Raw genomic sequence first — 70,970 nt, forward strand, 5'->3', positions numbered from 1 at the left:
TTCGAAGCAGCTCTATAACCAACATACAAACAATTAACCACAAATGCAAATATTATTATTACGCGCACGCAAGCATCATTTTAACTTAACTTCAGTTGACCGACTTAAAAATTTAGGGTGGTTTCTAGGAGTATTTCCAAACCTATTGTTATATTTTCTTATATAAAATCCTACCTCCGTTCAACAAATATAGTTTTTTACTCCGTCAATATCACTTAAGTGGTGTTTAAAAAAAATATTGTTTTAAAATAATTGACGTTATCGTTATTCTAGAAAAATTTAATATCATTTAAAATTGTGATCAATTACAAAATACAGTTTTTTTTACTCGTTGAATTAGTTTATATTTTTATGCAACCAAAATAATCTCTCCGTTCCACAAAGATAGACTTTTTAATATTTTTACACATATTAAGAAAACACATTAAACTACCATAATAAATGTATCGTTTTCTGTAATTTTCAATTTTCAATAACTTTTAACCAATATTAATTCAATAAAGTCAATTATTTTTTTTGAATTTTACAATTTTTTCATAGAAACACACAAAAAATACATATTTCTGAAACAAGATTTTTCTAAAAAAATCTATCATTAAGGAACAGAGGAAGTATAAAAGTATGTATTTTCTTATTCCATGTGCAAAACTCTTAAAAACCATTTATATTGAAACAAATGGAGTAATATTTTACATATATTAAAAACACATTAAATCACTGTAATAAATATATTATTTTCTGTAATTTTTAAATTTTAATAACTTTTAACCAATAATAATTCACTGAAATCAATTAATATTTTTGAAGTTTACAATTTTTCATAGAAAGTACAAAAATATACTTTTATAAAATATTTTTTCTTCTAAATCATATATCTCAATAAAACAGAGGGAATAACATTTAAAGAATAAAAATTAAAAAGTCTGCTTCATTCCACCTTTGCTTTTTCTTTAGAGTAGAACTTACTTTATTCTTCTATATTTAAGAAAATAACATCTTTATTTTATTATATATTTAGAGTAATGCTATTATACAAAACTATATTAAACTAAATTTCATCTCTGTTATAAAAATTTCAATTTTAGAGAAAATATTAAAATACATTGGAAATAAGCTAACAACTTATAAATATCTATACTAACAAAGTTAAATTCTCTTTTAATAATGCCACATCAGTCAGTATTAACAAAAAAAAAATGATAAATCATCACTACTTTAAAAAATTTATTAATTCTTTTATATTTCTAATCTTTTTTTTATTGGTGGTCCAGATATATTAATATAGCATCTAATAGTTCATTTGTATATTTATAATTAAATACTACATTTTCAACCTAGATTAATTATAGGTTCTAAAATCATAATTTTCTACATATATAGCTTTCTAATATTAATAAAATTTATAACACTAATATAATACTAAAAAGACACATTTTATTTTTTAAATAGAAAAATATACATCTTCATCGGACTTTTGCTAAAGTAACCTAAAATTTGAAGTCAAATACAAATCCAAGTTCCTTTTTGATCAACTATATTTTTCATTTTCTTCCAATATAATCCTTCATTTTTTAAAAAATATTTACAAAATACCATTGTCATTTTTTTTAATTTTGAAAATTACATAACAACCCTAAACACCCTAAATACTTCTACTTCTTTACAAATATGCAATTATCATCACTTGGTTTTCATCATTATTTAGATTTGTGTTGCAGAACAGATTTATTTTTATACATACGCTTAGACGACGTAAATTTACTATGTATTATGCCAGTAGACGCACATGTTACTTTTACAATTGTCCAGATTTTTAGTCAATGCACAATGCTCGAACGTAAAATCACATGTTTCATTGAATATAATCGGTCAAAATTTTAAAGCTTGTACATTGAAACGCGGAAAAATTGCGAAATATGATTCACAATTTGATTTCAAATGCAAAAGTAAACCCAAACTTAAATCAAATGCAAAACTAATCTAGAAGACTATTGAAATTACAACCAGCCTCTTGTGAACAAACAAAAAACCGAAGTTTTTTTACGTTTCTAACCCCCCGTAAGTCGTCTGTCCAGACGACTTTACAGTCGTCCAGACGAGTTACTGGAAAGTCGTCTGGACTAGTTCTACTTAGAAATAATTTAAAATTTTTGTAAAAAATATTTTGATAAGTGAAAAATTGAAATCATGTAATTAACATATATTTTAAGAGATATAAATTAAGATATAACAAAAGTTAATTGTTTTCAACATAGATGATTGAAAGTAGTGAGTCATGATATTCTTTGGTTTAGGTTTTGCCAACATATGTTGTAGTATTGTATGTGTTCTTAGGGTTAGATTTTGGAATGCATAAATGTTTTTTTGAAAACTTTAAAATTTACCTAAGTGTGTTTATTTCTGTGCATAGTAAACACTATTTAAGTATAACTACGGTTTTATAACGTGGTTAGTTAGTTAATTTAAGTCAATTTAGTTTAGGGGTTAAATTTAGGGTCTGGGACGACTACTACTAAGTCGTCTGATGTACAGTATTCAACAGGTCCAAACCGGACCGAACCTTTAATTTTTCAATGTACTTTTAAACCTAACCGGATTATTTACCGGACATATATAAGGTGTTTTTTTTATTCACTGTTTCGCGAAATTCAGAAAACCCTAACGCCGTTTCTCTCAAAGGCGATTTCGAAGGCGATTTTCGTCGATTCTCTCTAATCCATCGTTCTCACCGCCGGTTATCTCTCCGCCGTTATCATCGTCGTTCTCACCACCGTTTTCACAGCCGCTTCCTCTATATAAGATCTGAGAGGAAACCCTAGCGCGCATTCTCCCAGAGGCGTCTCGTTGAACTCCGCCGTCGGTAAGTTATTTCTCTTACTGTCGAGTGATTGATTGAGGAAAAGATGAACATAAAACGTTGTCTCTATCAATTTATACACTCGTTCTTTTTTTCACGTCTATTTTTGCAGATATATAAACGCTATGTCGAAGGCGACTATATCTTCTCCGAATTTTCAGGTCTGCTTTAAAATGTTCTACTGGAAGTCTTGGAAGACTTATAATTAAGTCGTCTGCAAAGTCTTCCAGCTGGAAGTCTTGGAAGACGACTTAATTATAAGTCTTTGATTGTTTTGAGATGGTTGTCTTTGATTGTTTTGCAGGAAAAAAAAATGGATATACCAGAACTCCCCCGTAGGATACATACATTAGGGGAAGAGCCTCCCCCCCCCCCCCCCGCGCGCGCAGTGCATAGCATTTCGTATCATACTTGTTGAACGTTGCATACTGCTTTAAAGAAAGCTCTTCATGATAACGAATATGAAGAGCTGAAGGAGTCGAAGTTGGGAGCTTTCATCAAGTTCCAAGAGCTGGGATTTGATTGGGCTTCAAGGCTGGTTCACTACATGCTCGGTTTCCAGCTGGACATAAAGAAGAAGTATGAGCTGTGGAGTCTCGTTGGTCTAGAACCTGTGAGGTTTTCACTGTTAGAGTTTGAAAACCTCACTGGTCTAAACTGCGAGTACATCGAGGACCTTGAGAGACCTCACTGTGTTATTACAAAGGAGTTGACTTCTTTCTGGGAGATGTTTGGAGTTCATGTCGAAGTTGGGCCATCTACTCAGGAGATAATAGCAGCATTTGAGAGATGCGAAGGGTGGTCTCGGGATGATCGCAAGCGGCTCGCATACCTTGCCATCTTCACTGGATACATTGAAGGGAGAAAATATTCAACCCCTACACGGGTTAGTCTGGCAAGTCTAGTGATGGAGCTAGAACGGTTTGAGAATTATCCATGGGGGAGAGTCGTGTTTAAGGTGCTGATGGACTCTGTGAAGGGCAGAGATATTTCGGGTTGTTACACTATTAATGGGTTTGCGCAAGCTCTCCAGGTCTGGGTGTACACAGCTCTGCCGGAATTGGGTGCTAATTATGGTAATCCTCTCCCAAACAATCCGTCTCCACCGATACTGGCTTACAAGGGTCGCAAAAGTCGCAGAAAACTTATAATTAAGTCGTCTGATAAGTCTTCCAACTGGACGACTTAGTAGAAGACTTATAATTAAGTCGTCTGGAAAGTCGTCCAGCTGGATGACTTAGTAGAAGACTTATAATTAAGTAGTCTGGGAAGACTATCTAGACTACTTAATTATAAGTTTTCTACTAAGTCTTCCAGCTGGAAGACTTTCTAGACGACTTAATTATAAGTCGTCTACTAAGTTGTCTAGCTGGAAGACTTTCCAGATGACTTAATTATAAGTCGTCTGCGAAGTCTTTTCTTTCCATCTTTCTTAATCCGTCAAATATCTAAGTTCATATCTTCTATTTACTGCAGACTAGGGTGATCAACTTTGTTCACAAGGACATTGGTGAAATGTTTCCAAAATGGAAGTTTGATGTTGAGGACACGCCCGCGGAGAACATAATTAAGCTCATGTTTGTAAAGAAACCGTGGAAGTGGACCATGGATTGCTGGGAAGTCACCGGTACTTGGGTCAATACAAAGCCGGCGGTTGTGAGTCCAGCAAAGAAAAAGGTAGTGAAGGAAGACAGTCCAAGACCTCGGAAGAAAGCTCGTAAAGAGGCTAGTGAAGAGGCAGCTGCAGTGGCTAGTGAAGAGACAGCTGCAGAGGCTAGTGAAAAGGTTCATACGACTGTTGGTGGGTTGACCAAAGAGGATATTAAAATCATGTTCAAGGACATAGTTGATGCCATGAGGGAAGGGTTTGGGACGTGCCTTAAGGAGATCAAGTATCTGTCGGAAAGGGTGGAAGCTATGGAGAAGCAGGTTGGTATCACCACAAGACGGAAAGGGACATCAGCTCAAAACACTACCCCTACACCTAAACCGACGCTCGAACCCGGGGTTAGTAACTAATCCTCTCCCAACAAGAGATTGACTAGACAAAGTCTTAAGAATAAGGACTGAAAAGTTGCATTTTCTTTGTTTCTTTTATGTCAGAACATGTGTGCTTTGTTTATAGTGTATGAAATGGATCTTTGGACAAAGTAATTGGTTATTATTGTTTGAAATGGATCTTTGGTTATTATTGTATAAACCCATCTTGTATATTGCAGAGTGAAAGTGTTAATGGGACGAACGGGGGAAGGAAGAGCTTGCCGGAGGATAAAGGTCCAGATGTGCCCGCATATGCTAGTTCGTCAAAAGATAAAGCTCCAGAACCGAGTCTTGTTCTATTGGACAAAAATCAATCCACTGTTTCGGATTTACAGAAGTAGGATGCTAGATATCTGGAAAAGAGGGATGCTGCTTTGGAACTTTGCCGAGCCAAGAGTGATCGTACAAGGAAACTTGCTGCCTCACAGCAATCTCCTTATACGGCAAACAGCACGGCCAAAATGATCATTCCAAACAAAAAAGCTTTATCCAGGCTATAATCCTTTTGCACCAATTGACAAGAAGAAGTTGAAGGAGCTCGCTGATTGGTTGAAAACTTGTTCGTAAGTGTTTGCTTTTCCCATAATAGCTTGCTTTAGTCTACAAAAACTGATTGCTTTTCAACATTTTGTGTTTGCAGTCATTATAGAACACCTCTCGATAAAAAACCACGGACAAGTAGAACTTGGTGGTATCAAATCCTCCGGACCTCCTTAGAGTTGCTTGAGGACTGTGTAAGTCTTCTGCTATGACTTAGATGACTTACTGATAAGTTTTCTTTGTAGACAACTTACCAATAAGTCGTTTGGTAAGTCATCTACGTAGAAGACTTACCAGACGACTTACTGGTAAGTCGTCTGATATCTTCTGACTTGTACCATATTTTATATGCAGCATATTGATGCTTGGATTAATGTGCAGAGGAGGAGGTACGACGCTAACCCACAACATTTCAGGAGCGAGAGAATGTGCTTCCTTGATCATCTCTTTGCTCAGCAATGGAGATTCAACTACAAGGATTTTAAGGACTCGGAGCCCGATCAGAACGGTTTAGGAAAAAAACTCCCTGGTGGGGAGTGGAATTATTATGCAGGCACTACACCATCATTTTGCCAATCGAACAAGGTTTGGGGGACGGATATTGATGATGTCTATGCGCCAGTGAACTACAACGATACTCATTGGATTGCTATGTGGATATCGATCCCTAAGAGGCACATAGTCGTCTGGGACAGCATTTGTTCCAGTATCTCCCCAGAAGACCTCGATGTGGTAATGGAGCATTTTCTCTACATGGTCCCTTATCTGCTTGTTGAGTGCGCTTCCTCAGACGAACAACGTGCCCAATACAGCCTAGAGCCATTCACATATGAGAGACTGACCAATATACCTCCGGTCCGAGCTGGTGATTGTGGCGTGTACACTCTAAAGTACATTGAATGTCATGCTCCTGGGATAAAGTTTAGTAAAAAAGATTTTTCTTAGGCCAACGGGAAGACTATGAGGGATAAGATAGCGGTGGATATATTTCAAGAGCTTCCTGACGCGCATGAGTTCGAAAAGAAGGACAATGATGCCAACCTGGGTGCGTATGAGGGGTGATAAATAGGCTTCGTTAGATTATTTTGTACGATAGATTGGGCTGATGTGTGTATTTGAACTTGATCCCTATTTTGTATTTGAACTTGATCTCTATTTTGTAACTATATTCTGCGCAAAAGACTTACAGTTAAGTCGTCTGGAAAGTCTTCTGAGCAGTGACCTTTTGTAACTATATTTCGGATAATATAAAAAGCAAGACCATCTCAAATTTTTTTGGTAGTGCAATTTGACAAAGAAGTTGACACAGATAAGTTCATAACACAAATTTTTAATACATAGACTAAACCCTGGACGACTAACTGGACGACCTTCTGGACGACTTAATTGAAGGTCTTCTGGAAGACTAAACACTGGACGACTAACTTGAAGGTCTTCTGGAAGAAAAAACCCTGGACGACTAACTGGACGACCTTTTGGACGACTTAATTGAAGGTCTTCTGGAAGACTAAACACTGGACGACTAACTTGAAGGTCTTCTGGAAGAGAAAACCCTGGACGACTAACTGGACGACCTTCTGGACGACTTAATTGAAGGTCTTCTGGAAGACTAAACACTGGACGACTAACTTGAAGGTCTTTTGGAAGAGAAATCCCTGGACGATTAACTGAACGACCTTCTGGACGACTTACTTGAAGATCGTCCACGTCATTTTACATTGTGGTTTCGTATGGCCAGTTTCCTTGCATTTTGAGCATCTATAAACCTTGTGTTGCTTCCGGAGTTTGCGTCCTCTCATCCTGGATATCTCCAACCAAGATTGCCATCTTGATTTCTTCTGTCTTCCCGGACCACGCTTTTCATCCGGAGGAAAGCATGTGCGTTCCTCAACTTGTTGTCCAACACAAGGATATATATTCTCTGAGTATCCTGCAAATAGAAAATCCTTTGAGTACACTGGACATACAAGTGTGGAGATATGCAAACCAGCAGATGTTCCAGCAGCTATAGCATGAGAGCAAAGTATTTTCTCCACTGCATAGACACCACAATCACACTTTCCATGTTCCAAATCAACCACACAGTCCATGTTCCAAGTCAACCGCACAGTCCATTTTGCCACCTTTCACAAAGAATCGCCATCCATCAATTGGTTGTACCGTCATCGTATCCGCTATCTCCGATCGAACAATAAGCAAGTATTCAACACCTCGACTATGTTGAGTTGGGAGACTCAAAGCATCTTCTCTCCTTTTCCAAAACCACTTTCCTAGCTTCTCCCTTATGAACTCCAATAGGAACTGAACCGGAAATCCTCTAGCTCGCTTCAGAGCGGAATAAATAGATTCAGCGATGTTTCTTGTCTTTATGTTGTACATGTCCCCCTGACAATAAACCCTTGACCATAGGCTGACGTCGGAATTCTCTAAATACGTTGCAAGGTCCGGGTTTGCACTCCGTATCTCAGCCATGTACCGGTCAAAATCTGAAACCGTATGAGCTTAAGCAGCACCTTTCACCAAGTACAAGAGATGTTTCCCTTTATACTTTTTGACAATGTTATCTTGAAGGTGATAATAACATATTCCTCGGGTTGCCCAAGGAAACACCTTATCACATGCACTTTTAATGGCCGCGTGCCGGTCGGAGACTATCACCAGAGGCTGCTCATCAGATACACAACTAGCCAATTTTGTGAAAAACCTTTCCCAAGAAGGTTCATCTTCAGCATCTACGATTCCAAAAGCCAATGGAAATATCTGAAAATTCCCATCTTGTGCGGCTGAAACTAACATAACACCTCCATACTTTCCACTTAGGTGAGTCCCATCCACCACAATGACCCTTCTCTGATACTTAAAACCTTTGATAGAAGCTCCAAAAGAGAGAAATAGATACTTAAATATATTGATAGAATCAAGTTCTATAGCCGTGATAGAATCGGGATTTGCTAAGGAGATTTGCTCGAGATATGATGGCAGACGCGAATACCCATCTTTTGCTGATCCTCTCACCAATGTTTGTGCATATAAAAGTGCTCTGTATGAAGTGGTGAAATCAAGCGTCATGCCAAACATGTTCTTCATTGCATCAGTGATATGATGCGGATTCAACCCATCAATGATTCCAACACAATCAATGAAAAGCCTACCAACATACTTCGAAGTACAGTGTCTCCGCTGAACGAGTCGGTCTCCCACTAAGAATGTATGTTTTTCCACATACTTTGTTACCCAAAACGTGTTTGTCCCATGTTTCACACTCGCTTTGACCTTCCATTGACAACCACTAACCGGACATGTTGTTACAAGGAGAGTTTTCGTTGACTTGTATATTCTGAAGGAGAACCTAAACCTCACTATTGTCAACCGCAGCTCTGAAAGCAGTGCATCCTTGCTAACAAAACTCTGGTTGACATAGATATTGTTACCATTCGATCTTCTTCCTTCAATCTTTCTGATATCTTCAAAACACATATCATCATCTTCCTCATCCTAGTCTTCAACTTTTCCATAAACACTGTAATCCTCACCATTCTCGTCCGCTTCAGCAACAATAGAGATACCAGCATCCTCCTCCCCATCGTCCTCCTCCCCATCATCCTCCTCCCCATTATCCTCCAAATCATCATCATCATCTTCAAAACATTCATCAGCTTCATCATCTTCTTCCCTGAACTTTGAAACCATTTCCACCTTGCTACGGCTTGATACACAAAACCGTACTCCATGCGTTTTGGTTATCTCGAGCAAGTTTTGAACTTGTCTATCACTTGTAACATGAATAGGAGGGGTGTCTGGAGCATGCATCATTTCTGCTGGGAATGAGTAGGTTATCTCCACAGATTTTGTGCTCATGTCCAGGTTATAATCTTCTTGATCCATTGCAAGAAGTTCATCATGTGTCAAACCTTCCTCCAAAAAAATGATTCTCGCTCCTTTGACATTATCACCCACAAAATCCCAACAGCAATCTTTCAACAACCATTCTCCATACACTGCATGTAACTAACACATTATCTACAAAAATTCAAAATAAAACACATTAGTAAACATAGAGAAAATGAAAGTTTACTAAACATTGACGCAGACGACATACCAGTAAGTCGTCTGGAAGACCTACCAGTAATTCGTCCAAACAGGTCATTTTTGCAATTGAATTTTAAATAGGACGACTAACAAGTAAGTCGTCCAGCTTTGTTTGTTAAAAAAAAAACCCTAGACGACTTACTGGTAAGTCGCCTAGGATAAACGGGTTAGTTTTGCATTTGACCGAATTGTGTCAAATATTTGACTTTTCCTGGACGACTTACTAGTAAGTCGTCTCCGGGAAAACAAAAATTTCAATATTTTATTAAAGCTAGACGACTTATTTGTAAGTCTTCTCAGGTTAGTTTGCAATTCGAAAAAAAAAGTTTGCAATTCGAAAAGAAACTTAAATATTTAACTTTACCCAGACGACTTAGTTGAAAGTCGTCCAGGTAGACGACGTACGAAAAAGTCGTCCGAGATAAGCAAGGTTTGACCAGAACCTAGGAAATAAATCTGGACGACTTTGCTTATCCTGGACGACTTTCAAGTAAGTCGTCTTACTTAACGACTTCTGCGTAAGTCGTCTGGGAAAAGTTAAATATTTAAGTTTTATTTTCCAATTGCAAAAGTAACTTGGGACGACTTACAGATAATAGGTCCAGCTTTAATAAAATATTGAATTTTTTTTTTCCCGGAGACGACTTACTGGTAAGTCGTCCAGGAAAAATCAATTATCTGACACAATTCGGTCAAATGCAAAATTAACACGTTTATCCTAGACGACTTATCAGTAAGTCGTCTAGGGTATTCTCTAGATTTTTTTTTTAACAAACAAAGATGACGACTTACAAGTAAGTCATCCGTTTGACCAGAAGACCAGTTCTGTTCGTGGAGAAGACTTACCCGTAAGTAGTCTGGCTGTAGAAGACTTACCCACGAACAGATCTGGAAAAAAATTCAATTTCATACCTTAAACTAGTGAGATGACTTCTTTAGCACACATAGTCTTCTCCAACCACTCAGAATCTCAAACGAAAGTAACCCCCAAGAATAGTATGCTTGAATGGTTCTATCAACCATAAATAAAATTTGAATCAAAGGCTTGAGTTTTTTGGATGAATATGGAGGCAAAGTGAAAGAGATGTTGTTTTTAGTTCATAACAAGTGAGAAAGAGAGAGTGTAAATCGATTTTAGGTGCATTAAGAGCTTCAATTTGGTTGTTCACGGTGGTTGGGGTATTGATGACAATGACAATCTTGTAATTACTTGAAGATGATGAGGGTGAGAGAGTAAAAATGTCATTTTCGGAGAAAAAAAATGTGATGGCATTTTCGTGAATTATATGAACTTGTGGGGTGAATAAGACAAAAAAAATCCAAAAAAAATATGAGTTAATTTTAAGTTTGACTTTGAGTTTTGAGTCAATCTTGCAAAATGCTAACATTTATATTCTTAGCTGCACACTGCAATAATCACACATCTACGTCAATATGTAATTATCACATTACATACAATGCTTTTTCAATTAAATACATAACATTTTCTATTACAATTTTTTCATTTTTTTCAAGTTTTCCATCTGAGAAATATCCTAGGACAGCACTAAAAAAGTTTTTGTCACAAATATAAATTCTAACGATCAAAATGACCAAAATATTTCATTAAAAAAATTAATATACATTTATACCCCTAGAGTTAACTAATTCAAATCTTAGGGTTTAGAGTTAATCGGTGGAGACTTGAGATTGAGGTTTAAAATTTTATAAAATAAAAAATAAATATTAAAAATTTGAAATAAAAATTTGAAAAATAGTTTCGAAAAGTATTTTCGAATTACAAAAAGAAAATTTGAAAAAAAATTAAAAAAAATAAAAAAAATTCGAATTTGAAAACATATAATCTAAAACTATAAGAAAAAAATTACTTTTTTTTATTTTTTATATATCTAGGGTATTAGAGTTCTTCTAGCTATTAAATGAAATATGTTGGTCATTTTCCTCCTTGTAATATATTTTTGTGACCAAAACTTGAAAATAGTCTATTTAGGAGAATTATCCTTTCCATTTTTCTTATACAATTTATTAATAAGATTTTATTTAACTTCTTTTCGATGGAATAGTTTTTGTAAACCATGATAAATTATATTATACTAATAAATTATTAAAGATTTATAAATTATATATGAACTTTATAAGATATTAATAGTTGTTATATACTTTTATATATGTATAATTCGTTATATAAAAAACATAAAATATTTATAGCCAATCTCTATTGTTCATTACTTCATATAATTATAAATAAAAATAAAATTTTATCAAAAATTATTTCTCTTTCTATAACTTTCTTAATTAGTTATCATAAATTATTAATTGTAATATTAATTAGATTATTTGGTAAATGGTATTAATTGGTTATAGACTTTTCTGTGGCCAAATTTTGGTTATAGATTTACGTTTAGTTTTAAAATCTAATTAAAATAAATAAAAGTTAAAAATCTTTGACCAATTAAGTTATAACAATTTTAAGACTTTACCAATGACCCGTAAACAAAATTCGCTTGCTAAAAAAATTCGTTTAAGTGACTTTTCTTTCAATATATCGAAGGACTTTAATAATAAAAGAGGTTATTTCGCATCATTTAAAAAATATATTTAAAATAGTGTACAAAATGTAATGAATTAGGAAAAAAAACAAGAAAATAATTCATATTTTTCATGTTAAATTTTTTCGTCCACAACTTTAAGAAATTTCAATTTACTTACTATTATATTCAAATAATAAAAATAAAACAAATCAAAAAAGTTTATTTTATAAAATTTGAATAGTAAAATAAATGATTTGTTAACAAATTAACCACATTTTACTATTATAAATAAATGAAAATTTTAAGTTCTGTAATTAAAAATATATCTTAATAAATAAATAAAATTATGTACCCACTATACAAAATTAACAATAATTTCAATACTAATATGAAAATAAAAAAGTATATTATTCAAAATTCGAACGAGAGATACAATATAAAACGACTCAACCCATAGTACTAGACATCGACTTCCCGAGCCATCGAAGTTCCTCTGCTTAGCTGATTAAGACAACAAAACAAGACAAACGCTCTTCTCTTCTCTCGACGGTTAGTAGGGTTGAATATTATATATAGGTATAGATAGAGGTGATATAGCAATAATATGTATGACAGTACTTTTTGATTTAATTGTGATGGTTATTTGGTTAATTATAATTTTGTTTGGTTATATGATCAAATGTCCCCATAAAAAACTAATCGCTTAAAATTGAAAATCAGAAAAAAATTCTTTGAAATTGTTTTCCCAACATCCTCGAAGTCTCCTTCAGCTCACATCATTGGATCAATCAATCAATTGAAATACGTGTTTATTCGTAGCTAAACATATTATAAAAAACAAAAATTAAATAAATAATTGAACTTGGAAAATTATCAGAACGGTCCTACAAAATTGTCGGCTACTTTCATCCATGCACTCAGGACAAACTGGTCCCGCATAACACATAATCGCCACTGCATATCACGTGGCAGATTGACAGACCCCAAAAGTTTGTTAACGAATCAAACCTCTTCACGTGTCGGAGATATGTAGAAAGTTGAAAAATGAAAGCCCACACGAATTGTATATATTCTCACGACACAAATATTCAGAAACTTCAACACACTCGAACAAAATATCATACTCATCAATATCATATTATGATCCCCACACAAAACCGACGGATTCTAACTTTTACGGCGGTACATCCATGCGAATCAGTCTCCATAACCACTCTCATTGACTCACTGATAAAAATTGCCGGCGAGATTCTCAGCTTCAAATCAAAGCATTTCTCCACCAACAAACGAAGCGTTAAAGAAACTCTCCGACATGTCCTTAATCTTTTGATCGTCTTCCAAGAAATCCGGGTCGGGTTAATACCAGCGGATCGTTCCTTTCCTCGTTCTGCAATCCTAAGCCTCTCAGAGCTCCACATCATCTTCCAGAAACTCGTGATTTTATTAGAAGAGTGTACACGAAAAGGAGGTAAGCTTTATATGTTGACAAACTCGGACCAAATCTCAGCTCATTTCCGGGTCTTGACCCGATCCATATCCACGTGCCTCGACACATTCCCAGTAGGATCCATTGAGTTACCTGAAGAAGTCAAGGAGCTAATCTATCTATTAATCCGCCAGACCCGTAAATACGAAGCAAGACCCGACCGGGATGACAAACGGGCCCTAGACTCTGTCTATTGGATCTTTAATCTGTTCGAGAACAGGATTAACCCGAACCGGGATGAAGTAGTCAGAGTTCTTGATCACGTTGGTGTCCGAAAATGGAGGGATTGCGTCAAAGAGATTGGTTTTTTAGGAGAAGAGATTACAGTAGAGGGTAAGGATAAGAACGAAATCGAGCTTCTCAGCAGCTTAATGGGATTTATATGCTACTGCAGATGCGTGATACTTGGCGGCATTGATGAAGATGAAGATAAGGGAGAAGAAGAAGAAGACGATTTGGTTATTCGTGGCTTAAACGTTGATGATCTACGTTGTCCAATTTCTCTAGAGATTATGAATGATCCAGTGGTTTTGGAAACAGGTCACACATATGATCGGAGCTCTATCGCGAAGTGGTTCTCCGCCGGTAACATCACGTGCCCTAAGACCGGGAAGAATCTAGAGAGTACCGTTTTGGTTGGTAACGTCTCCGTCAAGCAAGTGATTCAGAGTTACTTCAAGAAAGAGATTGATCAGAAGAGTATGAAGAAGAAGAAGAAGAAAACGAGTATTCCTGAAAGTTTAGCGGCGGAAGAAGCCGGGAAGCTCATCTCGGACTTTCTCGCCGGAGAATTGATAAACGGCGGCCCTAAAGAGATGGTAAAGGCGTTAGTGGAGATTCGGATTCTCACGAAGACGACTAGTTTCAACAGATCTCGTTTGGTGGAAGCTGGTGTGGTGGAATCGCTGATGAAGCTTCTTCGTTCTGGAGATCCGACGATTCAAGAGAACGCCATGGCTGCCATTTTGAATCTTTCGAAAGATATCTCCGGGAAAGTTCGAATCGGTGGAAGCGGCGGTGGATTGGAGATGATCGTGGAGGTTTTAAACGAAGGAGCGAGGAGAGAGAGTAGACAACACGCAGCAGCTGCGATATTCTATCTCTCTTCTCTCGGAGATTACAGCAGATCGATCGGCGAGATCCCAGATTCGATTCCAGGATTGTTGAGAATCGTTAAAGGTTGTGATTATGGAGATTCCCCGAAACGCAACGCGTTGATTGCGATTAGGAGTTTGCTGATTCAACATTCGGATAATCACTGGCGCGTCCTCGCCGCTGGAGCTGTTTCCGTTCTTTTGGATCTCGTGAGATCCGGCGAGATCGGTGATGGAGTCAAGGCGGATTCGATTGCGGTTCTCGCGAAAATTGCGGAGTATCCCGATGGGATGATCTCTGTGCTTCGTCGTGGAGGATTGAAACTCGCGGTCAAGGTTCTGGGTTCATCGGAGGTTTCGCCGGTGACGAAGCAGCACTGTGTCGTTCTGCTTTTGAATTTGTGTGTTAACGGAGGGAGTGACGTCGTTGGAGCCCTGGCTAAGGATCCGTCAGTCATGGGGTCGCTTTACACGGCGTTAAGTAACGGCGAGTGTGGAGGTGGGAGAAAGGCAAGTGCTCTCATCAAAATGATTCATGAGTTCCAGGAGAGGAAAACCGAGACGGGTTTAGAAAGAGAACGGTTCATACACGCCTGGTGATTTGGTACACACACTATACAGCAACTCTTTTGAGCTTTTTTTATCAGAGGGTTATGTCTACCATGAACGGTTCATATACATTAACTTCATTTGTATATGTTAAACATAAACTTCTATTGTTATTATTGTATAAATATGTACTTGTATCATCTGTAACTCTTAGCTTTGAGATTTTTGTAATAACCCAAGAGCTAATAATACTCTACTATTTTGTAATCAGTTTGTGGTTTTCAGATAAAAGCTGTGCACAAAATCAAAGTGTGTTGTGGTTATGCAACTGACTTTCTGGAAATAAGATGAGTAACTTTATCATAGAAACCAATATATCTACACTATGATCTAAACTGCTTTTCAGTTGTGATCTAGACAGTTAGACTAGTCCACAAATCTACACCCAAAAAGCATTTCAAATAAAATAATCCAAATTTATGTGCTCAGTGAATAATATTGGAAATACAACAAACATCATAAAAACCAATATTTATTGCACAAAGATAAAAGAGAATAATTAGGCGAGCCAACTTCTCACGTGCCCCAAATGTGAAATGCGAAATCTCTTATGGGCTCCTAGAGTCTCTTATGCCCCTATTTCATAATTATTTTTTTGATCAAAATCCAAACTCTCAAATCAAATCCTTCCCGGTCATCAAAACTAAACCCTAAACCCCCCCTATGGATTAGTGAATCCATGGGCAAATATCTAAATTATATACCTTTCAAATTCAAAAAAAAAAAAATTTAAAATCGTTTTTAATCATATTTTAATGATTTTTTCGAAAATATGGAAAACAACGTTTTTGGATTTTTGAAATATTTTTATCAAATTGTATAAATCAAATAAAAAATATTAACGTTTTCATTTTAATTTTATGATTTTTTTCGTTTGACATAAAATTAAAAGAACAAAAGGGTCCTTTTGAGATTGTGTTATGAGATATAGGGGTATGAGAGGATTTGTCTCTGTAAACATGGTGATTCTTCTTTAAATCCAAAAACAACAAGACCTTGAAAAAATTGGGGACGCAGCAAAGGAAGAAAAAGTCTTTAAACAAAAAAAAAAAGTATCAGGCTTTGGATTTTACCGGGACACCAGTTTCGACCCGCTTGATCTCGAAGATGAGCATTCTCCACATCTTGAGAACAAACATCTCAGCTTCTTCATCTAGTATCGATTGCAATAGCTCAAGCATTTGAGCCGCTTGCACGTGCTGTTGAGTGTTTAACACAATGAAATCTACCAGTGTGGCTTCCTCTTCTCCAAGAAACTCCATGATTTTCTTTGAGATCCATGGCCTCATTCTTTCGTGCAATTGGTGCTTTCAATGTTAAAAAACAACGAACAAAACATGTGAGCACAAAAACAAACTCACAGGCATTATTAAGGTATCATTAATCTAGAAGAAGTGCAATATGAGATTACCTTGTCATACATAGCCCAGTTTATCTCGTAAGAAAATAACTCTTCCTTTGTCTTTGGGATTGTATCTATCAATTGTTTGGCATCCATCAGCTTCTTGGTATCAGGTGTCTTTGCTTTTCCAGAATCTTTACCGTCTTTGGTTGAACCACCATGCCCGTCGCCTCGGTCCCTGGCTCTGTCTCTGTCCTTTTCCCGTTCCCTTTCCCGGTGGATTGGCTTATCATGAGAATGTTTGCTCCTATGCTTATCGCCTTCTGTTGTCTCTTCCTTGGGATTACTACTCGAAATTCGTTTTGCAAATTCAGCAGCTAAAGCCAAATGAGGTGGTGGTGTATTCCCTGAGCCACCGTGGGCCACGGCTTCCTGTTCCTCGGCTGAGTAATCTATAGGAACCAAAGGTTTCATCTTCTTATCCTTATGCGCTTCTTCTTCATCCTCCTCATAGAAAACAGAAGGTACAGATGTCCGTTTTCCGGATCCGACAAGCCCGAATCCCAATTTCTTGGAGGGAGCATGTGCCTCAGACCCACTGTTATTATCAACAGCCATGGACATTTCATTACCAGAACCATTTTGTTCCATATCTGCAATTAGGAAAGGGGTCCATTAGAAAGAGATACAGAAGGAGAAAGGGTAAGACAGAGAGGAACACACTCCTTACCTGATGCATGGTGCTCACTGAAAGATTCACCTACAGTTTGGAGAGTTGCCTTATTATCGTTTTCAATGGTTGATGTCTGATTCGGTTCACTTCCAATAACTGCATGTCCAGATAGGAGCCTTAAGGCATCTAACTGCTGTTGCTGCAACTTTTGCTCCTCAGCAATCCTCTTCGCCTCAGCAACCTCTTCCTCTTCTTTCAGTCTATCAGCCAAGTCATCCTCCTTCTCTCTTTGCCGCCGTCTTCTTCTCTCTTCTGCACTTCTATGCCATCTTCTTCTTGAATCATCATCGTCTTCATCCTCCTCTTCCTCATAGCGGATTTCCTTTTTCCTCTTACGCTCTTTGTCTTTCTCCTTCTCCTTCTCGTACTGTCGTTCCTTCTCCTTTTCTCTTTCTTTGCGTTCCCACTGTCGAAGACGAGTCTGGTAAGCGCGCTCCGCATCCTCAAGCTTCCTCCTGTGCTCTCTCTCTTTCCTCAATCGTTCTCGTTCAGCCTCCCTCTCATATCTATCCATTTCTTGCTCCTTTTCACCTCTATCTCTGCTTCTACGGTCATTTCTCTTACTCCAATCAGGTGAACTTGTGTCAGGCCTACTGTGTTCTCCAGGAGTCTCAACATCATTTGCAGTGGAATCTACATGAGCGAGACATTTTGTCAGACAAATGATATAAGTAAAACAAAAGGACTAGTGGGGGCAAAAAACAGACCAGTCCGAGATACGTTAGTGTTGGAGTCTCCATCCTTAGATTTGAAAGCAAGCTCTATGCCTGAAACATCAGCAGGTGGGGGTGGGGGTGGTGGAGGCAAAGGGTTGGTCTTTGACCTTTCTTCAATAGCATTGTCAATTTTCTCCTTAGCCTCATTGTCAGCTTCTCTTTCTTCATCAGTTAGAAGTGCAGAATTAGCAATATCAATGTTTTCTTTACTCTTTGGCTCTCCATCCTTTCCCGTCTCCCCAACGGTGGGCGCAGCAGATATTACAGATTTTTCTCGCTCACTCTCAGGACCTTCACCTTGACTTTCCTTGGCTTTCTTTGCATTCTCAATTTTCTTCTCAACATATTTTAGCAAATACTCCTTTGTTGCTTGATTAACATTCACCTAGCAGCCATTTAAAATAAAAGATGAGAAACACGTTAAGAGATAGCTCAGAACTGCCTCAACTTGGATAAACAAAAACATAACTAAAAATTGGGTAGAGAGATGCGTGATTACCAAAAGCTCTTGTCCATCTATAGTTAGTTTGGTAAGTAGGCGTATTGCACGAAGACTCCCTTCAGCTGATTCAAATTCATAGAATCCAAAACCTTTAGGTTTCTTGGTGGTCGGATCTTCCGCACGTAAACAGCCTTTGACATGACCACAAAACTGCAAAACAATGGCAAGATCAATATTCAGAATATATTAAAAGGGGAGCTAAACAGAGACAGCCTTAGAAGTTATGAATGGGGAAACTGCAGATAGAAAGAAGAAAGCAAACCTCGAGAATAGACATCATAAAGTCATTTTCCACGGTTGCTATCTTGCCAATGTAAATAGTGGTCTGGGGTTTCTCTGCAGGTGGTGCGAAAGGCGCAAGAACTGGTCTAATCATAGGAGGCATAACGGGACGGAGACCAGGCATTCCTGGGATAGGTGGACGTTGTACAAGTGGTACAGCGCCGACTGTACCAGGAGGGCGCATAATAAAACCCGGACGAACCATTGTTGGATACGGAGAAGGATACCGGAGAACCCCTGCATCAACAAAACAAAACAAGTCTCTGGAAATTCATCAGTAAATGTTCTACATGTTAACAGAACAACGGCAATAAGCATAAATCAAGAGTGCCATGAAGCGGAATTGAAAATGCATTGTGTAATGTTACCACAAACTAGAGCAAATTAGATATGGACACCAGAGTAGTACAAATACCACCAGGATGAACATAGAAACCTGAAGGACACATTAAGAAGATAGAACCAGTATCGCAGTTATTTTTACCACATTAAGTAGTTTGTACCTCATAGGAAAACTTTAAAGAGATAAGAATCTATAACCATCTCACAAACGTTGGATTTGAGATTAGATAATATCAGAATGCCCATCATCACATGTCCACGTGGAACTTATAAAAACTAGTATTTCCCATCATGATAACTATATCTCAACCATTAGCAGGTTGGAAAAGAAAGAGATATATGTGGAAGCCTTAAAAGAAATAGCAATACCTCAAAGCCAAGACCAAGGAGAAGTCAGTCGCTACAAAAGCTTTGTTTTCGGAAGTTCAAAGTTCTCAAAAAGCTACAATGAATCTCAATTTAACATAAAATTTGGGAGCATGATGCAATTCTTTCAAGATCATTAAGGTCAGGGGGTTTTGGTTAAAATGTGTTTAAAGAGTGTGGTTATAGAGCTACACTAACTAACTAAACAAAAGGAAGGAGGATATTGCGCATACCAACATGAGGGAGGCGTAGAAGTGAGTTGGTCCCTACCCAATATTTGAAGCCTTGCAACGTTTCTCAATCAAAGACGCTGTATGAGAAAACACCCGGTGGTCATCGGTGACACTAATCTATTACTTTCTACCCTAATTAAACTACATTCATATATAGTTCCACTTTCGCTACTTTTGCGAATCAGATTCCAACATACACACACAAATACACACACAAAAAAAAAAAAAAAAAAAAAAAAAAAAAGAAATAGAGAGAAAGGATAAAAGGAACCCACCGGGAGGAGGAACAGCGGGATAGCCATTAGGCATAGGCGTGAAAGGTCTCATACCATTGGGAGGAGGCTGGGATTGATAAGGCATGGATCCTGGAGGAGGAATAGGGTTTTGAAAGTTGGGAACCTGAGGGAACTGCATCCCGGGACGGAATTGTGGTGGCGGCGGAAGATTGGGGACAAGCGAACCAGGAATCTGAGGCGGAGCATACGGCGGACCTGGTTGAAAGATCTGTGGTTTGGTTGGGTCGAGTGGCTGTGGGTGTTGTTGAGGCGGTGGCGTTGGTGGATTTGGATTGGGAATCGGAGTAGATGGCTCTGGTCTGTGCGAATTGGGATCTACCGTCGCCGGAGAAGAAGAATTGTCGGCCATGGGAGTCTTAGTTGCGTAATGACTTCACCGTATCTGGAGTTTTGCCCTAAAATTCGATTTCTCCAATCTTAAACTCTTGTCAACTTGTTTGGGCTGTGCCCTTTGTTTGTTTGTTTGCTGTTACACGTGTTTTTATACTGTAGGCTTTTCTTTGTAAAACTCAGATTTATTAGTAGGACTTTTACCAAAGTATTAAATTTTCATTGTTAAATTAACGAATGTTTTTTTTTACTGATTTTTTGTGGTAAATTATGATATATTTTTAGCTAAATTTTGTTTCATAAATCAACCCGAAATAGGAATAAACACCCTTATTATAAGTTCGACTCGAACAAAATCACTATATTCAAATGTTTTCTAACTAGCTTCGCTCGATCCATCACGCGTTTCATTTCGAATCAAAAATCCTAAAATATCGCTTATCGTCTCAACCTTTGATGAGAGTTACATGAATGTGAACTTGACTTCGTTTCCTCGGATGCTGGGACTTCCCACCCTATAAACTCGTCGAGGCTTGCTATCATCACTAACTATGAAGCGCTAAACGAACACGAGAGGATAATACAAAGAAGCACTATCCAAGTGAAGAGTTCCCTTAAACCGTTTGCACAAACTCGACTCCGCTTCCAAGGAGCCGATTTGAAAAGAGAGATCCAAGGACCACTCAACCCAAGATTGGATAGTCTTTACATGTTTCATTGACAAAATGAAACAGATCAGAGCTCGTTAAAATTAAGCTTCCCGGTTCCAGAAGTCAGGCTTTGTGATTCATGTAAGGTATTTAGAGGGATATCTTGGCTGAATCCCTCCTCCTTTTAGCACAAAATGTTGGATCCTAAAATCCACTCAGAAATATGGTACATGCTGATGACTATGGAAAGTGTATGTTTTATTGATAGAAAGGTGATCCAATTCTCTCCATACCAAAACTATAGTCTCATTACATTCATATTCCCTTGTTCTTAGACACCTATTTGTATTGATCGACATATTCAAACATTTCTATCAATTAAACCTACACCTTCCATAGTCATTTGTCTAGTCCCAACAACTTTTGTCGTTGACAAAGAACAGAGCATTGCAACAAAGGAGAATACTCTACAAGGCAATAATCCTACGTTTATTATTTTCCAACCTCTTAACGCTGGCTTATACTACCACCAGAACTAAGAAAATTAATGCATAGAAAAACTTACACAGTTAATTCTCAAGAAATCTTAAGGGACTGGACTTGAAGACTTTACACCAAGATAAATAGACCAATTCACATGACGCATTAATTCTGATCAAGTGTATTACTAATCCATCTCTAATCCATTACTAATCCATTACTACACACTTAAGTGTATTACTATTACCTTATCCAATCAAATGTTTGTCTTGATTCGTTGATCCTCTGAAGCAACACCTTTCTTCTCATCGTACATCAGTAATCATTTGTCTCGGATATGGTCTTGATATTGGTCAGACGTTAGTTGTTAGTTGTTACAAATAGAGAAGGATCATATGTTCAAGTTGCTGTGTTTTCTCTATTGTTTTTGTTTATTTTTAGTCTTGATTCTTGATATGGTGTATAAAGCTGTTTTCTTCTAATAACATTCTAATTGGTTTCTAATTTATTGCTCCGTGATGAAGGATATGATCAAGAGGGTGCCAGAACGGGCAAGAAAGTCCTAATGTATGTTATGATGACAGCACAGTGGCATAGGCGAAACTGTAGCTTTTGTGACTTTTCCCAAAAGCACAACATGATGGTCAATCAAAGCTTGAATCTTTCTCCTTCAACAAGAAACTGAAAGAAGATCAATGAGAGCCTTATCTGCAAACAAATCAACATGTCAAGGTCTGAAAGCTATTAATACTCCAAACATGTTCTTGTCTCAGCTTTAGAGCTATAGCTCAACTATTTGCGAGAGAACATAAGCACCAACCGTCCAAACTAGTATGCAAAATGTCACTAACTAGCCTTCACTGTCTCATCTCTTAGACAAGGATTTCACATCACAAATCATCGTAGAGAGGTTCTATAAGGAAAGACAACTCAAATTTGTAGTAACAATCATTCATGCTTCCATGATTGTCCTTAAATTTTGACTTCTACTTAACAAAACTCATCAATAGTTCGAATCCCTTATATATTAAAAGAAAAGCATTGTAGTTAATGCTTTCACACCAAGTTGGACACATGTCAATTGGAGAGACACTCTCCCAGATATATTTCCTTATTCACCCTTTTTGAGCTGATTTTGTAAATAATTTTCACGTGATCTTCTCACGTAACGTTGTTCTTGTGGATTCTTATTACTTTCGACTGAAGATGTAGAGATCATCTGTGTCGGCTTTCCGCGGAAGAAGAAGAGTAACAGTGTTAAGAACCGAGATTTAATATGTTACAAGAAGAAGAAGTCCGAAGAAGAGATAAGAAAAGAGAAGTCGAGGAGAAACACTAACCCGAAAGTACAAACCTCTTCTATATATACTATTTAATCTCTCAATCTCCTAATCTTTCTCTCTGAATCACTGAAGGAATTCTCTGTTACTCGCAAGAACAGAACGGAGATAGAATGCCATTTTTTTCAAAAAAAAAAAGAACAGAACGGAGAAGATGATCACGATCTGATCTCACGAAGGCAAGTAAAGCTAATGATGACAAACGTAAAAGGCAGGAGCAAGATGCAAAAGATGAACCAACTACATGTATCTATAGCTTTTTCATGTATCTTTTGCTATGCTTCGGAGTTCTAATGCTTCGGAGTTCTAATGCTTCGGAGTTCTCACGTAACGTTGTTCTTGAATGTGTCAAACCATGAGCATGGTTGAACTATAAATATGTTACAAGAAGAAGAAGTCCCAAGAAGAGATAAGAAAGGAGAAGTCCGAGAGAAACACTAACCCGAAAGTACAAACCTCTTCTATACTCTCGAATCTCTCAATCTCCTAATCTTTCTATCTGAATCGCTCAAGGAGTTCTCTGTTACTCGCAAGAACAGAGCGGAGAAGATGATGATGTCTCTTCATCCTAACGTTGTTCTTGAACGTGACTTCTTCTTCTCACATAACGTTGTTCTTCAACGTGTCAAACTATGAGCATGCTTGAACTATAAAGAGTATAGAAGAAGTTTGTACTTTCGGGTTAGTGATAAGATTTGAGAGTACAGAGAGTCCTAAGAAGAGATAAGAAAAGAGAAGATGATGACGTCCCAAGAAGAGATAAGGAGTTCTCTATTACTCGCATGAACATAACGGAGAAGATGATGACGTCTCTTCCTTTTCTCTTATAAGGGATTTGTGACACTATAATGTATTCAACGTACCAAAAGATACAGAAAGTAGTAAACATTGGAATATTAGTCATTAATCAGGACTAGAAGAATCTCTCTTTTTTTCTTGTGTTGTGCAATTTCTTGTATGACTAATGGCTATGAGAGTCACGTAGAAACCAAAAAAAAGAAGTTATATTCATATGTGACTGTTATTAGTTCTGAGTTGGAACTTCTGATTTTGGGTTTACCGAACCGAAGTTCCGAGTTGGAAAGTCTATTGAAATCAACGAAGATAACCAATTCGTATAATGCTGGCCAAGGCAAAAAATATATGATAATCAACGAAGATAATCAATTTATGGCAATATAATTAAATCGTATTGTGCTTGCCAAGGCAAAAATATATGATAATCAATTCGATTTTAACTGGGAAACTAAGTTTTAGGAAGATTCAACCCATGCATGATTCTAATTTTCTTATCCTTGCGAACTTTAATACAATACTGAATGGGTTGTCACATCCAATGTACTGTATTGGTATGGTATGTATAAGTTTGTTTAGTTTTTGATTAGTTACTTAAAGAGGTCGTGTAGGATGGTTCAGCTAACAATTTTCATCTTATTTCTATTATTTGTTTAGACCTTTGTGGAGCTATGGTTGATGTAGGGGAGTTGCAACAACTTGAAGAACTAGGACCTGACGATATATTTAAGAATTGCATGTGTTTCTTGGTTGGCGATAAGAAATTAGAGTGTGCCCTAATTTTCATCTTCTTCTGCTTGTATGGTCACAGGATTCCTATGCCGGCAAATTGAAGTTAATCTTGGAGAGTCTATCAAACTTGAAGACTTTTTCGTTTACTTAGTATTCTATTTACATTTGTATTTTTGTTTTGGCTTTTAACATCTTGCTTAAAAACTATGATGATAAGTTTTATAATTATGCATCTTAATAAAAATGAACTTTTTAGTTATAAGAGAGTTTTTCTATTGTTTAAATATGCTTTTACCATTTTTGGGGAAAAGTATACGATGAAGTCGTACTTCATCAATCATACATTTTTGAAGTTTTCCTCCGTTGTTTTCTTCCTTTTCATGACAGGGAACGATCATAGAAAATGTAATGTTGTACGTCCAGCCCATTAAACTTAATCTTGGGCCTCCTTTCCTTTTGAACATAATTAAATTGAGCTACGTGTATTACAAGATTGAGCCTCCTTCCATTTGTCTTACTCTCTATGTTCCTAAATGTAAGATGTTTTACAGAATTTTGATGTTCCAATATATAAGATGTTTTCATTTTCCTAGATAACTTTTACTTTATTAAAAATTGTGTATCCAATCACATTTTAATATTCTATTTTATAATTGGTTGAATACCATTAATTTATAGTTTTAACGATATTTTTTAGACAAAAAGTAGTTTTCTTAATATATGTGTTTCTACGTAAACATCTTATATTTAGGAACATATGAGTATTATATTACATTTTTAGAGCCTTCAAAAATCTCAAATTTTTCTATACAATAAAACAAAATTAATTTAACAAAAAAAGACTACATAATAGTAAAATAAAAATGAGAAAATACTTTACTCATTTTGTATCATATCCATCTTTAATAAGTTTGCAACATGTTCTAATAAATAAAGGACAAAAATTGCAAATACATACTCTATTTTTGATTTCAAACATTAAATCACCGAGTAAATTCACTCCACGTAGGACGCGGGTTATTACCTAGTTGAGATGATGAAACAACACATCTTGAGAGAAAGAAGACAAATGTAGAGTTTGGAAAGGTGAAATCTGGGTTATGAAATATTTAGAAAAAAGTAATGGGTTTAATGTAAGAAACTAAAAGTTGCAAGGAAAAACAAAAGCTCAAACGCACATGAGGATTTATTGTTTTTGCAAACTTGAAGTAAAAAAAACAAGAAAAAATGGGAGGATGCCTGTCAGACAACCGTGCGACCACTCCGGAGAGGTCAGACCTAACCGGATAGCGATCCTCTACAGCGCAGAGAGTCCAAAGACAGTCATAGCCGTTAATCACACTCAGATCGCACGGTCATGATTCATCAACCAGGTTTAGAGGACTGTCTCCTTAGAAATCAAGGATACAGAGGTACGAGCCTATAGAACAGATCCTGTTCAAGTAAGGTCGTGACTTGTATCTTCTTCTCTTCTCTATATAAACAACACAGCTTCTCTCTGTGTGTTCCGATGTGGGAGGAATAAACAACTTCAAATGCCCTATACGCGACCCTTTCATATCTCAACACACTAATGCCTCTGATACGCCGTCGTTTAGTTATCTCAATGTCTGATGAAAGAAGCTGTGAAACAAAGGTTTATTTTCTTAATCAGAATCTCATTCTGCTTAAACCCTTTTCGATTAACGTTTCTTGGAAGTCTCTTCGGTTGTGGGGTAAGGTCTCGGTGGCTCTACGAGATTCTGGGTTGAGAAGATCAGCTCTCACTCAGGAAAAGTTTTCAAATTTTGTAAATGTAACAGAGAATTTGGTGAATCGCTTTTTGATATTGTGAAATGTTTTTCCTTCTATGTTGAATTTTTAGGATGTGTGGAACTTTTTTGAAATTGTTTGATGGGTTTCTATTAGACTTTTACGTTACTTGGTCGAAGTTTTGAATTGATGCAAAATAATGGGAGTACCAGATTTATCTGAAGACTCCTAACAGGGAGTAAGTGATGATTCTCCTCCCACGAGAACCAGGCTTGTTCTTTATGACTTCATTTGGCTCGGGATCATTACAGTAAATGGTATTTAGGAGACAACTGTCAATCTGAATCATGAAAAGAAACATGATTGGTACATAGAAACACAAAAAGCTAAAAAACTTGATAGTGAGATTTTGAGCATGTGAATTGAGGCTTAGTCAGGTTTTGGTACATGTGCATAAATCATTCACGACTTTAACGCAAAGACTTTTATTTATGTCTGTTTTCTTGGGTTGTGATTTGTGAACTATGTTTTCATTCCCTTACCGGTCTATTTGTCTTTTTTTTATCCGAATAGTACCAGCACATTTATAAAGCAAAACAGAAAACAAAACAATTCTTATGTTATGGGTTTGGCTTTTAAGATATAGTGATTTGTCTTTCTCAGAGTCACTCTCTGACTTAGCGGAAAAGGCGGGGAACTGTCCTTTGTATCACTTTCCCTTGGAGCTTGAGCCTGCGGTAGGACTCTCGGATATGGCAAGGCCTGATGTGTCCTGCTTCGTTCCTTTTTACCATAATTAGTCGAGCTGTTTCCACGAGCTCACCAACAAACATTTTTGCTATACCACTAATAACCGAAAGCCTAGGGTCGTCGTTGTTCATATTCTTAATCCCTGTTATACTCTCTAATAGCTTCTTCATGTTTGATTTATGAAGAGTAGATCTCCTGAAACATTCATATCTGCTCATTTGATCCTCTGTGAATTGCGATATAACGGCATGCATCTTGGCTACCTTCTTCTCACGATCACTAGCTTCAACAGTTGGGATTTGGGTGAGATCAACTTCCATATTGTCAGAGGTTTTAAGTTTCTTCACCTGACGGAGATGGCCAACATCTTCTTCACTGCCATCTACGCCTCTGCCACTGTCGGAAACAGGTGATTCTGGAGGAGATTCATCTCGCTCCTCCTCCTCCTCCTCCTCCTCCTCAATTGCTGCTTCAAAAGGATTTTTGTAACGTTTCATAAAAAAATACATTTATTTAATTAAATATATGGGACTCCATTATATACTCATGTTTGTCTTAGTAGAATAAGTTGGCTTTCCGATGTGGGACAACTTGTATATATAATATCTTGCTCGCCAAACAATAGACTTCACTTCTCAAACATACAACTGAAACTCAAATGTTCAAAGCTATCGATCAAACTATCAGAAACAGAGCATCCTCTTGTCGACCAAAGTACCTCTCTTTTGGATTAAGAACTGCTCTAAGCCAAGGTGCAGAGAACTCTGCTCTGTTTCTATATGCTTTTCTTTCCTTTTCTGTAAGGCCGGCCAATCGTTTTAATCGCAACAATGTATTAGTTTCTAAGCTAAACTGCAATTTATTACCCCAAAAAGAAAACAGAGTTTCTCTCAGAGAAAACATAGAGGTGGAACAACGTGTGCTTCCCATAGAGGGTTAAGAAACTATACAATAGTTAATCTATCATCACCAGTTCTATAGATTTTAAAGAGAAACAAACGAAATGGAAACATAATCTGAAGGATGGTGAATTCTGGTAGTTTGCGTGAATAAGCCTTACAAGACATATATCTCTGTGATGATGCAGGTTGAGTAACTCTGCTGAACTTGAATGGAACAAAGTTGTGGAACCTATTATGAGACTGTACACCGAGACTGTTCTGATGGATACACTATACAACTAAAAGGAAGTGCTATGGCGTGATAACATCAAGATGCTGACACAGACTTTGCTTCTTGTCAAGCCAAGGAACCTATTGGACCATCTAGAATAGGCTAACTTGGTTTGACAATATCAAATTACTGCTGCTGCTAATATCGTTGTCTATATGCGATTTGCGTTCTTTTGTGCTAAAAAAAACTATATCATAGTTAGAATACAGAGGGAGAAATAAAAAAAAACTCACAGGCTCATGAAATACATGATCATATCTGTAGCAATTTCTAAAGAGGAAAAATGAGTCACTGAATACAAAGTGGAATCTGGAACAAGCGCTCTCATGAATCATTATCAATTAAGAAACTATATCATAGCTAGAATACATAGACTCATGAATCATGATCAAAATGTGACACTGAATAGAAATGGAATCTGGAATATGTACAATGCTCTCGTGAATCATGATCTAAATGTGACACAGAATAGAAATGGAATCTGGAATAAGTACAACGCTCTCGTGAATCATAATGATTCTATATTTACCTCCGACCTCGCTTGATAACGCACAACACTTTATCCTTCATTGCTTCTTCGACAAGCCTATACTCTTCCATAATCCAGGTTCTCAACACTTGTTCTCCGTCCACAATATCAAAATATCTGCCTTTATCCTCTTCGTAAAACTTGAAAACCCTCTTGTAACCCATTACCTCACGGCTCATCGAGAAGATCGGATTATCCTCTTCCATGATCCTCCAGCGACCGCTTTCGCATCCATCGGTATAACCACACGCCTCTGTCCGGTTTGCGAAGATGCAGAGTCCAGATTCTGTAGACCTCTTATCTTCATGATCCACAAGCGTCGATGGATGCACGCAGTACACGTCGTTGGTAACGTAGCAAGGCCATTCGTTTCCACCAGAATCAAATATCACCTGCAGATAATATGCACCATCGTCTTGTGGATTGGCTAAACGGATTCCATAAGCTGTCAACGACTGTGTTGCAGGAAGCGGATCTGATGAGCACGAGAAATGCTTGGCTAGCAAGAAACTGATCTCGGTTTGGAACAAAAGCTGAATCTTGCAAACCACGTGATCTTGCTTAGGGTTCCACTTACTCGGGAGCCTGTACTGCTTCATCACCCATGTTCTCTTGTAACCTCTCGCTTTTGTTTCTCCGCAGAACTTGAGAATCTTCTTGAACCCTAGAATCTTCCCAGTATCCTCGTGTTTGATCAGTTTATCATGACCTATGATCCTCCAGCCACCAGAGTCGCATCCATCGGTTCTACCACAGGCTTCTGTTCTAGGTTAAACGAAGACGAAGAAAGGGTTCTCAGATTCGAATACCTCGCTTGGATTCTTGGTGAACACGTCTCTGTCTTCCATGAATTCTTCAGGCCATGATTCTCCGTTGTCGTTGATACTTTGCAGATAAATTGACATCATTTTCTCGTCAGTTGCTTTGCTGTGATCGTCTTTGATATCCGGATACTTGGCAGCCCGGATCTCCTCCATAGTGAAACTCAGTCGATCAATAGTTAAAAATACTATGGAGATGAAGGTATCTTTGAGAGAAGGAAACGCAAGAAGTAAGCAGATCAGAAGCTAAAAGAAGAATAGCTGTTTCTTGGAGACGAAGGGAACAAGAATAAGAAGAAAGAACGCGTGTTGATGGAGTTGCTTTTTCAGTTAGTTGCTACGGTTTCTTATATAGTTTCCCAATTGACTGATCTATCCTTGATTATCAGCATCAGTTTTAATACATACCTATTACTATTTTGTTTGCATACGTATATTTGTCCTATGTAGATACATTAAATGTATTTTAAAAAAAAAAACATTTGCACTATTTCGTTCTATTTCATACTTAACACATTAGTCTTGAACAGATACTAAATTTGACACGTATTTTTAAAATGTGGAATTAATTTTTGACTAATAAAAATGCTATTTAATAAAAATGATAAATTTTACATAATTTATGTATATTTTATTTCATTTTACATAATTTACATTAAATTTGCATACATAATTGTTTTAATTGACTTATAGGTGTGACAAATATCTGGATTTTGAAAAGAATCATGACATGTATTGTACAATAATATATTTAATATTTATGTTAAATTTAGCCGCATTATAACATGTGATGATAATTTTAACAAAATTAATATTTTTTTAATTTTAACAAAATAACAACTCTAAATTTTTATATATTACATTGATTTATAATATTTTTTTTTACTTTTAAGGAATAAAATAAATTTATATAAATATAATATTAAAATTAAATATGATAACTTGTTTATATTTAACTATAAAGATTTAAAATTGAAATGAAGATAATTCATTTTTTTTATAATTCATATGTTTAATAGATTTGATTAGTACTCCATCCTTTTCACAAGGCAATTTCTTCTTGAACTCTTTGAGAGAAAATTTCAATCGATCAAATTTGGTTAAAAAATCAAGATCGTCAACATACAATCAAATGATCAACTAGGTGACTCTAATCAACACATATACAAACAAACAGATCTGATGAAGGTTATATGGAAGGCGCCCCATGATTTTAAGCCTGGGTCTGATAGGCCATCGTGGTCAGTACTCAGATGCCCAACAAGAGTATGAAAGGGCTCAACCAAGATCATCAAAACCCTACCGGAATCAAGGTCACTTTTCATTAGCTCTGGCAACTAGTTGGCAAGGTCAAAGCCCATGTTAACGATGATGGTTGCGTCCAATTCTACTTTGATACAGAGCACCATCTTTTATTGGTTCAGGAGAAGCAGCCGTGCACATACCGTTGTTGGATTGTAGCTCTTGATCGATGGAGAAACAGAGGATATCCAACTTTTCTAAAACATATCCCTTTCTGCATAAGAATCTACAATCTTCCCAACCCCTATCATTGTCATGGGATAGTTAGGAGTATTGGTTCAAAACTTGGTCAGGTGGATGAGATTTCAATCATCGAACCAACAACTACTAAGGAACTGAAGTCTGGGTAAAATCCAGCTCGATGTTGATGATTTAATCACACTCAATCACACTCACTCAAGTGGTAGAAGTATTGAAAACAAAGACCCAGTTGAGCTTGAAACATGAGTGTGTAAAGAACAATCTCAGTTGCATTAGAGACAATATGAGTTGATGGATATTGACACCAATCCTTATATGTCAGTTCAAGAGAGAAATGCTGCGATAGAGGAGTACATCACTATAAGGGAAGCTGGAGAATCCCTTGAAATAGCAGGCCTAATGCACAATCATCAAAGAAATTGGGCAAGGAAGCACAACAACAAAGATAAGATGAAGCTATCCCAGTTTAAGTAGAGCAACAAGTGGTTCCATCCAATGCTCATGCAGATCAAGGAACCAAAATAAATATCTCATAAGATGCTGAAGAGGAAGAATCAACATCTTCAAAACGTCATGAGACAGTCCCATGAAGCTTTTGCATTAGAATTCTGAAGGGTTAGGAAACCCCTTGACAATACCACATGTAAAGGATATTAGAAAATGTCATAACCCTGATATCATGATTCTCATAGAAACTAAGAATGCAAATAGTTTAGTGAAGAACTTATAGCTAAGGATTAGGTTATCATGAATCGTTTGTAGTGACAGCTTGTAGAAGTAGTGGTGTATCAACATTTTTTCGAATGATAGGATTAAGATACATTTTTTGGATAATCCTACTCTATATTGTACAAATATGCCAGTTGACAATAGTACAAAATATTTTTTTGGTTGTCTTATATTATATGAAAATCCTATTGGAAAACTTAGACAAAATCAGTTGCATCTGTTAATGAGTTCAAAATATGTAGTTTTTTTTTTTGTTGCAGAATATGCCTAGAGGTTGATGATTGGAGACTTTAATGATATCAAGTGCAATTCAGAAAATAAGGAGAATTTACAAATGTCAGTCACTTCCTTTAATCTATTTAGTCAAATGCTTGATGTCCTAGATCTACAAGGTGTTAAAATCATAGGAGGCAAATACACTTGGGTAGGTAAAAGATCAAAGTATATGATCATGTCTAGAATTGATAAAGCTATTGCATACTCACTAGGTCAGTATCTGAAAGAGGTTAGGAAGGCAATCTCTGCAATGAATCCAGTTAAATCATCAGGACCTGATGAGATGACTGCTGGTTTCTATCGTCAACATTGGGAAACCATCAAATCAGGTGTTATTTCTCATGTTAAGTTATTTTTGAGCAAACATATCTAGATCATAGAATAAACCATATTCATATCTGCTTACTTCTACGAATAGAAAACCCAATAACCATCAAAGATTACAGACCCATTAGTTTGGCCAGTGTTACATATAAACTTGGGACAATGAGTGTAATATACCCAACCAAGACTCAAATTGGCCAAATATCCATGGCTTTGGATAACCCAAAAAGATTAATATTTTGACATTGCAGGGACGAAAATGCCCCTAATTTATTAAATACAGATTCGGCGGTAATAAGAGGTGTGTGTCAGACTGCAGAATGGGTAAGGCGATGGGTGACATGACAGACAACAGACTGCTGGATAAAACAGTAAAGCTCAATTCAAGATTACGTTAACGATAAAATATTATATAGCAGCTAATATGATGTGTTACATATCCAATATATATTAACAATTAACTTTGTTGTTGCCAAACGTTACTTAACTTGCACAGCGTGTAACTCTAGAATTTAGCCGGTATATATTATGTTAGCTGAAAATTAATTTGTGGTCAAATTATAATTAGTATTAGTGTAATGTGTAACATGTAAGGCATAGTAGTATATATCATCTAATATGTATGGGATAACATATCAAAAGATGTATATATAAAAATAGTATTAGACGCTGACGACGAACAATACACCATGTACTTTGATAGTTTGCATAAAGTGATCTAAATATATTTATGTCTACTTCAATTTTTAGATGTCTAAATATATGTGTATTGTGTTGGAGTATTGAATGCTAACCCTTAATATTAGAAGTTATAAATTATATTAACGTAGTTGAATGCTAACAGATGAGTCATGCGTAGTTGAAATTAGAATGCTAAATGTTCATATTAGAAATTATAAATTATATTAACGTCAAAACTTACTAATTAACTATAACATTAGTAAGTAAGTGGTATTGTAATCGTCCATCTGTTCAAATTTACCGATAAAAAATATTAGAGAAAATTTTATAATTAATGATTATCCATATTGTTAACAAATACAAAGAAATTTAGATTTGAAATTTTATAAAAACAATTTCTCTTAAACAAATACATAAACTGCAAAAAAATTCTGAATAACAGCCGATCCGATAAAAACTTGGTTTCTCAACATAAAGACGTCGCCGTCAATCTTCTTTCAGAATCTTTCAGCCGTCACCAATTACGGTTCCAGAAAATTAAGAAACACCTAACAAAACTTGTACAAGATAAGAAATAATGTATCAGATAACAACTTATTAATCCACACCAAGTATCAACCCATTTGCCAGCTAACAAACTAAGTATCAAAAATATACAAGCACACAAGCTATTTATTCAACTATGTATCATCTACACAAACCATGTGTCAATGAATGTCAAGTCTCTTATAATATCATACAAACCAATTCTCAATTCTTTGGTATCAAATTATGTATCGGCTAACAATACATGTACCAAGTAACAAATCGTTTATTGGATAACAACCAGCTTATCAGCTAATAAATCAAGTATCAAATGATATACGAGCTAGCAAACCATTTATCAGCTAAACAAATCATGTACCAGTTAGCGTCATGTCTTTTGTAACATCATGTTAAACAGTTATGAGTTCTTCGGTATCAAACTATGTGTCAGCTAATGATATATGGTGTTTTTAGCACCATTCTATAATGATATATGGTATCAAACTATGTGTCAGCTAATCATGAGTTCTTCGGTATCAAACTATGTGTCAGCTAACAAAACATGTAAGAAGTCATTTATTATATAAAAATAATTTATAATACAACATATAAACTCACAAGAATACCAAAGATCTGAAAAAACAGAAGATCCGCAAGAACATTTTGAAATTAATCAGAAGAAAGTGTTGAAATTAATAATCTCAAGCAACTTTCACCTACACGACCAAACAAAACTCCTTAGGCAAAACAATCAAACAAATTAAATAAATTTGATAGAACAAGAAAAATAAGTTAGAATCTAACTTAGTAAAAATTATTTTAAATTGTCAGATGCAGAAAATAATAAGAAAAGACAGTGTAAGAAAGATTCAAAATCGAGGACGGTGAGAGACTGATCTTCACTTTAGCAACAGTGTTTTCTTATTCTTCGCCGTCACAAGTTTTTTATTTGGATCCATCTTTGTCAAACTCTTGTGTATTTGAAGATGGATGAGAAAAAAATGATTAATCAATGTAATGTGAAACTGATTCATAACGTTTGAAATGAAAAGAGAGGAGAGAAAAACTGATACACAAGTGGTGCTATTTTATTTTTTTTTTGAGAAATCCTCGAAACATTGTATTGTACAATGAGTAGACTGGTGTCTTCTGCCAGAATATAGATATTCTACATAATGTAGGGGAGGTAGTTCATGGGGATAAAACAGTCATAAAAAAATGGACTCATTACTTGAGGGCATACAACAAATATGATGTCCATTTGGATGTATTCACACCGATTCCTGTATAAACTTATCTCTAAAATATTGGCTGAATGCTTAAAACCTTGGTTACATAATATAATTTCTAAAAATCAGTTTGTCTTTATACCAGGAAGACTTATAACATATAATGTACTTATTATTGCACATGAAATGATGCATTCTCTGGTCTCTACATACGAAAAACATTAAGAACAAATTTATAACTCTCAAAAAGGTCATAATTAAGAACTTTACGAGACGTTAGTCTTATAAAAACTAGTCCGAAGACCAAAAGAAACTCTTAATCAAACTAACTAAGAAGCATCCTAACTTAGGAGGGATATGGAAGATTAAACACCCATCAAAGAAAAGTCGAAAACTAAAAAGGCCCACTAAAACAAATTCCTTAATATATTATTACTTCTTATGAAAACGGATCTTACTTTAATTTCTCTTATCATTCTAAAACATGTTGATTTGGTAAATAAACAAAGAAATATACATTTGGTAAATATATTTGCTGCTGAATGGTGATCGCGCGTGGAGATTAAGTTGACACGTAATCTGGAAAGTTGTTAAGATATTTAATTCTTTTTTTTTCTGTTTTATTATTTTAAACTATATATTTATCTTAAACTATATTTGAAGTTGTTGAAGTTGTTAAGATGTTTAAATATTTAAGATGTTTAATTTTTAAAAATTGATTAGTCGTCAGGTGACTCGTGGTTTATAGTAAGTATATAAAGGATTCTTGGAGTTCTCCCAGGTAAACCTAAACCCAAAATATTTTGGTCATATACGTCTTCCTATAGGTGAGTAGCTTCTTTACGATCTTCTGCTTTGTGGTCATGTTAAATCCTCTTTTGCTATTTTTTATCCATTTATTCTAACTTCGATTTATGTATATGTTCTTTGTCGTGAGTTTTGATTGTCTTTGTGGACTTAAGCTTAAGTCAAATAATATGTTGATTTGGCATATATTTCTTTTTGTTTTTTTCCTTTCACTTTATAGTCATTTCAAAATTTTGCTTTCCTTGCGTTGAGTGGAACTGACATTGTCTGGTCAGTGTTCTCTAAAATCACTCTCAAAAACGAAGTAGCTAAAAAACGTGAAATCTCTTGGATGTTAACTGCGAGGATGAATTTCAAAAGTGGAAAAAATATTTAGTTAAGTGATTATAAAGTATTGGTTTTGGAAGATTTAGTTGAGAAATTCCCTAAGATAGACTTAACATTTTTTTTTGTCATAAATATAGACCTCAAAAATAAAAATGACCAAAATAGAGTTAAATGTTTTATCAAAAAAAGTAAATATACACTTATACTCCTAGGGTTAATTAATCTAGATATTAGGGTTTAGAGTTAAAGAGGTGGGGTTTAAGGTTTATGATTTAAAATAAAAAAAAATTAAAATTTTCAAAATAAAAAGTGCTATTTTAGCCATTTTAGTTTTTGAGGTATATTTTTGTGACAAAACTTAAAAATGTCTATCTATAAGAATTGCCCTCAGTAGTTTGCTAATGTCTTTTCATAGGCAGAGTAGTGAGTTTTTATTTAAGTGACATGTTTTTGTTGGAAAGCGTTGTTTTGTAGAAAAATGGAGGATCGAAAGCAGACGAGCTTCACGTTTGAGATAGATAACTTCTGGGACAAGGAAGCTTTGATACGTTCACCAAATTTCTTTAGTGGAGGCTGCGAATGGTTAATGCAAAATATATTTTAAATTCTGATCTCACATCTAGATTCAACAATGTTTAGTTAATCTGTTTCCTGTATTTTCTCAGGTTTGTTGATGTTTATCCCAGAGGATGCGGTATTGAAGATCACTTGTCTACGTTCCTCTGTGTTGCAAATCCTGAATCATTGCTACTTGGATGGAAAATAAGAGCTATTCTTTCATTAGTTCTATTAAACGTATCCGGCAAAAGACTCTACAGAACATATAGAGATGGTAATTTACTTACCAGAAGTAAACTGTATAAATATATATGATTGGTGAGAAGAAAATGTAACTTAGCCTTTCGTTTTTTTTTTGTGTGGTACAGGACCACCGTGCAAAACTTTCTGCGCTCAGTTTCCAGCATGGGGTTGGGCAGATGCCATGCCTCTTGAAATGCTTCAGGAAAATGGGTTTATGGAGAAGAACAAACTGATAGTCCAAGTCAAAGTACAAGTAGTTGAAGTTGTTGATGAAGCAGAAGTTACTGGGAAGGAGACATTAGATGTCAATGGTTTCCAAGTTCTTTATAGTGAGGTATGATTGATTATACACGGATGCTTCTTGTTGCTATTTTGTTTCTTTCTTTCTTTTTGATTAACTATAAGAAGGTTCTGCTTGACAGGTTGGTCAAGTGACTACTATTTTCGCGAAGCACCCGGACGTTGCCTTAAATTTCATACCAAAGAGCCAATTGGTGAAGACAGTATACATGAAACTCCTCATGTTTCTCATTGAGAAACTGAACAAGCCTCCACGTAGCTTCATCAAGAATGAATTAAGCAACGCTCGCATGGAGTTGATAGATCTAACAAAAGCAGGGTTCAAGCTAGACTGGTTGAAGGAAAAGCTTGATGAGATTTCCTTGGAGCGGAAGAAAGCAAATGGTGATGGTTCCTTGAGTTCTTATGGTTTTCGAGTCCAAGAACTCGAGGAACAAGTTAAGAATCTCAACCTTAAACTGGACACAGAAAAGGTCAAGTCTGCTAAAGTTTTGTCGCTGGAACAGACGGTGTCGGATCTCAGAGATGAGCTGAGCAAGGAAAAAACCAGATCTACTACTACTACTAAAGACGTGCTTGAGGGAGTTATTCGCTCTTGGGAAGTATTGGATTACCCGGATCTCAGTAATGAAGAGGTAGAATAAGGAATGACATTTTATTACTGTTTTTCTGTTTTCTTCTAGAAATTCAAAAGTTCTAAGTTTATGGTCTTCTCTATTTAAAATTTTAAATATATTCAAATTCTATTTTAAATACTATCACTATTTGATTATTGACTTGAGTGACGTGGCCAAAACAAATGAAAATAGAAAATGAGACTTCTCTGATGAATCGATGGCGCAATAGCTGTTGAAAAGGGAAAAGAAAATAGAAAATCCAGAATTTGGGATGCAAATTAATTTACATCCAGATTCAATATCTCAATATAATTTTTATGTTCAATTAATTTATGGGTATCACAGACCTATAAAAGGTCCAGAGTAATCCTTAAAGGAAGTGCAGTCCATAGATAGACATTTTTTTCGGATATACAAATGAGTGCAAAAACATAGATCCATGCCCGTATAGATGTTTAGAAAAATGTGACCAAGTTTTACGCAATAAGTGAATCAAGTTACTGAAACGTGTTAGCATCCCAGACCCAGGTCTTTACCATCCACCACACGGTCTCAGACTGAATATAAATTTTTAGGAAAAAGCCAATATCATAGGGACTCATGCAGCCATATACGCCAGACATCTTATGAAATGAACAAGACCTAAGTTAAACTGCTATAACATCTCAGAAAATTAAATACATCATTATATCTTAGAATGTTACTCCCTTTTAATTATAAAAGTCTTAATGTTACGCTCTCTGTTTTAGTATAAGTGGCGTTGAATATTTTTACTCAATAACTATAAAAATATAAAATTTTATACAATTATCTTGGTTACATAAAAATATCATTAAATAAAGATATTTCAACTAGTAAAAAAAGATATAATATTTTGTAGTTGATCACAAATTTCAAATAACATTAAATTTTATCTAGATAGTGAGAACATTATTTATTTTGTAACAAAAATATTTTTTTAACACTACTTAGGACATCCGCAGAGGTCCAATTAAGTAAGAATAGCTCAACAGAAAAATTAATATAAAATCTAAAAGTAAGAAAAAGAAGTATGAAAAGAGGAATAAAGCCTCTTTGTGGAGAGACTTTCACCGAATTTATCTACATGTGTCACTTTTTAGATAACATAACAATTTTTAAATCATTAAATTTTATTCGTTTATTAATATATCTAATCTATTAAAACAGAATTATAAATAAAAATTACCCCTTAAACTTACAATTTAATTACACTAGAATGCCACTGAGTTAATTATTAAACATATATTTAAGTATTCTGTCTTTTCCCTTTTTAATAATATAGATTTCCTAAATTAATCTAACATTCTCGGCAATTAAATCAAGTTCTAGAAATCAAATACAATCAATGCAACATTCCTATTTAATGCCTTGCCAATGTCTACGGATGAAATTTATCAAACCATAATCTTTAATATTCTCCTAACCATTTTCATCTTTACGTATAGCTAAAGATTAAGCCAAAACAAAGCAATGAAATGTTGAATTAATGGAATTCTTTATATTAATCAACAATTCTCTATATTATATCATACGAGTTTAATTCATTTATATTACCACAAGATCGACATATGCAATATTTGAACAAAGTATATAAATAAAATCCGTTTAACCAAATTTAAATTCATTCGTTGAGTAACAATAAAATCTTTTAATAACAATAAAATCCATGATTTAAACAAACGATTTCAACTATACCAAAATCTCCCGTATAAGAAAACTGGTAACTATACCAAAATCGCCGGTATAATAACAATAAACTATCACATTAATCAACATGATTAAATTTAGATTTTAGTGATTTATAGTCATTTAAAAAAATTCAAAAGATAAAATATAAGAAAAAAATCTATTTTTTTTTATTCTTTGATTAATGTGATAGTTTCGTTTCTTTTAATAATATAAAATTGAACTAAAAGTATGGAGGATAAAAAATTGTTATCAAATAGTTATTATTCATAATCATTAATTGCGATATATATCAATCATATTAGGTAATTTCATAATTTTTATTTAAAGAAATAATAGAGAATATTCTTTTGTAGACTATTAATTAATTCGATGGTTAGTTTAATAAAAACTATAATATATGATAAGATGAACCAACATATTTCTCTAAAAATTCTAAAAATTATTCTCATGGTGACACGTAACTACAAACAAATATTGTAATGCTCCAGGATTAATATATAGGGGATAATATCAGAAGTTAAATTTTTATTTAAAATAATTATTGTAAAATAAAAGGTAGACATATATAAAATTAATCTAACTATTCGAAACAACTAAAATACCATCAAATAAAATATGAGTTACATAAGATATTATTTTACTTGCTTGAATGTCTATCGACAATCAATATGTGAACCAACACCATATGAAAAATATTTCAAAAGATAACTAATTTTATATTTGACCCATAAAAACGAAGTAAATACCCATGCGGGATGTACGGGTCAACAGCCAAATATCTGAATTACATTTTACGAAAAAATGTTTTAATATAAAATTACTTGATGTAATATGATTACAATTTACAAATACAACATTAAATACAAATACAAATCCAAATGTAAAATTAAATATCTGCGCGTCAAGGTTTAGTTAATATATTTATGTTGAGGGACTTGGTTAAAAAACTTAACGCTGCTGCAGATGTTCTTATAATAAAAGAGAGAGAGAGGGTATCAAATTAAGTTTTTGTGTCAAGCCTAACACTATATATAACATTTTTAGTTGAGAATAAAGATAAATACTACATTCCTTTTATGAATAACAAAACTTGAAGTCTGACAAATAAATAATAGAGAAAAGCGTATGTTGATATGATCATTATAATTCGCTAATCATAAGCTTGGAAATTATCCAAATCAGTTATAGTTTATGATTAACAGTTTTAGTAGGTAACATAACAATTTGATAACTACATCCCTTTTATGAATAACAAAACTTGAAGTCTGACAAATAAAAAAATAGAGAAAAGCGTATGTTGATATAATCATTATAATTCGCTAATCATAAGCTTGGAAATTATCCAAATCAGTTATAGTTGATGATTAACAGCTTTAGTAGGAAACATAACAATTTGATACCAGTATCAATGTTTGCATGAAGTGATGGGGCCTTTTGTTTTCCTCATCAGAGCCCTTGCCTCTGCTTTAATATTAATTGTGGTCCTCTTTGAAAACATTTGAGGTGGACCTTCCATCTGATTGGTAGTACCAAGCTCTTGGAAGAACAACATTTGTAGATTTCATTAGGAAAAATGATCATTTATCTACATATGGAGTTCTTGCCATGTAATTTGATCATACACCTTTTAGCTCCATTCAGATTTAGTTTAGTATAGCTTCGTTCGGATATTATAAAAATTCGGTTCAGTTTTGGCTCGAACTTACTCAATTTCAGTTCGGGTTTAGTAAATCATGTGTAAATCAGTTGCACCAAAAAAAAATTAGGTTATGTTCTAAACTGGATTTAAGTAACCAGGAAAACTCGTTTCTATTCTTAATATACTTAACTTGAATGGTGACTTTATGATTTTATCGATGACTGAAATCATTAAGCTAAAATAAGAACTTGGTCGTAGAAGAACTCCTGCAAACCAATATAACTATTAGTGATAATTCATATATAAAAACACTATGCTACTATATAATAAAAATTAACAAAACTCATACACAACGACAACAATACTCTTAACCTTAACTCATATACATAAACACTATGCTAACAACAAAGAAGAAAAAAATCTGAGTATAGAGAATAATAAGCTAACCACAAATCATATACTAACACGAATACGAACCCAAGTAATGAGAATAATGAGCTAACAACAAATCATATACAAATGTTAGAATAAACTTGCAAACTTTGTGAACAACAAAGAATATACACATAACAAAGCATATGTATGAGACCAAAGTTCAAAATCATTGTCTAACAAATCGAACCTGATAAACCCGAACCAAAAAACCGTCAATCTTTTCATGATATTATGTACATATATAAGTACAAAGAAGAATTACAAGTAGATGGTATGAATCGTTGAAGTTTCTGAAAGAGAAAATCATTGGAATCAGCAATTTTGTGTCCCCAATTTGAGGAATCAGAAAATTATATAACATAATGGATTTAGAGTTTTGAGATTTTAAATCCCCGAAAGTGAATGAGTATTTTTTAAAATAAGATTTTTAAAATGATATGCGGAGAGAATATCGGTATTTAGAGAGACTTTGTGCTTGAATAAGAGAAATATAAGATTTGAATAGAATATGAACTTGGGTTATGAATATATTCAATCGTGGTTTCGGATATATACCGTACCGACCCGAACACCCATGATATCAATCTTTGGATCCGATCGGTTTGTTAACAAGATCCAAACCCGACCCATACCGCTTTTATTAGACCGGTTCGGTTTGGGTTATCTTATTCAGTTTATTTTCCCAGGTGTGTAAGTAATAAAAGAACCTATTAATGTTGTATCTTGCCATATCTCAATATTTTACTGTACTTTCCTATCTCTTCGCTACCTATTTAATGCTATATGTTCTTGATATTCTCCTAATAACCTAAACCCTAAATCTCTTGGCAAAACTTTGCTTCTCACCTACAATTGGTAAGTCGTTTATTTTCGGTTTCGCTCCTGTTTAAGATATTCTGCTTTGGATTTATTTCAAAATTTTGTTTTCGTCCACTGAAGTAGAGCTCTAAATATGTTTTTGTTGAAACTCCTCTGAGAAACGTGAAATCTCATGCGAATGGTAAAAGACTATGCTTATTTTTGTATTCACCTCGTGTCTGCTTATAACATATTCTATTATGTTTTGTAAATCTGTTTCCTTTTTTTTCCAGGTATCTTAAGGTTCATCCCAAAGGAAAGTTTGTTCGTGATCACTTGTCTCTGTACCTCTGTGTTGAGAATCCTGAATCATTTCGATTTGGATGGAAAAGGCTAGCTAGTTATTCCTTAATTCTGTTGAATCAAGTAGGCAAAGAGCTTTATAGATCACCTCGTAATCCACTTATCTTTTTTTGGACATTATAGTTAACTTATGTTCAATGTATATATATACTAGATTGATGAAGAAGAAAATCTAACTTGAGCTTTCCTCTTTTTATCTCTCAGAGTCTTGCGGATCGTAGTGCGCTCAGCTTACAGTATGGGGTTGGTCAAAGGCCGTAACTCTCAAAGAGCTTTAAGAAAAAAGGTTTCTGGAGATGAACAAGCTGATCCTTAAAGCCGAAGTAAAAGTAATTGAAGTTGTCGATGAAGGAGATACAACTGCGAATGAGGCATTGGATGTCTGTGGTTTCCAAGTTCTTTATTCTCAGGTATGAGACAATGGAAAAGTCAAGATGCTTGGTGTTGTTATCTTTTTCATTTATTTATTTTTGATTAATTATAAGAAGATGCTGGTTGACAGGCTGTTCAAGTAACTCGAATTTTCAAGGAACACCCAGACATTGCTTTGAATTTCATACCAACAAGCCAACCGGTGAAGACAACATACATGAATCTCCTCCTGGGTCTCATTGATAAACTTGATAAGCCTCCACGTAGCTTCACCAATACGGAGCTTTCCATTGCCGGCAAAGAGTTGATAGATCTATCAAAAGCTGGCTCCAATCTAAACTGGTTAAAGATAAAGCTTTTTGAGGTTTCCTTGGAGTGGAAGAAAGAAAATATTGATAATTCTCGAGTCCAAGAACTCGAGGAACAAGTCAAGAATCTCAACCTTGAACTGGAAACGGAAAAGCTCAAGTCTGCTGCTAAAGTTTTATCGTTGGAGCAGACAGTTACGGAACTCAGAGATGAGCTGAGCAAGCAGAAGGGAAAATCTACTCCTGAAGACTAGCTTGAGGCAGTCGTTCGCTCTTGGGAACTATTGAATTACGCGGACTCAGTAATGAAGAGGTGGAATAAGTAATGACATTTTATTACAATGTCTTTTGTTTTCTTTTATAAATTCAAAATGTTCTGAGTTTATGGTCCTCTCTATTTGAATTGATAAGTGTTGGAACGCCATAAATGATGACTAAATTGCTATAACATCTCAGCAAAAATAAATGCATTATGATGAATACCTTAAGAGTGTTATCAACTTGTTTCATTTGTGAAATATCTAACACCAGCCTGGTAGTAGCAGTTCGAACAACTGGACTAAAGGTTTGAAGGTAGTCCAGTCTTTTTTCCTGTTTATAACCCTTACCTACCAGTCGAGCCTTGAGCTTCTCAACAGTTCCATCAAGTCTTAACTTTATTGTAAATACCCAACGACTGGTGATCAAGACATTCATATCTTCAGTTTGAGGAACAAGTGACCAAGTGTGAAGCATGTGTATTGTCCCCATCTCTTCAGTAATTGCGCTAGCTACTCCTTCCAAAGTGTCATGCATTGGTTGTGGAGGTTCATGTATAGAATGAGCTACATGAGTATCCGAAAGAGGCAGTATCCTAAATATCTGAGTATCGCTTTGCACTTCTGGTTTCATTGTTGTCATCTGCCAATGGTTGTAGGCAAAGCTTTTTACTCTTCATTTGTATTTTAGTTGGCTCAAAACAATTGTTATAGAAAATAAAAGATTTAGGAAAAAAAAAGATCTCATATGTTACTCATAATCTTTGTATTTTATTTAAAATTAAGGACTTTTTAAATGGGAAAAGCTATGTTTATCAAGCTAGGAGGGATCAATCGGCTTCAGGATGATCTATGAGTTTAACTTAGCATTTCTAGTGAAATAGTCATGGAGATTATTACAATTTCCAGACTCTTTAATTCTGGAAATTATAACATGCGCGCATGCGCGAAGTAAGTATAAAAATTGTACATATTACAACTTGTTTAAAGCATGTGTAAATCTTGAATGATAGATTATGTATATTATGTTTGTCTTTCTGTTGTCCGCCTTTTTTTAATCACATAAAAACATTTATACTAATAATAACGTGATATTTTTTTAATGTGATACATAAGGGGAAGGTGTGTTCACTGATCTTTCATAAAAAAAAAACTATTTACCATTTATCTGTTCAAAATGGTTTTGGTTTATCTTATTTACATTACATATATCTTAGTATCTACAATCTATTAAATCAGAATCACAAAGTTGGATACAATTTGATTATAGGTAAATAGTTTTTTTTAAAAACTATACTTTATATATTTCTCTTAACCTATACTATTACTAACTAATAACATTTAAATATAGCCTAAATATAGCTACAAATATGTGCAATTTTGTTTTCCAAATAATACGAACTTCCATATTTTACTAACTAAAGATTCTGAAAAACCCAATTAGATTTACTTAATCTCTAATATTATATTTCCTAAATCCTTTTAAAAACATTTCCAAAATCCGGTCAAAAATATTTATCCCCAAATATTAAGTATAGTTTAATATGAATATTTAATTGAAGTTTTCTAGTTTCTACTCATATGATTTTATTAACATTTGTATATTTGCTGTAAAAAAAAAATTAAACCGTTAATCACAAAATTTTCAATGTTAGATTTTTAATAGTTTTAGTAATTTATAATTGATTTTAAAAATTCAATGTAAATTTAAAAATTAAATAATTTAGGTCTCAATACTTTTCAATGCAAATTTTGAAATTTACATATTTATGTATTTTCTATCGTGTATAGTTTAATTTAAATAATATTAATATATATATATATATATATATATATAGTTTGAATATCTATTAAACTATACTTCATATTCTTATGACTTTATGGTCATTTGTATTTTTTTATAACAAGAAAAAAGTAAAACCATTGTTCACAAAAAAAATTCATTGTAAGAATTTTAAAAGTTTTACTAATTTATAATCGTTTTAAAAAATTCAAAATATAAAATATAAGAAAAAAATTTAGATTTTTTATTATATGGTTAATGTGATTGTTTAATTTTTAATAATAAAAATTAAACAAAAATGATGGAGCATACAAAAACTATTATCAAATCTTTATTATTCAAAATCATTAATTATCGTATATATGTTAATAATAGTAGGTAATTTCGTAGTTTTTATTTCAAAAAAAAGAATGAAGAATATTATTTTATGCACTTCTAATCAATTTGATAATTAATTTAATAAAAAATATTATATATATTTTGATAGAACAACCTACTTTTTTTTTTGAAACACTTTAAAAAGGGGTGAAACACGAAGACTTCCCGGAAAGTCATCTATTCTAGTACTATTCTCGTCCAAACACGTTTAACTGCGGAGTTCTGATGGGATTCGGTGCATTCGTATAATCGCACAACCTACGTTTCTATTGATTTTAAGAATCGCCTAGTGATCCGGTGACATTTGACAATCAAAGGTAAGAAGATATATATTGTATTGATTTTTATTTTTTGAAATGATGTTAGACGTGTCAATGATACGATTGGTTAGAAGTTAAGAAAAGAAAATATAAAAGTATTTATGTTTAGCCATCCTCTTTAAGAAAAGAGCGTTGTGGTAGTCTCTCAATCTTCTTCTTCCTCTTCGTTCGTTCCTCGCTGCTCTCTCTAGGTTTCTATTATTCCTGCATGATAGCTTCTGTTTCTAGGTTAAGTTTCCATCTTGTTCTTCTTACTCATCCGAAATTGAGGTTTTTTTATATTCCGTCTTCTTCTTCTTCTTCTTCTTCTGGGTTTTTCACTTGTCGCTAGATAAATGGGTCCTTCGTCTTCATCGTGGGTTTTGTTTGAAATGCAACAAGATTGTAACTTTGTGTTTCCTTTCCAGTTCTTGGCAATTTGCAATCTTGTTGACCCTTTACGAAAAGATCCCATCTTGACCTTGATTCTTGATCCTCTGTTGCCACTCTCTCGTGCTTCTTCGCTTGATCAGTTTCCATTTGATATCCCTTCTTACACACTTGTTCAGAATCAGTGTCTTGGGTCATCAGTCATCTCTTTCCATATACAATGTTCCCTGGCGAAGACCGTTGGTATTTTTCAAGAGAAGAAATAGACAATAACTCACCATCAAGACGAGATGGTATCGATTTGACGGAAGAAACTCGCCTGCGCAAGGCATACTGTTCATTCTTGAAAGATCTTGGTCGCAGATTCAAACTGTAAGTTTCTTTCCTGCCTCTGCTTTTCTGCTTGCTTCAATCTAGTTTAGTTTCTATAGTGAGAGTAGGGAACATTGGTACTTTGGGTTCCTTTGATGATTATTGATCTCACAACGCAGTCACCAGGCAACAGTAGCCACTGCTATGGTATTCTGTCACAGATTCTTCCTTTGTCAGTCACACGCAAAGAATGACAAATCGGTAAGTTTAGTTGGACCATGTAGAGATCAAGCTCTCTTAATTTTTGGTTTGAATAAAAGTGCATTTGATAATGTAGTTAGTTCTGATGCCTTTTGCCTGTTGACGCTTTCACTCCAGATAATTGCAGCAGTCTGCATGTTCCTTTCTGCCAAGGTTGAGTCTACTCCAGTGGATTTGAAAACCCTCATTATTACTTCTGAAGAGATCTTACACAAGAAGGTTATTGCAGCTGAGCAGAGACAGGTTTTTCTTTCAGATTCCTACGTACAACCCTCCTTAATTGTCCCCATTTCAACTTTTGATTACAGATCTGTTTCTTTTTCTCAGGGAGTATATGAACACTACAAAGGGCTTGTATCAAATGGAGAGAAGCTTGTTCTTTCTACACTCAACTTTGATCTCAGTGTTGATCTTCCTTTTGACATTCTTATCCAAGCTATGAAAAAATTCATCCTTGTCGAGGCTACTCAGGGGAAATTTCCTTCAGCTGCATGGAAATTTGTCCAAGATAGGTATGAAACTGAAATGGTCCTTCGAAATCTCTGAGAGGCCTTGCTTTATTTCATACATTTTGCAGTTTCTGGACGACACTCTGCCTACAGTATCAGCCTCGGCACATAGCAGCTGGTGCTTTTTTCCTCGCTGCCATGCACATAAAAATGGACGTGAAATCACATGGAGAGAGCTGGTGTCAACATTTTGATATCACGCTTCATCAACTAAATGGTATTTGATGTGCTCTGGAGTAGAGACCTTGTTGCTTCGGTGTATTTATCATTCTTTTTTTTTCAGATATCAGGGGCCAAATGGGTGAGCTCTATCATGGGAAAAAGCGTACTCCTACATCTACTGGAAGCATAGGGGAAACGAGTAACACTGGAGACGTAGTGCAGCAGCAACCTGTTCCTACGGATAATTGTCCAAGCTCTGTAATTGAAGGAGGCTCATCGAGTGTCGCTGATGGTTCACTGCAAGATCAGTCGAGGCCCGAAGGAGTTGAAAAGGACAGCCCAGACCGTGAAGCTGGAGATAATCAAGAAGACAGTTGATGTTTGGTCGTTGACTATGGTGAAATAGTGGTTTAGATTTTTAGGTGGAAGAAGGGTTTTGTTCATGGAGATAACTAAAAGCTTTAGTGGTATATAGTATACGGTGAGTTTGGGGAAACAACTATTACAGTATTATATTTCATCCAACACTAGATGGTTTCAGTTTCAAGAGTTTTTTGTATGGGGTTTTCATTACTTCGCTTCATGCTTAACCGTTAGTTTTTACTTTGTAGTCTTAGAGAAGAGAAAAAAACAAAAATAGCACTAAATCAAGTTTTTGTTCCCAAACTAGCACTCAAAGTCAAAAGTCACAAAAATAGCACTTAATGTTTTATCAAAAATCACAAATTTAGGGTTTAGAGTTAAAGGATGGGGTTTAGAATTTAGGGTTTAGGGTTTAGGGTTTAGAGTTAAAGGGTGGGGTTTAGAATTTAGGGTTTAGGGTTTAGGGTTTAGGGTTTAGAGTTTAGGGTTTAGAGTTTAGAGTTTAGGGTTTAGAATTTAGTGTTTAGGGTTTAGAGTTTAGGGTTTAGGGTTTAGAGTTGAGAAATGAGGTTTTGGGGATAAGATTTCAAATTTTGAAAAATAAAAAAATTAAAATTTTCAAAAGATATAATGCTATTTTGGTCATTTTAGTTTTTGAGTGTTATTTTTGTGATATAAACTTAGAAATGTGCTATTTTGGAGATTTGCCCCTTAAAGAATTGTAAATATAAATTACATTTGAAAATGTTCTTTTTCGTTTCTTCAAAATTACTAATGTGTTATAAATCAATTGATGCATGTCCATAACCAGCCCACACGCTTAGAGAGAGAGGCGGCCGCGAGACTTAGAGAGAGAGAGAGAGAGAGAGGCGGCAATTTCCTTTTCCCTGTATGATTAGGATTTCCCTTTTCCTTTATGTTTATGATTTGTAATCTTTTATTTTATCTATCTTGTAATCCCCTATATAAAGAGAATACTTTATGATTAATAAAACACAGAAACTTACAGCTCTAAATCCTAAGTTTCACAACACGTTATCAGCACGAAACTCTAACACCCTGAGCCTAAAACCTAATCGATAAAACCCTAAACCTAAACCTAACCGGCGATCGTATCTAACCATATCCCCGATCGCGTCTCTTGTTCCTGCAAGACGTTCCAGCTCGTGTCCACCTGATCAGCTCCAGCCCCAAGGCAATCCTGATCCTAGACGACCTCAGCTTCCCGTTCACATCAGAGCCGCTCGCGATCCCGACTGCAACAGCTCGCGTTCCCCGATCAGCCGCTCGCGTTCCCCGATCAGCCGCTCGCAACGTCAGCACCATTCGCGGTCCGATAGGAAGCAGCCAGCTCGCGTCCGTTCCAGCTCGCTGTCCAGCTCGAGGTTCTCTCTTGGTGGTCCGGTTTCTACAATCTACTAACCTAAGGTAATTCGAATTCTAAGAACATGAATCGAATCTGGTTGATTGTAAAGAATGAAACCCTAAAATATAATCTATAAGATAAAGCCATAGGACAATAGATCAAAACCCTAGATTAGTAAATCGAAGCTCTAAAAGTTTGATGAGTAAATCGAAGCTCTATAAGTTCGATCCCCAAACCCTAAAAACGAGATTGATCCATTGATCAATTAAAATCAGAACCTTAAAGGTTTTGAATCTCAAATCAAATCCCTTTGATCAAAGATCAAATTTTCGAAAATCACTAAACCCTAATTCGAAAAATATTGATTGATTAAAACTTATTGATTGATTGAAATTGAATTGATCATCCTGAATTTGAAATTGCTTGTTAATCAAATCGAAACCCTAAAAACCCTAATTCTGAAAATCGATTTGGATTGTTTGAAATTGAACATTGATTGGTTGATTTGATCACCTAGAACTATTGTTAGGAATGTTTAAACTCGAATCTAATTGTTTGGCTTGTTTAAACTAAAACCCTAATGACCTAGTTTAAGATTATTTTAAATCGAAATCTAAAACTACATATTAGGTTAAACTGTTCTAGACTTGATCATACTCGTGGCCGTGTGGCCTTATTGCATTAATACCATAATAATCTGATCATATTGATTGATTGCAATTGCACTTAAAACTTATTCTAGGAATGGTATTGAATCAAACCAAATAGCAGTGTGGCTTGTTCTGTTTCTTGGCCGAGAGGTTTCTTGTTTTGTTTGCATCTCGTATGAAATGATAGAAACCATGTTAGGATTGTAATTACATGTTAAACTAAATGCATAAGAGTTAAACTGATTGCATACTTGGTCGTGCGGCTTGCTGATTGGCCGTGAGGCATAGATCTTGGCCGTTAGGCTTGATTGATTGATTGTTTAAACTTAAAACCCTATTCGTTTAAACCCTATTCCTAAAAGATCTAAAATATATTAATCTATGATTTCAGATGTCGAAAATCAGTAACCTGGATTTTGCTGCCCTAAATCTCTCTGGAGATAATTACCTTCAGTGGGCGCTTGATGCTAAGATCATCCTGAAATCCAAGGATCTCGGTGAATGTATCACCGAGAACAATAATGCCAATGAAAAGGATCGTTACAGAGCCATCTTGATCATTCGTCATCATCTAGCTGAGAGTCTCAAGGATCAATATCTAACCATTGAGAATCCACTAGATCTTTGGACTGAATTGAAATCGAGATATGATCACCAAAGAACGGTGATCTTACCAAAAGCTCGGTTTGATTGGACGAATCTCAGGATCCAAGACTATAAGTCTGTGGACGAGTATAACTCTGCACTGTTTAAGATCGTTTCTAAAATGAAACTGTGTGGTGAAAGTATTACGGATCAGAATATGCTTGAGAAAACCTTTTCCACTTTCCACACAAGCAATGTATTGTTACAACAATAGTACTGTGAGAAAGGTTTCAAAACCTATGCTGATCTTATTTCTTGTCTCTTGCTCGCTGAGTAGAACAATGAATTACTAATGAGAAACAGTCAGATGAGACCTCTTGGATCGGCTCCACTACCTGAAGCACACACGACAGAGGACAATAAAGAATCCCATCACGTCCAAGGAAATGACCATAATGGCCGTGGTCGAGGAAAGTGGAACGGATGTGGACGTGGCCGAAACTCCTTTGGCCGCAGGCGAGGGAATCAACATGGTAGAGACCATGGGCGTGACCGTGGCTCATCTGGAAGAGGTCGCGGCCGTGGATCTTCATTCAAACCTCAACACTCGACCAACTCAAGCAAATCAGTGTGTCATAGGTGTGGAATAGGAAATCATTGGGCTAAGACTTGTAGGACTCCCAAGAATCTAGTTGATCTCTATCAAGAGAGTTTGAAAGGGAAGAATCCTGAAGCCCATATGACTTATCAAGATGCTGAACATGACTTCGATCATGAAAAGGACGATCTTATGGATTATGAAACTTCATATTGTCTTAAAGACTGAATATTGATTTCGACATTTGTAATCTAAAAATTCTATGTTTTGGTGTTTCTATGTTGTCATTTCTTTGAACTTGAAAACGTAATAAGAAATGAAATGATTTTATATATGAAGTTTCTAAGTAGCATCCTTTTGAAATGAACGAGAACAAGGATGTACTCGTTGTGGACAGTGGATCAAGCCACACAATTTTAAAAGATAAGAGATACTTCATAAACCTAACTCTGAAAAACGCCACCATCTCCAGCATTGCGGGTATTGCTAGTCTCATAGAGGGGCACAGCCAGGCCAATATCATGTTGCCTATGGGTACACATCTTGAGATATCAGATGCCTTGTATTCACCCAACTCTAAGAGAAGTCTATTAAGCTTTAAAGACATTCGATTGAATGGCTATCATATTGAAACCAAGGGCGAAGGACACAAAGAGTTCCTCCAGATCATTGTCGCCCAAGGTCATAAGAAAGTCTTAGAATCCATTCCCGCACTATCTATTGGTATTTACCATGCTAAAGTCAGTATGATCGAGGCCAATGCCATTTTTAATAAAGAGGCAATCGACAATTTCACTCTATGGCACGACCGGCTTGGCCATCCCGGTTCGACCATGATGCATAAACTGATCCTGAACTCAAACAGCCATTCCCTTAAAGAGAAATGAATTATCCCTAAGCACCTATCGTGTGTTGCTTGTTCCCAAGGGAAACTCATTTCTAGGCCATCACCAGTTAAAGTCACTAAAGAGACTATAAACTTTCTGGAAAGAATTCAAAGGGACATCTGTGGACCAATTCACCCACCTTGTGGGACATTTCGATATTTCATGGTCCTCATTGATGCGTCCACTAGATGGTCGCATGTTTGTCTCCTGTCGACCAGAAACTTGGCATTTGCTAGGTTACTTGCTCAGATAATTAGATTACGAGCTCATTTTCCAGATTTTCCTTTAAAGACTATACGCCTAGATAATGCTGGTGAGTTCACTTCCCAAGCGTTTAATGATTACTGTATGTCCATGGGGGTAAGTGTGGAACACTCCGTGGCACATGTACATACACAGAACGGCCTGGCCGAATCATTTATAAAACGCATACAACTCATAGCTCGACCATTACTCATGAGGTCGAGACTTTCGGTCTCAGCGTGGGGACATGCCGTCCTACACGCGGCCAAGCTCATACGCATCAGGCCATCTAGTGAACACAAATATTCCCCATCATAATTACTCACGGGTCACGTGCCAGACATTTCCCATTCTAAGACTTTTGGCTATGCCGTTTATGTTCCAATAGCTCCACCACAGAGAACAAAGATGGGACCTTAAAGGAGGATGAGGATATATGTTGGATTTGATTCCCCCACGATTTTAAAGTATCTTGAGCCAACTACAGGTGATTTGTTTAAGGCCAGATACGCGGATTGTCATTTCAAGGAATCCGAACTTCCAACATTAGGGGGAGATAGCAGTAAAATGGTAAAAGAAATCTCATGGAATCAAACATCCATATCTTGGCAAGATCCTCGAACTCAAGAATGTGATCTAGAAGTTCAAAAGATTATTCATTTACGAAAGCTAGCTAATCAATTGTCAGATTCCTTTGCTGACCCGAAAAGTGTGACTAAGTCATACATACCAGCTGCTAATGCACCAATAAGAATTGATGTTCAAGAGGGACACAATCAAGTTGCTACAGAGTCTGGACAACGTGTGAAACATGGTAGACCAATATATTCCAAAGATAAGAACCCTCGGAAAACAAAGAAAGGTGCAGAAAATGAAACCGAGGTTCATAAGACACCAGACATGGCCGCGGCCGATCCAGCCCGTGATGTGGCCGCGTCCAACCCTACGGCTTTAGACATGGCTGGACCTGATGCCACTGATGTGGCCAGCCCTGATGGGCCAAACAATGATTCTTGGGACGCCAAGATTCATGGTACTGATGGTGCATATAATAATGAGATCTCAATAAACTATGTCTTGTCTGGAAAACAATAGAACAGAAAACATGTCGACATGGATGATATATTTGCTTATGAAGTAGCACTTGAACTTATGGATAACGAGGATTATGAACCCACATCTATATATGAATGCATGCAACGACCAGATTGGCTTAAATGGAAAGAAGCCATAAACGTGGAGTTAGAATCATTGAGAAAAAGAGGTGTATTTGGCCAAATAATCCGGACACCTCATGATATCAAACCAGTTGGATACAAATGGGTCTTTGTGAGGAAAATAAATGAGAATGGTGAAGTCGTGAGGTATAAATCCCGACTTGTTGCACAAGGATTCTCACAAAGACCAGGAATAGACTATGAAGAGACATACTCCCCTGTGGTGGATGCTACGACCTTCAGATTTTTAATAAGTCTGGCCGTGAGAGAAGGTCTAGATTTACGGTTAATGGATGTTGTAACCGCGTACCTATATGGTCCACTGGATAATGAAATCTATATGAAAGTCCCAGAAGGTATCGAATTGAAAAAAAAAGAGAGTTCTCGAGAACAGCATTGTATTAAGTTGAATAAATCTCTTTATGGACTGAAACAATCCGGACGGATGTGGTACAATAGACTAAGTGAGTACCTAGTGAAAGAGGGATATAGAAATGACCCTATCAGTCCATGTATTTTCATTAAGAAATTCGAAAATAAAGGATTCGTGATCATAGCAGTGTATGTTGATGATCTGAATATCCTAGGAACCTCTGGAGAGATTTCCCAAACGGTTGAATACCTTAAGAAAGAATTCGAGATGAAAGATCTCGGGAAAACAAAATTCTGTTTGGGATTACAACTTGAGTACAGAAATGATGGTATCCTTGTGCATCAAATGGCATATACAGAAAAGGTACTCAAGAGGTTTAATATGACCGATTGCCATCCTCTGACCAGTCCCATATTCGTGAGATCTCTCGGTCTGGACACTGATCCATTTCATCCCAAAATGGACGATGAAGATGTCCTAGGTCCCGAAATGTCATATCTCAATGCCATAGGAGCTTTAATGTACTTGTCAACTCACACACGGCCTGATATAGCCTTTGCCGTGAACCTACTATCTAGGTTTAGCTCATGTCCGACCCAAAGGCACTGGAATGGGATAAAACATGTTCTTCGTTACCTGCAAGGAACGAAAGACTTGGGTCTATATTATACTAACCATAACATAGATGGTTTAGTTGGCTTTGCTGATGCAGGATATCTATCAGATCCACATCATGCTCGATCACAGACATGATATGTCTTTACACATGGAGGTACGGCCATTTCATGGCGTTCCATGAAACAAACCATCGCGGCCACATCATCTAATCACTCAGAAATCTTGGCCATTCATGAGGCCAGCCGCGAGTGTGTTTGGTTGAGGTCGATGACCCAACATGTCCGAGCTGATTGCGGGATGTCTGAGGAAAAAGAGCCAACCGTGATGTATGAGGACAATGCTGCATGCATTGCTCAGCTCAAGGACGGCTACATCAAAGGAGACAAGACGAAGCACATATTACCTAAGTTCTTTTTCACGCACGAGCTTCAGAAAGCCGGCGAAGTCCTGGTCGTCCAAGTAAGGTCCATCAACAATTTAGCTGACCTATTCACTAAATCACTCCCGACTTGCACGTTCATGAAACTCTCGAATCAGATTGGGATGCGTAGGCTGAAAGACCTCCACTGAGGTTCACATCAGGGGTAGTACGTGTTGTACTCTTTTTCCTTCATCATGGTTTTCTCCCACTGGGTTTTCCTGATAAGTTTTAATGAGGCAACATTAAGCGTATTACAATCCCTGTATGGTTATGGCATACAAGGAGGAGTGTTATAAATCAATTGATGGATGTCCATAACCGACCCGGTCCATAACCGGCCCATGCGCTTAGAGAGAGAGACAGCCCAACCCTAGAGAGAGAGAGGCGGCCGCGAGACTTAGAGAGAGAGAGAGAGGCGGCCGCGAGACTTAGAGAGAGAGAGAGAGAGAGGCGGCTACATGGTTTAGGAGAAAATGAAACTCAATTTCCTTTTCCTTGTATGATTAGGATTTCCCTTTTTCTTTATGTTTATGATTTGTAATCTTTCCTTTTATCTATCTTGTAATCCCCTATATAAAGGGAACACTTTATGATTAATAAAACACAGAAACTTACAGTTCTAAATCTTAAGTTTCACAACATAACAAAATTTATTGGATCATGGATGAATTTTTTTGTGAACACTAGCATTTTTTATTAATATACATGAGATGCACACATACAATATATATATTATATATAACATGTGTTTTGTAATTTAATGGGAATATCATAAAAAAAGTTTATAAATAGGTATAAAAAGGTAAGGAAACATATCACTTTGAGAGCTAGCTCTAGTATGATGGAAACATATTTTTTGAGAGCTCGCTCTAGTATGCCAACCAAATTCATTAATTCGTGTAGTTGATTCAGCCAATACGATCCGGTTAAACTCTTTATATTTTTTTGGATTTCTACAAAATAAATCATGACAGGGTGAGTTTATTTGTATATACAATTTTTTATATATATTTGATCATTTTATTTATACATACACAATATTTTTTTGTTGTTATTATATAATTTCTTTCCGATGAACCAGATCAATTTTTATTAGAAATTGTGGAACTAAACTATAATCAATATATCATGGGTTGATCGGATTGAACATTAAACAAATTATGACATAAAAACTTTATTTTTCCACCGAACACATTTTTTAAAAAAGTGAACAGTATTGTTTCCACAATTGAATTATTTTGACATATATCTTCCATATGGTTTTGAAAGGTTTCGGATCAACCAATGAATTGATACATGTCATTTTAATGCTTTTAGTCGTATGTTTAAGGAAAACTTACATTTTTGTATAACTTATAAGAAAAAATCTAACATATAAAAAAATATAGCATATAAGTTTTTCTAATTTTTGTAATTAAAAATCGTTTAAAAATTTAAATATATAAATATTTAAAATATAACATGTAAGGTTTCTTCATTTTTGTAATTTAAAGTCATTTTAAATTTTTTAAAATATAACATATAAGATAAAAATTATTTTTCATTATATGGTTAATGTGATTGTTTAATTTTTTTAATAATATAAATTAAACAAAAATGAAGAATGATGCAAAAATTGTTATCAAATCTTTATTATTCATAGTCATTAATTGTCATATATATGTTAATCATATTAGATAATTTCGTAGTTTTTATTTAAGGAAATAATATACGGTTCTTATATTTTGGGTTAATATAATATTTTCTAGTAATTAGATTTGGACCAACACTTTTTTCAATTGATTTATAAGCTGACACGTAAGATAAATTAACATCTTAATTAAATTATAGTTAAGCATCATCACTTTTTAATTAGTACAAACTTAAGGTTACAACTTTTTAAATGATCTTCAATTAATATATAGGGATATTTCTAAAGAAGACTTTGAAAAAGTCAAGATGTCTTTTAAGTCTTTGTATACTATGGTAAGGTAAGTTAAAGATTGGCCTTTAATTAATGGGAATATCATTAAAAAAAAGGTTTATAAATAGGTATAAAAAGGTAAGGAAACATATCACTTTTGTGTTTAAACTTAATTTTTTCCTAAACTTTAGTTTCTGGGAATTACGATTTTGAAGTTTTAAATTTATGCGTGTTTTCGAATGTAACTACTTTTATTAATTAAGGAAAAATCTTATTAATTGTTTAATGGAATAGCATATGAACATAAATAAATGGGCAAATCTCCAAAATAGCACATTTCTAAGTTTATATCACAAAAATAGCACTCAAAAACTAAAATGACCAAAATAGCACATTTCTAAGTTTATCCTTTGAAAATTTTAATTTTTTTATTTTTCAAAATTTGAAATCTTATCCCCAAAACCTCATTTCTCAACTCTAAACCCTAAACCCTAAACTCTAAACCCTAAACCCTAAACTCTAAACTCTAAACTCTAAACTCTAAACCCTTAAACCCTAAACCTTAAACTCTAAACCCTAAACTCTAAACCCTAAACCCTAAACCCTAAACCCTAAACCCTAAACCCTAAATCCTAAACCCCACCCTTTAACTCTAAACCCTAAGTTTGTGACTTTTGATAAAACATTAAGTGCTATTTTTGTGACTTTTGACCTTGAGTGCTAGTTTGGGAACAAAAACTTGATTTAGTGCTATTTTTATCTTTTTCTCTAAATAAATTACATAATAAGTTAAGACTTAAGACTTAAGGAGTCGCATTATTTTATGAGAAAAAGAGAAAAATAGCACTAAATCAAGTTTATGTTTCCAAACTAGCACTCAAGGTCAAAAGTCACAAAAATAGCACTTAATGTTTTATCAAAAGTCACAAACTTGGGTTTAGAGTTAAAGGGTGGGGTTTAGGATTTAGGGTTTATGGTTTATGGTTTAGAGTTTAGGGTTTAGGGTTTAGGGTTTAGAGTTTAGGGTTTAGGGTTTATGGTTTAGAGTTTATGGTTTAGGGTTTAAAGTTGAGAAATGAGGTTTTCGGGATAAGATTTCAAATTTTGAAAAATAATAAAATTAAAATTTTCAAAGGATAAACTTAGAAATGTGCTATTTTGGTCATTTTAGTTTTTGAATGCTATTTTTGTGATATAAACTTAGAAATGTGCTATTTTGGAGATTTGCACTTATTTTATAGAAAAAAATAATTTTAGGGGGGGGGGAGAGAAGAAAGCTTAAATAGACGCATTGAGCACATCTGTACCTCACCAAAAGTCAAGAGAGAGAGAGCAGTCTTTTTGATAGCAATTCTCGAATTCGATTCCGAAGCAATCCATGGCTGAGATTGCGAAGGAAGTGAACGGTGGCGATGCTAGGGATCTCCACTCGCTTCTCTCTTCTCCGGCGAGGGATTTCCTCATTCGTAAAAACGGCGAACAGGTAATAAACATTGTTTCTCTTTTCTCTCAATTGATTTCAACTTGTGTTGATTCTCTAGATTATGCTTCGCAAAGTGTTGTGTTCTTCTGGTTGGTTGATGGTTTCTCTTTAGGTCGTGTTCTCTGGAGTGAATTGCAATTAGAGTTTTGAGTTTTATGAATTTGATGATGTTTGCAGGTGAAAATTGACAGCTTGAAAGGGAAGAAGATTGGGTTGTACTTCTCAGCTGAGTGGTGCGGACCATGTCAGCGTTTCACTCCCCAGCTGGTGGAAATATACAACGAACTCTCTTCCAAAGTTGGTTTCGAGGTTGTCTTTGTCTCAGGGGATGAGGATGAAGACTCCTTTAAAGACTACTTCTCCAAGATGCCGTGGCTCGCTGTCCCCTTTACTGATTCCGAAACCCGTGACCGCTTGGATGAGGTTTTTAAGGTGAGGGGGATTCCCAACCTGGTGATGATTGATGACGAGGGTAAACTTGTGAATGAGAATGGTGTTGGTGTCATTCGAAGCTATGGAGCTGATGCTTATCCTTTCACACCCGAGAAAATGAAGGAGATCAAAGAGGAAGAGGAGAGAGCGAGGAGAGAGCAGACTTTGAAGTCTGTCTTGGTGACTCCTTCTCGGGACTTTGTCATTACTCGAGATGGAAACAAGGTACCTTAATGCAAGTTTTTGGCTTTGTCACTTAATGAAACTGATCACAATTGCGTATTCTTTAGGTACCTGTATCGGAACTCCAAGGGAAAACCATCGGTCTTCTCTTCTCGGTGGCATCTTACAGGCAATGTAAGGAGTTTACTTCCAAGCTTGAAGAGGTCTATAAGAAGTTGAAGGAGAATAACGAGGATTTTGAGATTGTGCTCATATCTCTTGAAGATGATGAGGATGCTTTTAAGCAGGACTTTGACACCAACCCGTGGCTGGCGTTGCCGTTCAATGACAAAAGCTCGTCGAAGTTGACTAGGCACTTCATGCTGTCTACGCTACCGACCTTGGTCATTCTCGGACCCGATGGAAAGACTCGCCACTCGAATGTTGCTGAAGCTATTGATGACTATGGAGTTGTTGCTTATCCTTTCACTCCGGAGAAGTTTGAAGAACTCAAGGCGATAGAGAAGGCAAAGCTAGAGGCTCAAACACTCGAGTCTCTTCTTGTCTCGGGTGATCTCAACTACGTTCTCGGAAAAGATGGGGCTAAGGTAAAAAAGCTTTATTTACCCTATGAAGCTTCTAATCACTTCGATGTTGATATGAACTTGGCTGAACTTGTCAGGTGCTTGTGTCTGAGCTGGTGGGGAAGAACATTCTTTTGTACTTCTCAGCTCACTGGTGTCCTCCATGTCGCGCTTTTACACCAAAGCTTGTGGAAGTTTACAAGCAGATAAAGGAGAAGGATGAAGCGTTTGAGCTCATCTTCATCTCCAGTGACCGGGACCAGGAATCGTTCGATGAGTACTACTCGCAGATGCCGTGGCTGGCTCTTCCATTTGGTGATCCTAGGAAAACGTCTTTGGCACGAACCTTTAAGGTCGGTGGCATCCCCATGCTAGCGGCTCTCGGACCAACTGGGAAGACCGTTACTAAAGAAGCAAGGGACCTCGTGGGAGCCCATGGAGCTGATGCTTACCCATTTACTGAGGAACGTGTGAAGGAGATTGAAGCCAAGTACACTGAGATGGCAAAAGAGTGGCCTGAGAAGGTGAAACATGCTCTTCATGAAGAACATGAGCTAGAGCTGACTCGCGTTCCGGTTTACATATGTGATAAGTGTGATGAAGAAGGGCAAATCTGGTCTTACCATTGTGACGAGTGCGACTTCGATCTTCATGCCAAGTGTGCTTTGAAAGAGGATGCCAACATAAACGGCGATGATGCTGTGAAAGAAGGTGGTGGCGAGCCCCAAGATGGTTGGGTTTGTGACGGAAACGTGTGCACTAAGTCCTAATATACTGGTTCAGGCCCAGTTATATGTATGCTGAGCTCATTTTCTTTCCCTTGTATAACAAATAAGAGTGAGAAAGTGTGGTGTCAAAACTGAGCACAAATACTCGTTATGTCTCACATCCATTGACGTCCCTTGCTTGTTTTAGTCTTGAAATATTCGTCTTTATCAAATAATAGACTCGTTCTTATAAATCAATTGGTGGATGTCCATAACCGGCCCAATCCTAGAGAGAGACGGCCCAACCCTAGAGAGAGAGACGGCCGCGAGACTTGGAGATGAGAGAGAGGCGGGTACAACTTGCCTATTTTCTAATTCGTTTATGTTTATGATTTATAATCTTTTCTCTTATTATATTTCCATTTATCTCTCTTGTAACTTCTATATAAAGAGAATACTTATTCATTAATAATATACATATACTTACAGTTCTAAATCCTTAAGTTTACAACACGTTATCAGCACGATAACCTCTAACACCCTGAGCCTAAAACCAAATCGCTAAAACCCTAAAACCCTAAATGAAAAGGAATCTGCCTCGGAACTTCGAAGAGGCCGTTCTCCCAAACCGTGAGGACCCAGAAAACGATCAAGATATCAAATCGAAGCCCTGGCCGAGACGAATCAGTCAGTGCAAACCGCTTGTCGATCTGACCACCGACGCGCCCTCACGCACAGATACAGTGCGCGTCGATTTGCTTTGGAACCCTAATCCGAACCCGACGATACCGACGAACCCTAATCCGTTCGCGACTCCGTTCTAGCTCGTGTCCACCTGATCAGATCAAGCTCGATCACAAACATCAGATCCACATCAAGCTCGATCACAGACATGATATGTCTTTACACATGGAGGTACGGCCATATCATGGCGTTCCATGAAAAAAACCATCGCGGCCACTTCATCTAATCACTCGGAAATCTTGGCCATACATGAGGCCAGCCGCGAGTGTGTTTGGTTGAGGTCGATGACCCAACACGTCCGAGCTGATTGCGGGATGGCCGAGTGCAAAAAGCCAACTGTGATGTATGAGGACAATGCTGCGTGCATTGCTCAGCTCAAGGACGGTTACATAAAAGGTGATAGGACGAAACACATATTGCCTAAGTTCTTCTTTACTCACGAGCTTCAGAAATCCGGTGAGGTCCAGGTCGTCCAAGTACGATCCAGTGACAATTCAGGTGACCTATTCACCAAGACACTTCCTACCTGCACGTTCAGGAAGCCCACGCATCAGATTGGGATGCGTAGGCTGAAGGACCACCACTGAGGTTCACATCAGGGGAAGTAGTACGTGTTGTACTCTTTTTCCTTCATCATGGTTTTGTTCCACTGGGTTTTCCTGATAAGGTTTTAATGAGGCAATATTAAGCGTATTACAATCCATGTATGGTTATGGCATCTATAACCGGCCCATACACTTAGAGAGAGAGACGATCCAACCCTAGAGAGAGAGAGCCGACTACAACTTGCCTATTTCCTAATCCGTTTATGTTTATGATTTGTAATCTTTCCTATTATTGTATTTCCATTTATTTCTCTTGTAACCCCTATATAAAGGTAACATTTATTCATTAATAATATACATATACTTACAGTTCTAAGTCTTTAAGTTTACAACAGTTTTGATATTTTTTGAAGTAAACGATAAATATCAAGTATGAAAAACTTAAGTATTTTATTTGGTTTGATATCATCCGATTTGACATTTACAGTCATTTTTTTTTTCTTTTTGTGTTTTGTCTACTAAAGATCAATAAAGCAAAACATGAGAGTTAATCTAATGAATTCTAATATTTGGCAACAAGATCGGAAAAGGAAAAATAGTTATTTTGGAAGTCCAAACCTATAGAAAACATTTTTGTTTTTGTGGAAAGTAAACAAAACTCTCAATTGGGGAAGTTTATATTTTTGCTATTTCTTATTTATAATAGACCAAAACATTTTGCTTAGATTAACTCTCGTGCTTTTTTTTCGAAATTGAAATTCATTCATAAGCGAACTGCGATTGTTTAATACATAAGCGGACAGATAAAATATCCCCAAAGACAAGAGCCCAAAGAACATGCAGCTAAAACCCACACCAGAGCACCATTCAAACATAACTTTAACAAGGAAACTAGACCACACAATAAGACTCAATAAACTAAAAATAGCAACACCAAAGCATACAACAAACCAGTGCAAGAGACTTCCCAAGTAGCAGGTAACAATGATCTGGATAAATCGATGCTGCCCTCGGCACGCCATACGATACAATCCACTTGTAGAGCCCGAAGACACCGACGCGTCTTCTCAACCCGGATCTATCGCTGCCGCCTATGGCCTGCCTAACGATACCACCCTCACTCAAAACCAAGAAACAAGGCTTCACAACCCGACAAGACATATCACTTCATGATCCACAAAACTTTTGGATACGGCTTGAACGCACTCTCTGACATCCATTTAACACCTAGATAGAAGCCCACCATAAACCTTCACACAAACAAGCCTCGACGATCGAACTCCAAAGCAACCATTAACCACCAAACCGACGAGAGATCACTGCTACCGCCACAATAAGAGGAGAAAACTGCCACTGAAATTGTCAAACACTACCCAGAGAGACTGAGGCAACACCAAGGCAAGCATACCACAAAACGACAATCTAAATTCCGATATCTAGACACAAACAAGAGGATCGAAAAAGTGCACCAAAGCCTTGATCCACCAGCGAACCGTCCCTACTTTAAGCCAAGCACCGAACGTCACAGTCCGGACAGAAAAAGGCGGGTCTTGACTTCTGAAATGGAGCAAGGAACACCAAGTCGCAGCTTCGAAGAGGTCAAAGTACGTGTCACCAAAGCAACCACGGGGCTGACGCCGGCGCTGGGAAACACGTCTCCGCCACCAACCACCGGCAAACACCACTCCACCATCGCAGATCTAAACCGTACGTCGACTCCGGGAACCAAAGAACAGACCTCTTTCCACCGCCTAATGAAAATCTCCTCCAACTGTCTCACCGCCATAGATGGAGGTAGATCCGACGTGAAGGATCAGTCTCACCTCGCCACGCGCCGTCGTCACGAAGCTACTGTCGGAGATCTGGAAAAGGAAAATCAGATCTTGACAAAAGCTTCAACCCTAGAAGCCGACTCCCATCTCCACCGTCCAGCTGTGAGTCTCGCCGTCACGCCATAGAAAGCCGGACTCCCTCACCATCAGCCACAAAAGACCTCTGGTTGAAGCCTCGACAGGCACAAAGTGACTTGCATATCGATCAACGAGAGCAGAGGGAGAAGAGAGCATAGAGAAAACAAGGATAAAGGGTGGAGGGGAATGCCTCCGGCTCCGTCGGGACGGTGGCCGGAGCTAACTCTTCTACGTCGGTGCTTTTCTTCTGTTCGTGGGTTAGAGAGAGAAAAAATTGATTTTTGATTTGAACTGGATTAACTCTCATGTTAAACAAAATAATTTCGCATATCCAATTTTAGTAAAATATTATATTATTATTTAATAAATAATTTTTAAATGCTCAAAAAAATATTTATAATTAATTCACAAATTCGGAAGTAGCAAAATGAGATAAGCAACTTGTAAACAATTCATTTTTGAATAGGTAATCAAAATGAGAAGTAACAAACCAAACACATATCTACATTTTTATTAGGGTTAACGACATATTTTCACAACATAACTATCATATAGTAACAAATGTACACCATCTTTCATCCTCGTCTAAATTATACATAATATAAGTATCTAAACTTCTTACCCCCTAATCCAAAAGATCAAAACCCGAATCCACCCAATGTTTAAAGTTCAAACTAAAATAGACACAGAGCGGTTTAAAGTTAGTTTGCTATTCTTTGTTTTTAAACTTAACCATTGACTAACCTGATTAAACCTAAACGAATCGATTAGAAAATTTAAACCAAGTTGGTTAATTATTCTCTCTCCTATATTAAATTTTATACCAATTTTTGAATTATGACAGAAATACAGTGACAATACTAAGAAAGCAGAAAAATAAAAACAAACCTACAACAATGATAATCAAAGAACGGCCACAACAACAACCAATAATTCAGCCTTAGAAGAAGAGACATCAGAAAACCAATCGACCACCACAACGAGGATAGGCCTGGGCATTCGGGTCGTCGGGTCGGGTTCGGATTGGGTCCTTTCGGGTCCGGATCTTTCGGATCTAAGAGTTTAGGACCCGATAGGGTAATTTCAAATTCTCGATTCCGGGTCGGTTCGGATTGTGCCGGGTCCGGGTCGGGTCGGATCTTAGACAGTTAGACCCATTCGGGTAACTAGAATTTATCGGTTCGGTTTCGGTTCGGTTTCAGGTCGGGTTTGGTTCGGGTTCGATTTAAAAAAGACCTAAAAATACAAAAAAAAATATCTGAAAATATTTATATATCCGAAAATATTCGAAATTTTATTCAAAATTTGTGTTTTTATTATATTAAAATGTGTATATATATTAAACTATGCGAGATACAACAACAATTTGTTGTCTCCTAGTGGTTGACCCCCATGTTCTCTAGATGAATAACCCGTCTTCGATTCCCCCTTGATGCATTTTATTTAATTTACATTATTAATTCGGGTACCCATCGGGTTTTGGGTTTGGGTCGGGTCGGGTCCAAGACCCGCGGGTCCTCTGCAACAAGACCCGATAGGGTAATTTGATCGGGTCGGTTCCTACCCGAAACGGGTTTTTTTGGGTCGGTTTTGGGTCGGTTTCGGGTCGGGTCTTCGGGTCCGGGTAAAATGCCCAGGCCTAATAAAGCTCCAACCACATCAATCCCCCCCCCCCAAACAAAGAAAACACGCCGCAGCTTTGCTGAAAAAATACGAAGCCACAACCACATCAGACCCGCCACAACAATAAATCACTGCAGCCTTGCCGGAAAAGTACAAAGTTACAACCACATCAGTCCCGCCAAAACGAAAACGCTGCATCTTTGCTGAAAAAATACACAACCACAACCACATCAGTCCCACCACAACAAAGAACCATCGCAGCCTTGCTGGAATAGTACAAAGTTACAACCACATCAGTCCCGCCGCAGCTTTGCTGGAAAAGTACACAACCACAACCACATCAGTCCTGCCACAACGAAGAACCGTAGCAGCTTTGCCGGAAAAGTACGCTGCTACAACCACATCAGTCCTGCCACAACCATGGATCACCATGGCTTCGTTGGAAAGGTACAGAGAAATATTTCCACCGTTAATTGGAGAGAAGAGCTGCCTTCCACCATCTCTCAAAACTAAAGAAAGTCAATAGCTGTGTACTGAAGCTGTTATTTGGAAGGAAGAAGCCAGTGAGACTGCCACACCTCAAGACCTGCTACAAAAGAAGGCAAGAGACAAATACACCATAACTGGAAAGCAAGTCGATCCAAGACGACGAACCCATAAGCTCCAGAGACAGTATTTGCTCAATACGCACTGCCACAGAAGAATAAGACTCCATGAAGAAGTCTTGAGAAGCTTCTCATGCGAACCTTGACTGAAACTAACCAAGCATAGAAAATCCGAGCTCCTCTCCAGTCTCTCTCCTCTGTTTCTTTCTTCTTTGGGTTAATCGTGTGATGGGCATGATGGTGTTTGTGAAACCTATGTGCATGGGTCAGATTCTTTGTTTTTTGGAGTTTTGTGTAAAACTTGTTTTGTGTTTGAGAGAGCACGATAAAAAATGGAGAGTGTTTAGGCAGAAATCAACAATGAATTCGTGGACTGATGTCCCCCTTGGATTTATGGGAAATGAAATGGGTTGTCTTTGGATTTTTGATTTTAAGGTTCTTGAGGGGTGAGATCAATTTGGGGATTTTATTAGAGGGTTGGGCCGGGTCGGTTTTAAATTCAGTTCTGAAACCAATACCTGGTTAAATATCGGTTAACATTTTAAACCATTAAACCAACCCAAATTTTTGGTTGTGCGGATTCGAGTTTCGATCTTTATGATAGGGAGGTTATAGGTTTAGATACTTATAATGTGTGCAATTAGGGCCATGATGAAAGATGATATGCATTTGTTATTATACGATAGTTCTGGTGTTAAATTAGGTCGTTAAAACTTTAAATTTTCAAATTAAAAGCCATAATGCCTCCAATTCATGTTTGAACCAAACAATTCCTCATTTTTTAAATAATAGACATTTTAATTCTCATATTTTGTTGATTCAGCCTTTTAAGAAATTTAATTAATCAACTATTAAACTCGAGGAACGGTCATTATACCTAGTACGACGCAGTTTTAAATTCATGGTTTTAAAGACGGTTTTCTCTTATTAGAAGTCATTAACTTATTGATAAATTACGTCTAAGGGCATCTCCATCTCCAGTCCATTTTTTTGTCTGAAATGGAGTAAAAATGAATATGGAGTAAATAATGCTCCAACCTAATTTTATATCTCACTCTATAATGGAGTTTACTCCATCTCTATAAATGGAGTAATCTATTTTTTGTTTGTTCATCATTTCATTATGGAGTAGAAAATAAAGTAGGGTTAGAACATTTTTACTCCGTATTCAGGAAGAAAAAACGAAGTTTTACGATTCTCTAAGTAACGCCATTGTATATATTTGGTGGACCATCAATTTTCTATATGCTTTCCGATAGACTTCAATTAACGATTGGTGGTGGACAACATTCTAATGGGCCTTTAACAATTGATGCAAATCCAAACGAATAAGGGGATGATTGGTAAGTGCTATAGCTTTATATTTTTTGTTCTAGAATTTAATCTGTAGATTTATTTGCTGTACCTTTCTTTGCCGTAGATTTCTAAAGCACTAATTTTTTGCTCTGGAAATAAAGCTCTCTACAGCCATATTTTGATTTTGCAGAAATTTTTTTGCTGTGAGTTTTTTAAGGAAAACAAAGCTCGATTGGTTGACATATATAGCTGTAGATTAAATTTTGGCTGTTCAGAGCATCTACAGCCCCAACCAATCATCCTCTAAGACTATACAAAAATTAAATGATTTAGTGTTAAAGTTATCTAGACCTGATGAGTTGAAAAAAATACATATGTGTTGAACTGAAGAGAAGATGGAGCTTGTACAATAATAGGGCAAGCTCTAGAAGATGTCAAGAAGAGTTCAATCAAGCTTCAGAGATGTTCTGAAGTAGTTATCTTGTGAAGTTAAGTCAAGGAAAGACTTAGACTGATCATGTGAAGGCTTTGGAGAAGTTAGAGAGAAGATGGAAGTATGGTGCAAAGATAGGGCCAGTACGGCCATGATAGGGCAAGTACGGCCATGGTACGGCCTAGGGAGATCCAAGAAGGTATATGGGTCGACCATAGAAGATGTTTGGATGAAGGTGCAGATATAGGGCGAGTGTACGGACCTCAAGGCCGTACATCGACCGTACATCCCATCCGGTTCGACCAAATACCCGGATCAGCTTAGTTTGGTGATGTGCAATGTGTGGGCGTGGATTATCCTTCCTTATGTGACCATTGGGGAGTCTTGGAGGCAAAGGAAGATTCAAATGGATAAGGTGAGCTGTTGGTATGAGCTGGAAAGGTAAAGGTGCTTTACCTTTACAGCCTTGACTCATCTGATCCATCCAATTCAAATGAAGCAATCTGAGCCCTCCATTCAGTCCAACCACGACCAGCTAGCACCAGAACATCAAAGACCAGCTTCCTCTCATCCTAACCATCAATTTATCTTTAATCTACAGCCCTAGGATCTAGGTTTATGATCTGAGTTGTGTAAAGGCATATATAAGCCTCTTATGATCATTTTGTAATCTTTAAGTGAGTAAGGGGGTTTCCCTTCTCCTTCTCTGATCTAAAACACGTTCTTAGTCTCTCTAGTCTCATCCTGAATCTATATACACGTTCTCAGTCTTGTTACTAATCTCTTAAACACTTAGACACACAAACACTCATTAGACTTCTCTTCTCTCAAATCGCTTCCAAGCTCTCTCTCTTTACCCATTTGGGTTTCATACACACATACAACCTGAGTTCTCTTAAATCTCACATGGTATCAGAGCCAGGTTCATTAGAACTTGGTTCCAGCTTCCGCTCAAGCACAAGCTCACTCCCATGCCATTTCAAGCCAAGAAGAAGCTTCATGGTCCAGCCGGCTGTTCAACCTCTTCAAGAAGAAGATGTGCTCATCCATGGTGTCCAGGAGCTGTCCTTGGTCGTTCTACACTCTCTCATGTCCGTCCTGAAGAAAGAAAGCCATTGGAAGCATGTCCAAGCCTTTCCTATTCTCTGTCCAAGGAGAACCTTTCAAGAAGAAAGCCTTCTACTGGTGACTTGTGGTGGCGACTCAAACATGGTGAAAGGAGGTGTCTTTGGCATGGTGGGTTCAAGGAGAAAGGCCAGGCAAAGAAGGAGATGTTGGTTCTCAAACCAACAGCTCAGATCTGGCCAGTTATGATTCATATTGCCTTGGAGGTTCAAGGAACCAGCACAGGTTCCTTGGTTGTAAGCTAAACCTCCTTCCCTTGTTTAAAGCTTGTGTCTTTATGTTATGGTTGTGTTGTGTGGTGTGGTTAAGTCCTGCGGATTCTGTTTTACATCATATTGTGTGATTGCTAAAATGAAGTTGCTTTAGAATCTGTCCCAGGATACTTTTAAAAGTCTCGTTTAGGTATTGAAATGGTTTAGTATGCTTAGCTCCGGTTCATAGTGATGCTTGTTGTGCTTAATTAAATCTGCTTGCATACATGAAGTGAAACCGAATTTAAAGCCGTTGCATATAGTCTTGTGGCTGTCTTACATTGAAGTATTAGATTCATGTCTAAGTACTGAGTAAAGAAGCTCTTAAGAATGCCTAAGTAACTTGTCTTGAATCTGTTAGGATCCTGCTTGTACTTAGAGAGTTAGCTTGCAAAGAATAAAACTTGATAATGCCTTGTGTCTATCTGTTGCATTGCTTGTGATAGTAGGAATCAAACTTGATAAGTTATTAATCAAGATTTGACATCAATACTATTGAAAATGGTTAAATGCTTAATGTCAGTTCTAAATAAAAATGTCTTGTTAAGATGATAGATTATATTATCTAATCATGCTTGCCTTCATGAGTTAGAAACTGAGTAAGATTAATGCATACTGCCCCTGTTTATTGTTGCATTTAGATTAAAGTCTAAGTTGCATATTAAGGAATGGTTAAAATTGCCTAAATACTTTGACTTGAATCTGATAAGGTCTTGCTTAGTATTTAGAGAATGGTTGCTTGCATAGATAAGAACTTGACATTGTCTTGATTCTATCTAATGCTATAAAGCTTGAGACATTGGTGATCAAACTTGATGAAGTCAAGGATTGATCCCAATGCAATTGTGTCTTATCTTTGCTAGAGTTTGAGTGATGTTTCAGGTTCAACAAAGGTGTTCCTAGTTCATCATCAAATCCGAGTTGAAAGAGAAAGAATGATGCCCATTGTGTGTACAATGGAGAGGTGTTACAAGAAGGGAGAAGCACAGATGGTTGTAAAACTCACTGGTGTTCTTCTTCTCAACATTGCAAGTACCAGAAGAAGAAGCCAACCGGGTCTAGGCAGTGGCGTGCCTATTCAAGAGGGTGCTCAAACTAAGACAGAGCACTCTTGGCTGTGTGAAGAAGAAGGCTACTCTATCAAGGCGGCTTCTATTGTGAGGTGATTGAAGAAGTAGCTGAAGCATCCACAAGCATTCCATCATGGTGGTGAATTCAGAAGGGTGATTGCAGTAAGAGAAGAAGAAGAAGTAAGGATTCAAGTGGTAACGTTGAGAACCACTCCTCATCATCTTAACCAAGGGAGTAAACCTAATCTCATCTATCTTAATATGTCTTGATAGGTTTATCTCCTGACTATACTATGTGCTTTCCCTAAATTCCATTAAGAGTTTATAGCTTCTAGTAGAATGTCTAGGCTAATTGCACTAAAATTGTGTTGCTGCTGCATTGTCTTATTGATAATAAGTAATGTCTAGAGTCCCAGAATCTCACGGTCTGTTTATTGCATTGTCTTGGGTGTGGTCATAAACTTGAATCATCATGAATGTGTTGTAGAATTGGGTAGAATGTCTCTGCTACTTGCATCATGATTAATAAGTTATTTTGCATACATAAGCATATCTCATACTGTCTAAGTTCAATCCTAGTGTTATCTGATGCTATTGCCTATGTTTAATCCATCAATGAAAGTCTTGCATCAATTAGAAATTGTCTAAGTTGCTTGCATCATTGGGTCTGATTGAAACTGTTGTGGATAGCTTTAATATTAATCATGGATTGAACCTGTTGCATTCATAGCTAATGCTTTAAGATTGTGCATTCAGGTAGTAATGCATTTAAAAAATGAGCCTAAATTGCAAATGTACTGATGTAAGCTTGCATTGCATTTAGAGAACTTAATAATCATAATAACCTAGGATGTCAATGTAGTGTCTAGAACTTGCATTGTCATTGTTAGAGATTGAAATCTGCTTGTCTTGACTCAGTCCAGTTCTGATTGTTGCTATGCCATAGTTAAATCCATCAGTGATGTCTTATAAGCATTTAGAAGTATGTCTAAGCTATTTGAATCATTGACTTTGATAAAACTAGTGAGCATAAGCATGAATTGAGTCACTCTTGTTGCCTTGATTGCATAAGTATCATCTAGGCTTGTGTTTCATTTTGGGTTGAATCTATTTCATTCATATAGTGAGTATGTAACCTAATGCATTCATCTATTGTTGCATTTAAAAAAAAAAAAAAAAAAAAAAAAAAACTGAATTGATTGTCTTTGCTTGATTGTCTTGATTGTCTAGCTTGTTTCAAGTATCATATTATTGTGGCATTGGTGATCAAA

The 70,970-nt window shown here is 36.3% G+C and overlaps 7 protein-coding genes, 1 non-coding gene and 1 pseudogene across 14 annotated transcripts; 5 read left to right on the top strand and 4 right to left on the bottom strand.

The window, feature by feature from the left end:
* The first annotated feature begins 13,143 nt into the window (after positions 1–13,143).
* Positions 13,144–15,456, top strand: LOC111202341 (U-box domain-containing protein 19-like). Its single transcript, XM_022695073.2, has one exon. It carries the CDS (start codon positions 13,198–13,200, stop codon positions 15,235–15,237), a length of 2,040 nt encoding a protein of 679 aa, XP_022550794.2. The 5' UTR covers positions 13,144–13,197; the 3' UTR covers positions 15,238–15,456.
* Positions 15,457–15,626: 170 nt separating this feature from the next.
* On the bottom strand, positions 15,627–20,510 carry LOC111198088 (RNA-binding protein 25). 5 transcript variants are annotated; one of them, XM_048744350.1, is made up of 8 exons: positions 20,038–20,510; positions 18,802–19,058; positions 18,537–18,689; positions 18,029–18,422; positions 17,319–17,954; positions 16,658–17,241; positions 16,320–16,553; positions 15,627–15,822 (listed from the first exon to the last, which is right to left on the bottom strand). In XM_048744350.1, the coding sequence occupies exons 1-8, from the start codon at positions 20,405–20,407 to the stop codon at positions 15,805–15,807; spliced, it is 2,646 nt and encodes an 881-aa protein (XP_048600307.1). In that variant the 5' UTR covers positions 20,408–20,510; the 3' UTR covers positions 15,627–15,804. The 5 variants fall into 5 exon arrangements, with proteins under 5 accessions (XP_048600307.1, XP_048600310.1, XP_048600308.1 ...); XM_048744353.1 differs by lacking the exon at positions 15,627–15,822 and adding an exon at positions 19,763–19,839 and having other exon boundaries at positions 16,071–16,553; positions 20,038–20,316; XM_048744351.1 differs by lacking the exon at positions 15,627–15,822 and adding an exon at positions 19,763–19,839 and having other exon boundaries at positions 16,071–16,553; positions 18,802–19,257; positions 20,038–20,277.
* A 5,111-nt stretch (positions 20,511–25,621) lies between these two features.
* On the bottom strand, positions 25,622–25,837 carry LOC125581206. The gene has a single exon (XR_007318913.1). It is a non-coding gene; the product is annotated as a small nucleolar RNA U3 (small nucleolar RNA).
* A 540-nt stretch (positions 25,838–26,377) lies between these two features.
* On the bottom strand, positions 26,378–28,197 carry LOC125580957 (transcription initiation factor TFIID subunit 11-like). Its single transcript, XM_048746278.1, has one exon. It carries the CDS (start codon positions 27,394–27,396, stop codon positions 26,815–26,817), a length of 582 nt encoding a protein of 193 aa, XP_048602235.1. The 5' UTR covers positions 27,397–28,197; the 3' UTR covers positions 26,378–26,814.
* A 388-nt stretch (positions 28,198–28,585) lies between these two features.
* On the bottom strand, positions 28,586–29,566 carry LOC125579942. Its single transcript, XM_048743854.1, has 2 exons — positions 29,421–29,566; positions 28,586–29,354 (listed from the first exon to the last, which is right to left on the bottom strand). The coding sequence occupies exons 1-2, from the start codon at positions 29,564–29,566 to the stop codon at positions 28,586–28,588; spliced, it is 915 nt and encodes a 304-aa protein (XP_048599811.1).
* A 5,928-nt stretch (positions 29,567–35,494) lies between these two features.
* On the top strand, positions 35,495–39,369 carry LOC106362627 (MATH domain and coiled-coil domain-containing protein At2g42470-like). Its single transcript, XM_013802498.3, has 4 exons — positions 35,495–36,393; positions 36,477–36,643; positions 36,738–36,946; positions 37,035–39,369. The coding sequence occupies exons 1-4, from the start codon at positions 36,290–36,292 to the stop codon at positions 37,554–37,556; spliced, it is 1,002 nt and encodes a 333-aa protein (XP_013657952.2). The 5' UTR covers positions 35,495–36,289; the 3' UTR covers positions 37,557–39,369.
* Positions 39,370–42,770: 3,401 nt separating this feature from the next.
* Positions 42,771–43,476, top strand: LOC106362616 (annotated as a pseudogene).
* A 2,339-nt stretch (positions 43,477–45,815) lies between these two features.
* On the top strand, positions 45,816–48,108 carry LOC106374788 (cyclin-T1-2). Of its 3 annotated transcripts, none has more exons than XM_048746300.1 (6): positions 45,816–46,120; positions 46,441–46,633; positions 46,753–47,077; positions 47,162–47,346; positions 47,412–47,560; positions 47,627–48,108. In XM_048746300.1, the coding sequence occupies exons 2-6, from the start codon at positions 46,482–46,484 to the stop codon at positions 47,881–47,883; spliced, it is 1,068 nt and encodes a 355-aa protein (XP_048602257.1). In that variant the 5' UTR covers positions 45,816–46,120; positions 46,441–46,481; the 3' UTR covers positions 47,884–48,108. The 3 variants fall into 3 exon arrangements, with proteins under 3 accessions (XP_048602257.1, XP_048602256.1, XP_013670190.1); XM_013814736.3 differs by having other exon boundaries at positions 45,828–46,633; positions 46,753–46,834; positions 46,952–47,077; XM_048746299.1 differs by having other exon boundaries at positions 45,817–46,633.
* Positions 48,109–57,959: 9,851 nt separating this feature from the next.
* LOC125580444 (probable nucleoredoxin 1) lies at positions 57,960–60,355 on the top strand. The gene is made up of 4 exons (XM_048744876.1): positions 57,960–58,212; positions 58,390–58,869; positions 58,935–59,414; positions 59,489–60,355. Exons 1-4 carry the CDS (start codon positions 58,108–58,110, stop codon positions 60,158–60,160), a joined length of 1,737 nt encoding a protein of 578 aa, XP_048600833.1. The 5' UTR covers positions 57,960–58,107; the 3' UTR covers positions 60,161–60,355.
* The last annotated feature ends 10,615 nt before the right edge of the window (positions 60,356–70,970 follow it).

Source organism: Brassica napus, chromosome C1 (assembly GCF_020379485.1).
Source record: "Brassica napus cultivar Da-Ae chromosome C1, Da-Ae, whole genome shotgun sequence".
In the NCBI taxonomy this organism is placed as follows: Eukaryota; Viridiplantae; Streptophyta; class Magnoliopsida; order Brassicales; family Brassicaceae; genus Brassica; species Brassica napus.

Bases quoted from the DNA above. Each gene is read 5' to 3' on its own strand.
- LOC106362627 (XM_013802498.3), top strand. From the start codon at position 36,290: ATGGAGGATCGAAAGCAGACGAGCTTCACGTTTGAGATAGATAACTTC. The intron at 36,394-36,476 runs GTTAATGCAAAA...GTATTTTCTCAG, and splicing joins TTTAGTGGAGGCTGCGAATG to GTTTGTTGATGTTTATCCCA. The intron at 36,644-36,737 runs GTAATTTACTTA...TGTGTGGTACAG, and splicing joins CTACAGAACATATAGAGATG to GACCACCGTGCAAAACTTTC.
- LOC125579942 (XM_048743854.1), bottom strand. From the start codon at position 29,566: ATGGAGGAGATCCGGGCTGCCAAGTATCCGGATATCAAAGACGATCAC. The intron at 29,355-29,420 runs GTTCACCAAGAA...CGTTTAACCTAG, and splicing joins TTCATGGAAGACAGAGACGT to AACAGAAGCCTGTGGTAGAA.
- LOC125580957 (XM_048746278.1), bottom strand. From the start codon at position 27,396: ATGTATTTTTTTATGAAACGTTACAAAAATCCTTTTGAAGCAGCAATT.
- LOC111202341 (XM_022695073.2), top strand. From the start codon at position 13,198: ATGATCCCCACACAAAACCGACGGATTCTAACTTTTACGGCGGTACAT.
- LOC111198088 (XM_048744350.1), bottom strand. From the start codon at position 20,407: ATGGCCGACAATTCTTCTTCTCCGGCGACGGTAGATCCCAATTCGCAC. The intron at 19,059-20,037 runs GTGGGTTCCTTT...TTGTTGATGCAG, and splicing joins TCCCGCTGTTCCTCCTCCCG to GGGTTCTCCGGTATCCTTCT. The intron at 18,423-18,536 runs GTAATCACGCAT...AATGGCTGCTAG, and splicing joins TAGATGGACAAGAGCTTTTG to GTGAATGTTAATCAAGCAAC.
- LOC125580444 (XM_048744876.1), top strand. From the start codon at position 58,108: ATGGCTGAGATTGCGAAGGAAGTGAACGGTGGCGATGCTAGGGATCTC. The intron at 58,213-58,389 runs GTAATAAACATT...TGATGTTTGCAG, and splicing joins TTCGTAAAAACGGCGAACAG to GTGAAAATTGACAGCTTGAA. The intron at 58,870-58,934 runs GTACCTTAATGC...CGTATTCTTTAG, and splicing joins TTACTCGAGATGGAAACAAG to GTACCTGTATCGGAACTCCA.
- LOC106374788 (XM_048746300.1), top strand. From the start codon at position 46,482: ATGTTCCCTGGCGAAGACCGTTGGTATTTTTCAAGAGAAGAAATAGAC. The intron at 46,634-46,752 runs GTAAGTTTCTTT...CTCACAACGCAG, and splicing joins CTTGGTCGCAGATTCAAACT to TCACCAGGCAACAGTAGCCA. The intron at 47,078-47,161 runs GTTTTTCTTTCA...TCTTTTTCTCAG, and splicing joins TTGCAGCTGAGCAGAGACAG to GGAGTATATGAACACTACAA.